Genomic DNA, 70,897 nt, shown 5'->3' with positions numbered 1-70,897 from the left:
TTGGTCCTCCTCTCACAGAGAACTGAAGCTTGTGATTGCTTATTCTTTGTTGTTGGGTGGTTGCCTCTGTGGTCACCTAGCATTTTTCTGCACTGTGCCAAAATGCTTGAAACTTCTGGTTGTTGGAACTGGATTGGCTGCTCCAGGTGATAGAGAAGGCGCACAGAATGAACCCAAAATAAACTCCCAGGGCTAAATAAAGGGACTACTTCTTGCACATCCCTTGGTGTGTAACTCAGCAAAGGGGATTTGGTAGCAGTGACGGGAGCTGTAATTTACCATCTCAAACAGGGAGAGAAGAAACATGCCCTTCTGCGTGTGATGTCAAGAAACCTACACCAATTTAGTAGTAGCATATGGTCCAAACTTCTGGGGCAGCTTTGAGTCCTGGTCTTGAGTTGTCCCACACAGCAGAATGAAAAAACTGTGGAAGAGATGTCCAACCTGCTCTGCTGAGGAGAACAGATTAAAGCAGAACAAGATGAAATCTGAAGGCAGTTTTCTTTGCCTTCTTGTTCCTGTGGCTGCCCTTGCTTCCTTTGCTCGAAAGTTTCTCTGAAATTTGGAAGGCAACAAAACTGAGAACCTCACAAAACCACCTGGGTTTGAGGGTTTGAGAAGACACCAGATATCAGGAATTTTTTAGAAAAAATAAGGAGGCAATGGAGGCTATCCCGTGTGTGGGGATGAAGATTTAGGGAGTTAGTGTTTCCTTCTTGTGCCTCCAGGAGAGTGTGAGCCAGAGGGAGACGATGACACTGCTCTCTACTCACCTACCTGGGGTGCTGGCTGCTACCAGCTCCTGCAGAGGGGGATGGAAAAGAAACGATATAAGATGCGGACTTTGCTGGAGTTATAACTCTGGCAGCAATTACTTTTCTTGGAGCTGCTCATTCAGTCTACAGCCCAAATGCTGGCTGATTCAGCAGGAAAATTCCAATGAAACTCAGAGCCCTGACAGACCTTGTCTCTGATGGTGTGACAGGGCTGCATCAAGAGGGCACTTTTAATGGAAGGACTTGGAAAGATGCTCCAGCAGGTGCCACACCACCACTTCTTTAGAGCTACAGGTTTCAATGTCTTTGGTCATGCATAAGGGACCCCATCAACGTCCGGGTGGCCGGCTCCGAGCCTGGTGCTGCAGGGTGGGGAAGCCAGGCTGAGGCACTGAGCTGACATATGGGATTATGAGGTGGGCAAAAGAGAGGGCAGACAGGCCAAGTGTGTAAAGCTCGTACTTGGCATATGAGAACAGGGAGACACTGGGGAAGTGATAGCTGGTGGTGTCTCCTCCAGATCCACTTGCACAGCAAAAGATGTTTTCACAAGACTGCAGGAATCCAAGCTAAAACACAAGTCATACATCAGCTTCAGCAAGGTTGACTCTAGCTAGCTGAGTTAGCAATGACAGAAAAATCCCACGGTCAGAGATTTAGTCTGGGCTGCCATCAGTGGTGTTATCCCAAACCTCCCTATGGCTTTTAGATTTGGGGAGGGGTGCTTCCTTCCTTCCTTCCCCTTTTTGGTTCCACACTTTTCCCACTCAGACAAGGTCAGCAGGACCTGGTAGCGTTGTGCCTACAAGGCTGTAAGTGCAGCTTCCCAACTGTTTACGCTGCAGATGTCAGAGATTGACTGCTTTGCAGTGTGCACCATGATTTGTCTTGCACAAAGCTGAGGAGAGCTGGGATTTGTGTGTCCCTTGGGACCCAGGACTTGCATTTTGGTCTTGATGGAGCACTAACTGGGCAACATTCTGAGCAGGCCTATATATATATTATTGCCTGCTGAGCTTCTCCTCTTAAAAGTGCAAGCAAACCATAAGCCAAGTTTTCATCTTGTTTGCTCTCATGCCCAAAAAATAAGCAGGACAGTATGACCCATGGAGGTGGCAGCTCCTGAAACACATAAATCTCCACCTCATTTCAAACAATGTTTTTAGTGGGGTATTGCTTCTACTTCATGACTTTGCCACTTTTTTGTCCCCTCCCACCTGCCAGCTATAATATATCTATATATCTATATATCTATATATCTATATCTATATATATTTGATCTTTCTTATCCTGCTGCTGATCTCCTGAGACTCTGCAGCCTTTAAAGGTTTTTTGATGGAAATAAAGCACTGGGAGTTTGAGGGACGAGCCTACACCTGGTCTGCAAATAGCCCGAGTGGTGAGCATCACTGCCCCTCCCTTCTCTTCCCCTGGCCAGCTTCTCTTTATGCCTCTCTGCCAAAAGGCCACTGGAGATGAGATGTGTTAGCTACGGATGCTCTGATTCCTCCTGTGCACCCAGCCAGGCTGCGTGCTACCACCAGGATCCAAGCAGATGGACTTTATGTGGGAGCAGAGTGGGGGTGCCCACCTCATTTAACATGACTCACCCTGGCAAGGGGCTTCTCAACATCAGGGAGGTGCATAAGAGCCTGTTGGCTTTGGCCTGTGTTGAAAGAGCTATGCCTCACCACTTTTCTCCTGGTGTTTGGTTGAGAGATTGAGATTGTGCTTTTCTCATGCTCTAAGAGAAACAGCAGAAGATGATTTACCTCCTTAGACATTTTTTGATGCCAAGACAGTCCCTCTGTTTGCACTCTAGTTCCCTGCAGACATCATCTCCAGATGACTTAAAGTAGATCTCCCTTTTTCCCTGCTGCCCAGGGCCCACCATTCTCTTGGTGAGATGTAGAAGAGAAGTGGTGTCTTCTGCCCCTCTTGCATCCTCTCTGTATGAAGTTGTGAGCACAGCTGGAAATAATGCAGGCAAGCGGGTGAACTCACAAGACGTTTCCATGGAAGCTATGGCATTAAAACCCTCCAGCCTTTGATGGCGATACCATCCCCAAGCCCTCACAGCTTTGCTGGGAGTGTAATGAAATCGGAATGGAGTGGCAGCCTGTACATGGAGAAGGAATTTGAGACACTAAGCCAAGGGTGAATTAAGGTTAAATGGGTCCCAGATCTGCCCAAATATTGCCCCACCAGAAAGAAAACTTCCTGGCCTCCCAGGACTTTCTCTTTCCCCAGAAGAGAAGTGGAATCACCAAAACTGTACTGCGAGGAGCTTTTGATACATGAATGACAGGGTAAAATTATGGTCTTGCCTAGAGGGTTGGTTTAGATCATTTGATGGTCAGATTGTCCAGGTCTGCTCCACCTCCATGGCCCCCACTGCCTACAGGGGTAGTCTACATGGATGATCCCAAAAGGTGGTAAGGATGTGGCTGCCCATGCCTGGGGGAAGAAGATATGTTAAATTAGTGAATTAGTAGGTCATGCCCCAAAGGAAAATGCTGTTGGCTTTTTTTTCTTTTCTCTTCCTCTTTCAATCTGGTCCCTACACAGCCCGAGTTTACTCTCCAGGTAAAACCTACTATTGCTCGATGCTTTCACAGAGCATTTTCTCTTCTCCACCAGTGATTTCCAGTTGTCATTCCAGGATATGGGCTTCGTTCCTGGCAGCACTCTACCTGCAGGGTTATAGCTTTGGATGCCTTTGAGCAATGGAGCACACGGATGACCCACACCTGCAGGAAAAGGACAGGATAAAAGTCATGCCACTTGTCACCTGCAGACTTGTGATCCATACGTCATAAAGCCCTGGGAAAGTTTGGATCAGGCTTCTTTGCATCTGTCAGCTGCCTCCATAATTGCCCATACCTACGGCTTCACTCTGAATAGCCTGGCGTGCTGGGGAAATCCTGAGCTGCATCTGAGCATCCTGGATCGGGCTCGAGTCACGCCGCAAATTCTGGTCATGCTTGGCAGCTTAGCCATTTGGTTACAGGCAGGTCATTAGTAAACTTTCTGGTGCACTGTGTTGTAACATAATCGCCCTCCCTTTCTTTTCTTATTTTGGGGGTAGAAGTAAGAGATTCCAGGGCTTTTCTTTTTTGCAGCCACAAAACTAATCTTCTATGTTAAAAAAAAAAGAAGAAAAAAAGACTCAGCGGCTCCTTCTGGGGGAAGGCTCAGAGTTGGTAATGACTTACAGAGCCATGAACCAGCAGAACAGAACAATAGGTCCCAGGCAGAGGAGTTTAAAACAAATGAAGTCCAGCCTACAATAGCCCAGGGGTTTGGAAATAAATGATAGAGTCAATCCAAGAAAGAGATCTCATGACTAAAAAGTAACATCTGATGCTGGCTGCATGAAGAGTTCCCAGGGAGAAAAAATTTGCCATCCTTGCAAAACTGGGAGCTCTGGTGGTTGCACCTCTCAGGATCCCATCCCTGGTCCAGGGTGGCCTGGAGTGAGGTTGTGTGCAGGGGGGCTCATGCTGCTCCCATGCCAGCTGCTGCAGTCCCCACAGCATCAGTCCCTGCATCCGTGGGGCTTTGCGAGTCACAGTGGTCCCTCAACCCCTGCAGATGGCTGAGCCACATTACCACCAAGAGGCATCACTGAAGCTGGCCTGTCCCTCTCATAGGTTTTAATATTTAGTCTTATGTCATGGCAGCATGTGGTTCTGTTTTCAGCTGTTTATTATGGTGTTGTGTGCTTTGTTATGAAAAGGAGCTGGGTCTAGAGCTGATGGATGTGGTCCCACAATGCAAGAGAAATCTTGCCATTTTATTTTAATTTTTTTAAAGAGAGATCTGATTACTTTCAAACTTCATTTTGACGTTATGCAATCTTCCCATTGGCATCATTAAAGACACAGCCTCAAGCAGCTTTTAGCTGTGTCTTAAACACAACATTTTCTTGGGATAGCAAAGATGAGCTGGTTCCATGAGAAACCTCAACGACACACCAGCTCTAGTGATATTAAAGGGGGCAAATATCAATCATAAAGAACAAGAATCGCTTGCTCTTCACTAGTGCCTTCCACCTGGAGACAGCCTCATTACAAACAGATCCAAACCCCCAATGGAATTTGCAAAGCAGCCTTGTTCCCCTTTTAAAATGCAACAACAGAGGAGAGGGAAGTCAATATTGCTTGAATTTCTTGTGTCGTATAGCTGTGAGTGGCAAAGGTTGCACAGGCTGGGGCAGTGCATGGTCAAAGCCACAGAGCGTGCAGGAGGCCAGAGCACTGGTCCTTTGCATTTTCTTCATTCACTGCTCTGGTCTGTCTCAGTGTCTTTCATCCCATGAGGCTGTGTGTCCTCAGACCCCAAACTGCCACTGCAATATATGTATTTTTTGTTATCTTTGTATATATGTATTTTTTGTTATCTTTGTTTGTCACAGTATTTCTGTCCCAGCGCAGAAGCAGCGTGAATAGCAGGGTGTGTTCAGCAGGGTCCTGCCCTCACTAGATGTGGCTTCACATCACACCCTGAGATTATCCAGAAGAGCGATGTTTCATCCACCAAAATAAAAGTAAAATTAATGACTCCCACTCACATTAATTTGTGAAAGAAATTCATGTGCACCCAAACCCTCTGAGAATGCTCTGTTTTCCATCTAGCTCCTCATCCAGTCATAACTGACTGCACTGCTTTATATGCCCTTGGATTCTGGCCCAGAAAATGTGTGGTTTCTTAAAATATATATGTATACACTACTTTAATACCAGCCAATACCTTCTGAAATGTAGGTGGCCAGCAAGGCATTGGCTGATCTTTTCCTATTACATATTTTAAAAATGAGTTGACATTCGTATATAAATTCTGCGTAAGCTTCATGGAGTTTTAGTAGGAATATTGAAAGGGAATGTCAACAACTGCTTAGCTGCTAATATGGGCTGGAGATAATAACTAAGGTAGCTGGGCAAATTGTATTTCCAGGAAATTTTGTCAGTCATGCAAAAATGGAACAGCTTAGGAAAAAAATAATCTTGATTTCTTTTCATGAAAGAAGTAGGTACTGTGAGGTCGAAAGGAAATTTGAAAATGGATGTAGAGGGTCCTAATTTACTTTAATATTTCCTGTGTAAAGTCTTAAAGTTAAAGATTGATTTTTCCAATAAACATTAAAAGCATAATGACCTGGAGGTATGATCACAGATCACGTACCAGATGGAGAACGATGGAAAAAGAGCTACTGCTGTTAGAATACATTTTGTCTTCTTTTTTTCTCAGGGAAACTTGCAGTAGTTTGAAGGAAAGGATCAGACTCTGAAGCATGCAGTAAGAAAGACTCCACTTACTAAGGTATAAATAAAGATGGAAGAATTTGGCCCAGAAACAAACTCTCTTAGCTAAGGAAAGCACATATATCAAATTTAATTGAAATTTCAAGGAGATTTCCAATACACAGATTGCATTTATAATTTGGTCCCAACATTGTAAATAGAGTAATCATAAAGTTATGGTCAAAATTTTTATTTTCCCAACCAAAGGAAGTGTAGTTTTCACTGAAATGAAAACTTTCAGAGTCCTGACTTCAGAAAAACACTGTGTTAAAACTGAGCAGGCCCATTCAGACGATGCCCAGGGTCCATGTGTCTGCACCTTCACAGAATGGAATGATTTGACCTTGGTTTTGCACCACTTTTTATGGTGCAAGAGCTGTTTTCATACAAGAAAACATTAAGGACTTGTAAAAAGTTGGATTTCAAATGAAACTGGGTGATTTTCTTGAACTCAGTCTTTTATGGTGGTTCAGTTTTTTTTTTTTTTTGATGCATTTTTTCTGTGTGTTTGCATGTTCAGATGTTGTGGGGTGGAAGCTACCAAAATCAAAGACTCCTTCCAGAGCAGAACAGCAAGTTCTCAGTCACTTCTAATTTCCACCATAAACACACTGATAAATGCATTGGAGAGAAAACCTGGTTTCTGGCTGCTTTCTTCCTTTAGGAGCAAGCAGCTTGGGATGGAGCAACAAAACCAAGGGCAGCAAATGGGCAGGCAGCTGGGGCAGAACCATCACTCAACAGATCAGAGACTTTGTATAAGTCAGCACTCTCTGGGTCACTACAGAGAACCAGGGATCAGTGTCTGTCCCTGATTTCAGTCTGTTAGCTGATAGTGTTTGCAGATACATCCCTGTTTCCGTGTTTATTTTGTGCTGGCTTCTGCCATAATGTGCCTTCCCTGCAGGAATGATTACTCGTGCTCCTGGGTGCATGCGGCAGGATGTGTTCTTGCATCTGCCGTCCTCTGAGCCCCCGATTCCACCCTCCCTCCTTACAGCTGCTGCCTGTGACTTTAACATCTTCTCTTTGGGGTTTGGAGAAGGATGTCTTGGTCCCCAGACTCATCCAGCTTGGTGAGGAGACCTGACCATTTCTGGTGAAGGCTGGCGCATCCACGCATTTGTGCTTGCTGCTCCTTCAACCACTTCATCAGCTGTGCCAAGGACACTGAGCCATCCCAGGGATGCCACATGTGTTGTCATCCCAACTGTGTCCTCTAGGCAAAAGGGACCCTTCGCCCAGGAAGTTTCATGGTCCATCTGACAGACGGCCCTCCCTAAAATAGCTGAGGTGCATGCAGAGAGGGCTGCAAAAGCACAAAGCACCTGTTCTCCTGCCTGTTGTGTTCATACTGCTCCTAGGACATCTCTCTACATCTCTTTTGTCTTTTGCTGGGATAAGCGCATAAAATAACATCTCAACCTCATCTCCTCACACCCCTTCCAACATGGAATAAAGATCAATGGCAGTTGTTGGACAACCAAAGAGTGTGAACCTCATCATGAGAGGGAAGGACACAGAGGGGAAAGCGGTGAAAATGTATATTGTTCCCAGTGAGCTTAGAGTACATTTAAAACGCAACAATGGAACCTGACTCCTTCTGGAAACCTCCAAAGCACTTAAAAATGGGAATCCGGTCTCTCACCCCCTCTCCGCCCCACATACTCTGAAGCGTATAACAATAGAAACTCTGTTCCTACGGGTTCCCCTACAAATGACCCCTGGAAAGCATCGACTGCTTCCTGTAGGCTCCTGCCATCATCCCTTCCCCAGTAATATCTGCATCTGCTTCCAGATCCGTAATCACATTTCCTTAATTGAGCTGTGAAGGAGGATTTACATGACTCCATTTAGATTTCGTCGCTTGCCAATAAGGAGATAGTTATTTCAAATTAGACATGAGGAACATGAGATTCTGATCTAAGGGAGAATCTAATATCTAATAATATGTGCCTGGCTATAGGTGATAATTTAAGATGAGTTTACGGAGCCCCTGTAATTACATTTTCTGTGTGTGCTTTGTTGTGGTTACCAGGTAACTGCAAGCTGATTACATGAATATTTATGCTTGGCAGGTTAGACACTGCTGATACACAGGATTAGCATCGTTTTTTCCCCCTTGTAATTCTTTGGGCTAATATCTGGGACTCATATCAGGATAAAGGCGCCTTACCAGCAAAAAAAAAAAATCCCATTAATGCCATGCTTCCTATCTAGGGCATCAATTTGATTTTTCCCTGAAGCACAGCACTTGCATTTTGAAATACCGATCGGTCTTTCCTTCCTCTGTGATACATCCAGAATAGTTTAAGTCAGGCTGGAAATCTCTGATCTTGCCTTTTGTAGAGGTTGTGCAACATGCCGCGTAGGATCATTTCTGCCAAACCTATAAAACTTGGTGTATGTGCATCTGTGTGTGTGCGTATGTATGGACATAGCAGTGGTTTAGCCAGCTTCTGTTGGGGAATATAAATACAAAAAGCTACAGACACAGGAGCAAGTCACTGAGGCAAGGGTGTGAAGTTGCAGTGTGTCATTCTGCCCACATCCATGCTCTTACCCTGTGGTAAGTGTGAGGTAATGGGAGGTGAAATCATGCCACTTAATTAGAGAGAGCAGAGCTGGCTCACGTTCGCCATGGTATGGGAGGGTGTGCACCGTGCTGTCCTGCAGACCAGCTTGTGCCCTCACTGAATCCATCACAACCACTCTGCAGGCCCCCAATCAACATCAATGTTGAGCCACATCCTTGGATAACTGCACGAATTTGTTACATGGACGTTTGGGGTGTCCAGCTGGTTTGTTCCTCACCCTGCATGTGCTAAAGGCACAGAAAGGACAGTTTGAAGAAGGGAGGTGTTGGGCAGCCCTTCAGCCTGGCTCCCACCGATCAAACGAGCATCAAGTGGCAGCTGAGATGTAGATCTTGAGACAAAGGACATGATAACCCAGGGCTGTCATATCCCTCCCATCTATTCTTATCAGGCAGTGAGACCCAAACCAGACATCCTGCCCCAGTGCTTGGGGTGTTTCCTCCACAGACCCCCTCTTTTGGGACCATGTGAGTCAGCCCTGCAGAAAAGACTGCCTGTAAAGCTACTCAACTGTTGTCCTACCCTATGCCTCCCAGGCCCATCACTACTCAGTATCTACTAACAGTCACAGCAGGCAGGAGAGGACAGGCTTTTTAGTAGGGCCTGTAGCGACAGGACAAAGGGGAATGGTTTTAAACTAAAAGAGGGGAGGTTCAAGACTTCAGATATAAGGAAGAAATGTTTTACGCTGAGGGTGGTGAGGCACTGGCACAGGTTGCCCAGAGAGGCGGTAGATGCCCCATCCCTGGAAACATTAGAGGTCAGGTTGGATGGGGCTCTGAGCAAACTGATCTGGCTGAAGATGTCCCTGCCCATGGCAGGGGGACTGGACTAGATGACCTTTAAAGGCCATATCCAACCCAAACCACTCTACAATTCTATGGCTCTACAGAAGCAACCTACCTGCAAAAGTCCAGTTGATGATAAACTGGCCTTTTGCTTTTGCCCCCGATGGCTACATCTGTAAGGGTCGATGCAATAATGTATACGCCTAAAGAGCCCTAAAATGGAGCAGCTACTTCCAAACTGTCTACTGGGAAAGATCTTGGTTGCAGAAGAGCCCTTGCTTTCTGCAGACAAAGGAAAGTTGAAGAGAGCAATGATGAAAGGGGACCATCGGGCTGAGTGCTCGTGGTATAAATAGCTCATCCACCAGGTAATCTGGTCTCCTCTCTGCGGTAAGTGTTGCCCAAGTACTATGTGAGCTCAGTGAGCATTACTATTAGTCATACACCTAATTTTCTTCTCAGCACCCTTTTACTGAATCTGATCAAGCTCCCTTAAGTCAAGAACAACAACCCAATTGTGTTCCCAGGTTAGGAGACAGGGAACGGTGATCAAAACAAGCCTGGGCAGCAATTACCTTCAAATCTGACACTGTCGTGGCAGAACCTGTAAAGATATTACACAGGGCATCATGAACCTTCATGTTGTTATGATAACCCATGTTTAATTACTCCAAGCTTAGGCAGGGATTTGGTGGCCAGTGATTTCAGAAATGACTTTTATTTTGCTAACGTTTGTGAGCAGGCAGCTGTTTGCACATGAAAACAGTCTGCTTGCAAAACACAGATCTGCAAAACGAGCAACGGGGCTGAACGCTTGGGATCTGATTTATTTCTGAGGGCTCTGCATGGAGCCTTCATAGTGCAGAAACCTGCACCAAAGAAGGAGGAAATTATTTGAAGGGAGTCTGCTTTTAAGTAGAAAAGAAATCATTTGATGAATGTTTTAGATACTGTTGATGTTCTCAAATTTAAGGCATGAAAAGAAACCATTTCCAGTAGCGAGGCTGTGAGCAGGAGCCATCTCTTTGATCTGTATCTGCACACAGTGGGGTGGGGTCCATGAATTACAAGTAAATGTAATGCACTGCCATTCTTAAATAAAAACACACTAGCTAATTAAATTGAGGCCCAATAATCAAGCGACTGGTCTGCAGGTTTGGAAATGTCGATCCTGCACAGCTCTGCAGCTTGGGGTATGTCACTTAACCTCTGTGTTTCCCAGTCCCCCTCCCTGTAGCCTCCCTGTCTACTATTGAAAAATGAAGTATGATTTAAACAGCACTGTATGAATATATTTTCCTTATCCTTCAGGATTTGGACTCTGACATTAATCAGACCTGCACGCCCTGACATAGCATATGGTTGGCCTCCACATGTCCTCAGTGAGCCAGGCTGCTGTCTAGGCTGGCTGCTCCTAGGGTCTCTGCTGGTCATCACAGAGTCAAAGGTTTGGAGACCTAAATGTTGGAGGATGTGGGTCAAGCAGGGAGTGTGGTCCCACGAGACCATGGGAAACGCTTAATCTCTCATTCTTCAACTCCCACACTGTGATGGGCCAGCCAGACCTCCAAACAGTGTCTTGACTTGGCTAGGATCTTTATATAAGAAATATTTGCACGACTGAGCATTAGCCTAACTCATCCTGGATATATCAGATTGACAGCACATGCATATCTGGCCATCTAATGGCCAACAGTCCTCTGGAAGCCATGGCTTTAGGTGGGCTGCTGAATGTCTGGAAATGCAGCAGATCATTTATAAAAGTGGTAGATCATCATTAAAAAAAACAGGAAGAGCAATAAAGAAGAGCAATATCTTGTTTATGAAATTAGCAAACTACCTCAGCAAGCAATAGAATATGAGATTATCCTCAAAGCAGTAAAACGACAGATTACCAGTGGGACAAACATGTCAAGTGAAACAGAGCAAGCAGTAGATCAGGTTAAAAGTAGTAGCTGGCCATGCAATTCATGAAAGGGGGTTGTCCAATGCTGGTTTTTGCTGTTGTAGTAGTACCAGCCTGGGTGGTAAAAGGTGAATACACACAAGAACTTACCCAGTTTCCTGGCATTGGAAATGCCTTTTTTCCCATGGAACAGTTTCCTTGTTGGATGGAGAACTAGAGTTTCACCATGGAAGTAGCTGCCCTCAAGCTTTTCTGGAAGGCAAAGCCAGGTTTCAATGCCAGCCCAAGAGGCATCTGTAACATGCTTTCAGTCAATGTTCAGATCATAGGTTTTCAGGGCTGGTATTTTTCTCTTGTTTCCAGCAGCATCTGGGAAGGCCAAGACACTAAGCTGATAAATAACTTTCAATAACACAAAGTCAGATCAGTTTGTAGGAGCCTTGGGGCCAACAAGGAGGACCTGACCCTCTTATTTAGTAGTCACAGCAAAAGAACGCCAGGCCTGGATTTGTCACCTCTGAACAAGATGTGACTTCCTTGGTTACGGCTGTAGCTGCTCCAGGATCTCTCTGTGGCCACTGGAGAAATCTTCAACAAGTGATTCAGAATTCACTGCAGATGTCTTTTCCCGTGGGTTAGGGAGAAGCTCCAGCGCAGCTACTATTCAAAATTAGGTACCTCATTCAGGTTGGATGCTCCTCTATGTCAGAGAAAACGGAGTGCCAATCTCCAACATGCTCCTTAGCCTTACTGGGGGCTTGGGGAAACTGCAATGTCAAATGCTCATTAGAAATAAATGTGATAGCGGTACCTCAGAAAAGTTCATTCCTCAGGAGTCTGGGATGACCTATTACAATTTCCCATGTTACATCTTGTCCCATCACTGAGTACCTCCGAGGACAGCCCATCTCTGTCTCCTCTGCAACATCCCAGCAGGGAGCTGCAGAGAGACAAACCCCCCTTTGCCTTTTCTCCCACTGCACCCACCCAGCTCTCAGCCTCTCCTTGCATGTCCTGAGCTCCAGCCCCAACCAGGATTTGCTTCTTCAGGTGCATTGCCTGCCAGCCCCAGGTGTCTGCAGGTTTGCATCACCCTCTTTCAGAAGAATCTGCCTCTGTGTCCAGGCAGCTGGGGATCTTGGCCACACAGTTCCCCTTGGGCCATCCAGTGGTGCTGATACCTGCTGTGCCACCAGCTCGTGTGACATCCAGGTGCTTGACATCCCCAGAGCTGAAGATGCAACCGTGGTGCTGGGCAGTACCTGGACAAAGTGTCCTTCGCACATTTGAGGTTCTCCTACCTGGTCACCGCCCCACAACAGAGCTTTATGATCTGACGCCGTGGCCATTTCTACAAAACCTGCATCTTTCCTTTCCACATCCCACTCAAATCACAAGTGTGAAGACAACGCGCTCTGTAATTTTGAACTCTGAGACAGCAGCAGGGGCTATTCCAGGTTTCTTTTCTCCATCCAGTGGTGCAAAACCAGAGACACCCTGGGAGAGCCAATGGCTCCCCATGTAAATGAGACTGGGGTCTGGCATGCAGTGAAGGGACCTCGTCTGCATTATCCAGTTTCCTTGCACATAGCCTGATTTATTAATTTTTGGAGCAATCTGTGCGAGACTATACTCACTGAGCTAATTTTAAGTGGCTTTTTAAAGCAAACAAACACAGGATTTCAACTATTCCTCCTCTGCTGTCTCATCTCTAGCTGACAGCATGCTCCAACAGGAAAACAGGACCCCACAAGGACTGCGTTTCACCGCTGTGTATCAAAACAAACACACACACACACAAAAAGGGACCCGGCCGCTAACCTCAAGCAGCTTTATTTATTACACACAGTGCTGTCTTTTTAAAGGGAACTGCCTGCCCTGCTGTGGCCGGCTCTTTCTTCCCCATCACAACATTTCATGAGCAAAACCAAGGACCTTCTGAGCAGCCAGGCTCAGCTTGGCTCGCACCCCCTGCACAAGGCGACTTTTGTTCTATGTGCAAGCGCGCTGGCTGCCAGCCCCACATGCTCACCGCAGAGCATCAGGCACCCCATGGCACCCCTTGGGGCATTGCTACAGGCTGCAGAAGTCCCCTTTGCCACGGAAATCTGAAGGCTGCTGAGAAGCCACCAAGAAGAATCACCATGGTCAGCCAGTACAGTTGACACAGGGGTCTCTAACCACCAGGTCTTGATGGAAAGCACCCAACAAAGCCCAAATGGTGCAAGCTGCTCCAAATTTGAGTTAGTAACAACTATCTTCAGTCCTAATAGCTTAGGGGCACATTGTGGAGGAGCATTGCTGTTGGCAGAGCCATACCTCTGCCACCAAGGACTTTGCAGCCATCTCCCACTGAGGACCGCAGCACAGCGAGACCCTCTGTGAGCCCAAGGATAGAGTTAGATGCTTGGGCAGTGAGCAGGCAGAGCATCCTCTGGAGGTCCATGAGATGGTTAGTTAGTGCAGCACAGGATCCATGTTAGGAAATGAAGCATTCACTGTTTCCCCATGTTAGGAGAAGACTGAAAAACAAAACAAAAAAGCCAGATTGTTGATTTATATCCTAAATACCAAACTATATGACCCAACAAGCCCCATTGCAATGGGGCTGCTTCTAGCACACAAGTGTAACACACGGGCAAGTCCTTGCAGAAGCAGAGCCTGACTTTATGGCACCAAATAGATGTCTAATTGATATCTGCCAGGATGCGTGCGTTTTCTTTCTTTTATTATAACAAAACTTAAAATCCCTTTTATCTGATTTGCTGCTGGCCCTGTGTGAATAGCAGCAGGTGCAGGCGGGTGGCAGCTCTGTTGGGCCCCGTGACAATGCAGGATTGTTTCCTGCAGCGTGCTGGGAAACAAGGGAAACAGTTCAGGGGAATTTGACATCTGCAAAATTTCATTTTCAGGAAAGTGATGCCTATTCCAGAACAGCTTCAGAAGCAGAGCCTTGGCAGATAAAAAAATCTATGTTTTCCAATGTGAAACTGTATTAAACTAGCTCTCGGGGAACTGTTGTCCCTCCTTTTCCTCCTGAAATGAAAAGGAAAAACAGTTCTGGTCTTTTCCGATCCCATGCAAACATGATGTGGCCAGCAGGGCGGGGGAGGGGGTTCTACCCCTCTGCTCCCCTCTGCTGAGACCCCCCCACAGCGCTGCGTCCAGCTCGGGGGTCCTCAGCATCAGAAGGACACGGACCTGTCGGAGCGGGCCCGTCGGAGGCCACGGAGCTGGTCAGAGGGCTGGAGCCCCTCTGCTGTGGGGACAGGCTGGGAGAGCTGGGGCTGTGCAGCCTGGGGAGGAGAAGGCTGCGGGGAGACCTTAGAGCAGCTCCCAGTGCCTGGAGGGGCCGACAGGAAAGCTGGGGAGGGGCTTTGGGCAAGGGCAGGGAGTGGTGGGACAGGGGGGAATGGCTTGAAGCTGAGAGAGGGGAGATTTAGGTTGGACATGAGGAAGAAACCCTTCCCCGTGAGGGCGGCGAGGCGCTGGCCCAGGCTGCCCAGAGCAGCTGTGGGTGCCCCATCCCTGGCAGGGCTCAAGGCCAGGCTGGAGGGGGCTGGGAGCAGCCTGGGCTGGGGGGAGGGTGCCCTGCCCGGGTCAGGGGGTTGGACTGGGTGGTCTTTAGCGTCCCTTCCAACCCAAAGCACTCTGATTCGGTAATTTTACATGCAGGAGACGCAGACCTGCAGGTCGCTATCCGGCAACAGTGCCGGTGGGACTCCCCTGATAGGGTAATTCTAGGAAACCATTATGCAGGCGGCTCGTTGGTCTAGGGGTATGATTCTCGGTTTGGGTCCGAGAGGTCCCGGGTTCAAATCCCGGACGAGCCCTATTTCTACTTTTCTCCCTGTCTTCTTGTTCCCTTCCCACGCACGTTCTGGTGGTGGGTGGCTTTTCCTTTATGATGACGGGGTGGGCGCGTGTGTGACTCGTCCAAACAGGGTCGAGGTGCTAAAAAAAAACCACCCAAGACGCAAGCCTCCCCCACTGACTGTGTGCGCGGGCGAAAAAACAAGGGCTCGTCCGGGATTTGAACCCGGGACCTCTCGCACCCTAAGCGAGAATCATACCCCTAGACCAACGAGCCGACACGATAAACCGCTGCCCCGACTGTCTTGTACCCACAGCCTGCTGACGTCACGCCCCCGCGCCACTCCGCCGGCAGCACCGCTGTATTCCCCACGCGGCCAAGCGCTCCCCTCGCCCCTCCCCCTCCCCCGCTTTCCCCCCGTGCACCCGCCCGCACCCGGCAGCTACCTGAACCCCCTGCAGCCGCCCCTGCACTCCGCCTACAGCCACTCGATCCCGCTGCACTCCCCCCGCACCCACTGCTGCTGCTGGCACCCGCTTCTGCAGGCACTTGCTCCCCGTGCACCCACCCCTGCAACCACGTCACCCCTTTGCACGCGCCCCTGTAGGGATGAGCCCCTTGCACTCGCCCCCCCACCCCCCCGACTTGCTCCCCTGGTACCCACCTCTGCAGGCACCTTTTCCCCTGGCACCCAGCCCTGAGCCACTCGCTCCTGCAGTGGGCACTGCCTGTGCTGTTGCAGCGGGGGGGGGCGTGGGGGGGTGGGGGGGCAGCCCGGACACAAGGAGGCTCAGGGGGACCTTCTCAGTCCCTACAACTGCCTGGAAGGAGTCTGCAGGGATGGTGGTGGGAGGGTCGGTCGGTCTCTTTTCCCAGAAAACAAGTGACAGGACAAGAGGAAACGGCCTCAAGTTGCACCAGGGGAGGTTTAGATTGGAGATTGGGAAAAACTTCTTCCCCCAAAGGGTTGTGAAGCACTGGAACAGGCTGCCCAGGGACGTGGTGGAGCCACCATCCCTGGGAGTGTTTAAAAGACACATAGATACGGCACTGAGGGACATGGTCTACTGATGGACATGGCAGTGCTGCGTTAACGGTTGGACCTCGTGATCTCAAAGGTCTTTTCCAACCTAAATGATTCTGTAATTCTATGATTCCTTGGGCCCTGCTGACCACAGGCAGGTCATCCCCAAAGGCAAATTTCAGTGCTCTGTTCCCAGTGGCCTTGAGCCTCTGGGGCCACCCAGAGCAATTGCAATTTCCCACGTTTTTTCAAGGTCTTTGCTTCATGGAAAGCATGCAAACTGGAATGGCACCGACTGCCTGTGCCAGACCCATAGCACAAGTTGTAGGGATGCATGGAAAATGAATGCTTGATATTGCCCCCTCCAGGGGAGTTTTGCCACACTGCGAAATATTTACAGCTTGCATATTAACCCTGGGTTTGAGTGTTTTATGACTGATGGCTAGAGGAGTAGGATGAAACCCCAGTAAATGCAAAATTGAAGCCCTTTAGACACTCACTGAAAATTTCAGCAGACCTGTAGGGTGCGAGCTGTAAGAGAGATTCATGCCAAGGCATTTTTTTTGGAGGCAGCAGTCTGGGTGAACACGTGCATGGGTGCAATGAACGCATGCATGGTGTAATATAACATAAAATGACAGACTCATAGAGTGCTTTGGGTTGGAAGGGACCTTTAAAGGTCACCTAGTCCAACCCTCCTGCAATGAGCAGGCCCCCCTCCCCCCAGCCCAGGCTGCTCCCAGCCCCCTCCAGCCTGGCCTTGAGGCCTGCCAGGGATGGGGCACCCACAGCTGCTCTGGGCAGCCTGGGCCAGCGCCTCGCCGCCCTCACAGTAAAACTTTTTATCATTTTATCTAGTCTGATCTCCCCTCTTTTAGTTTAAAACCATTCCCCCTTGTGCTGTCGCTGTAGGCCCTACTGAAAAGTCTGTCCCCATCTTTCTTTTCGGCCCCTCCAGGCACTGGGAGCTGCTCTAAGGTCTCCCCGCAGCCTTCTCCTCCCCAGGCTGCACAGCCCCAGCTCTCCCAGCCTGTCCCCACAGCAGAGGGGCTCCAGCCCTCTGACCAGCTCCGTGGCCTCCGACAGGTCCGTGTCCTTCTGATGCTGAGGACCCCCGAGCTGGACGCAGCGCTGTGGGGGGGTCTCAGCAGAGGGGAGCAGAGGGGCAGAGCCCCCTCCCCCGCCCTGCCGGCCACGCTGCTGGGGATGCAGCCAGGGCACGGGCGGCTTTCTGGGTGTGAGCGCACATTGCCGGGTCATGTCCAGCTTTTCATCCACCAGCACCCCCACACCTCCTTGGCAGGGCTGCGCTCCATCCCATCCTCCCCCTGGCTGTACGGATAGCAGGGGTTGTCCACATGTTGCTGTGCCATGCACATTCACTCCTAATTTTGCAGAAAAGAGAGGAAACGTTACAGGGAGCACAGTGAGGCCTTCTCACTTCAGATAAATTAATTGTGCCCATACTGCCTGGGTAAACAGTGTCATGTAAATATTGATGCCTCATATGTGGTCTTGTAACTGGGGTGATACATATAGCCCTGACCCACAGAGAATGGCTTGTTTGATGCGATCAGTGTGATACAGTTTGGGGAAGATGGGAAGGATTCAGCCACATGAAAAAGAAGCTAAAAGCGACTTTGGGTTTGAGGTTGGTGACTCTTTTAAAAAAAAAAAAAAAACAAAACACCACAACACAAAGCAAAACTAATCAGCAACTTAATGCCAGAAAAATTAAACCTCTAGCTCAGAAGCAATATTTTAAAACTCAAATACACTTCAAAGTCATCTGGGTATGGGGTTCCAGTGCAGCTCCCAGCATTTTGTCCTTTTCTCAAGCACAATCAAACCTTTGTGTTGTGTTTGGAGGGAAAAAAAGTGACAAACCATGCTGTTTGGAGAGTACTGGATTTCACTGTGCTCCTGTTTGTGGGGATGCTTTTCGAAGGGTACAAACTTGCCTGTGTCCTGTCTGTATGTGCATGCATGACAAAAGAGAAACACAATCAATTCGCACACTGATTTTAATAATTACCCTTTTTATAAACAGTCCTCTGAGGCTTTTATCTCTTGGAAGTGGAGGAGTTCCCTGGAGTGCATCAGCTGCCAGGGGAAGAGGCATTTTAACTGTCAGCAGCAACCCACTTTGGGGAGGATGCGCCTAGTGTTTCTTGGGTACCAGCCCCTTCCCTCGCCCTACATCCATGTGTCTTTCCTGGCGAAAACCAACCGCTCCAGCATCCACTCTCATTTTGGGGTGAATCCAGGAGATTGAGTTATTATTGCAATGATCAGCTTCACTCCCCATTAAAAATCTCACTCCGTTTAGTAACTACCACTGGGCAAATGCTGTTATATCCCGTTGGCTGCTAGAACTGCTCTGTGCAAGCTCAGATGGATACGTACCTGGCAGCAGCGCAGAGTTATACCTTTCTTTACATAAACTAAAAGTCAATTTTCCCCTGGGGCAGAGGATTTTCCAGCACTTCAAATCACATCCGCCTTGTTTAGTCTCTCCTGCCTTTATCATTTGTTCAACAAAACATCCGTCTGTCCATCCCCACCGCACTGCTGTACACCTCGGCGGGTATCCAGTGAGCTGGGGGAAATAATCCCGCGGTGGCAACCCCTGTGAAATGAAGTCATGGGCTCTCTGGCCGTGGGTCCCCCTTCCCCACCTCCCCCCAATAATACGTTTTGTGATGTGGATTTCTGTCGACAGAGCGAGACGCCCGGCTCTCTCCTCCTGATGAACATGTCCCGCGAGGACAATGATGGAGTTCCTGCGAAATTTTTACCACTGACCTTTTCTCCGCTGTGGAGCGGGAATGCGTCTCCCAGTGAAGGCTGGGGACAGTGGAGAGCATGTTATAATGCTGGAAAATGTGACTCGGTCTTTGTGGAATGCCATTCCTCCCTCCCCCCCCCCCTTTCTTTCCCTTTCCTTCTCCCCCCCCCCCCCCCTTTAGAAAAACGCAGTGCTGAAAACTCGAAAATTTAATGCAAAAAATTGCTGTCTGCTGCCCCCCTCCCCTTCCCAGCTCCGTCTGAACAAGCAGCCAAGCTGTTAAATGCTTTTACCTGCTGTGTCCAAGTCAAAAGTTAAATAATGTGTGAATGAATGTGGAAGGAAAACAAGAGGCAGAGAGGGAGCGCGGGAGAGAGCCCCTCTTACAACAAGATAATTGTTACATTATGAGAAACAAATAACACGCTGCTCCTCTCTGGGTCTGTGTCCGTGACATCTTGACAGGTACATCTGAAGTTAATTACGTGCCTTTCGCTGTGTTTTGCTCCACCGCTGGGGCTGGATCCTGCAAACACGTGCCCCAGAGCATCACACCCTGGCAGCCAACGCTTGCTTTTCAGAGGTCAGTGAGTTTGCAAGCGGGGTCGATTTGCTTTCCTGGGCCATCACTGCTGCAAAAATGCCATTGGCAAGAGGCTGGGATATCCCAACTGGCCGTGCATGGTGGGTTGCATGCTGGTGTCACGGGACCTGCCTTTCACCCATGCCCACAAAGAGAGGTTTATGGCTCCTGCTGACAGGAGAGGGCTATGTTATTCTTCCTAACTAAATAGTGCAGTTGCCACATCTTTTCTTCCTGGGGCTTGTTTGTGGCTCCCAGATGCTGGAAATGTTTTGCTGTCTAATCCAGTGCATTCCTCTTTGCATAGAGATGCTGGTTTAACCCTGCATGTTTCCACTGTTGCTGAATCTCCTTCACCACATCTCAGGTACAACACTCCCTTCTTCTGCAAACCCTCCACCAGATCACCCATCCCACCTTCATCCCCATGGGGGGTGTCCTGAGCATCTGAATTATTTTTAAGTGCTAGTACTTGCATCAATGTGACAAATGAAAGGGCTCTTGGTCCCTTCTGGACATGGATTCATCTCACTTGCATCAGCCACCAGATGTCTTTTGGTACCCTGAGCTGCCTCTGTGTTTGATGGAGAGTTTCTTGGAGAGCAGTTCATCTGTCTTCTTCCATGGCTGCATTTAGGAGAAGAGGTTGTTCAAAGTGTCCCCCTCTCTATGCTGACTATGAGAGAAGCTGGACATGACTACCTCAGATCGAGGGGACATGCTGATGAACATGTTTGGTCAGATGTTTCCTGCCCAATGCATAGAAATGTGTGATGCACTCACTAAAGACACTGATTTGGTCTCCTCTTTGTTTTAATATTGCTTTTATTGCGGTTCACTTTCAAAGAAATGAGGACTTTGATGAGTGGAGGGGTGATATGGGATTTCCTTCAAACTCTTCCCCCAGACATGCATTTGTCATGCTGGATCTGAATTTCTTACGGTGCAAAGAAAGGAGATTGTACATGCATGGTACAAAAGGGCGACGTCTCTTCTCCAGCCCATGTTCGGTGGGATGAGCCCAGGGTCACCAAGGCTGACCCAGCAAAATGGGTTTGTCTGCATTGCTGACCAGGAGGACATCAGAAGTTGAGCTTGAGACCTGATGGTCTACATGGCTCGCCCCCCTTGAGCTTACTCAAAAGTCCTTGTGGGGAAGGAGTGTGAGTCTGAACCTGTTTTGGCCCCTTCTGTCCCATGCATAGACCTATAGCACTATCCCAGCAGGCTTCACACCCTCAAGCATCAGTTTCATGCTAGAAAACAACCACTCCGGTGGTCTGCAGCACAGCCCGCATATTATTTCAGACAGATTAACTTGGCCAAAACACACAAAACTGTTGTTATGTCTTGGGGCTGGAGGGGCAACATGGGAGCTGGGGGAAAGCCGGCACTGTGTGCGGTGTAGGGGGGATGTGCTCCAGACAGGGGCAGCCCTGAGTGGTGTGGACACCCACTGGCCCATACACCTTGGCCTCTGGGCCAGGGACACTCGCTAGGCCTCTGTTATTTGGCAGCATAGACATGATTTACTAATCCCACTGCTAGGAGCTTCTGTGGCTCTTCGTATTGTCTTCATCCATACCCCAACATTAGCCACAGCTCCCTGGGTGAAGACATCTGGCTATGTCCACACCACCTGGCTACACAGAGTGCAAAAGTGCTGAAGATTTTCCATCCACAGTTCAAAGAGGCATTTTTTTGGACTATAGCCTGGTCCTGTGGACCTGCTCTTGGTCAGCGTGTGGTGGGTGCTCCCCTGGAGCGGGTCTTTGGTTTGGGTTTGTTAGGAACTGAAACATCAATGCAGATGCAGACCCTCCCCTTGGAGAAATGTGATGGTGAGGAAGACCATGAAAAGCTCTCCCCTCCCAAGTCCCACCCCAAGCTTCAACTCTGAAGTTCAAATAAAACTAGCAACTTGAAAGAAAACCTCATCCCAAAGCTTCCCAGGGGCAGCTTCACCCTTGCAGCCGTAGTGAGACCACAGGCTGTTTGCTCTTGCTCGGGGCAGTGTACCTTGCCCTACTCTTTCACCGATGCTCAGCAGAGTCTCACTTCCATTTCAGACACCAAATCCAGATGATCTTCATCTGCCCAGAGTTTTTCTTTTTATTTGCACCCCTCTAACAATGATGTTACTATTCCCCTGGCCATCTTCATCAACACAAATGAATGTCTTCTGTGTCTTTTTCTCGGAGGATGAATTTTGATGAGTCCCTTCAGCTATTACTTTGAGGTACATTATGGATTTGCTATGATCAGTGCTTTCTGACTTTCTAACTAGGTTGAAAATCTCCCACAAAGAAAATAATCTTTTGCGAGTAAATAAGCATTGCCACACACTCCACAACAAATTTACGATCTGGATACCCTCAAGACTTCTAAGTAAAGACCACATGTATTTTTTTTTCAAACATTTTATTTGGCAGGTGTTCCTGGAAGACCAGGGCTCAGCGGTGGGGTTGCAAACTGACTGAACAGCACCCGTAACTGTGCTTATGAGATGGCAAGCATTTTTAAGGCTCTTGGAGAAAACACCAAAGAAAATAGTTTGAAATTAAGTTGACGGTGCTTTCTCAAGATTTCTTTTCCCCCAGAGGCAAACTATATCACACAAGACTCTTGTCTTTCTATCGCTTACAGACAGAAAGGAAGGTAACTCATTTGATGTTCACTCCCCTGAGTAGACCTGCCTCTAGCCTACCATGTATTTTTAATATTAGTCCTAAAAACATTCCAGGTACAGTTCTAGATGTTGGAGGGATTTCAGAAATGCTTTTGTGCTGCATGCCAAAATGCTAAAAGCAGGGCTAGATTGTGTCATCAGTTTTCAATCAAGTCTCTCTGTGCCTCTTTTTCTAAGTTGCTAAAAAAGTTGCACATAAAATGGTGAGCAAAGACTTTCCATATAACTTAAAAAATGAGGTTCCTCATCGCAGCTGCTGTAGGTGGTTTTGGTTGTTCTGTGGAAGGACCTGGTCCTGTCTGGGTTCATATGGCAGTGGCAAGAAGAGGGGAATACTTTTGCTTGGCTTAGTTTGCACATTTGCTGTGTTTTGCACCAGATTTGATCATCATATTTTACAATTCCATCCCAGGCAGGAAATCTAGACTATGGATCAGTGGCTGCCCTAATTTTTATTGGCAAATCATGATCTTTATTGGTGGAATTATGAGCTAGCTGGACTTTACAGTCTTTGTGTAATGAAGCCAATATATTACTACTAGTGTGATGTTTTAAATGTAATGTAGCAAAGAACAAAGGTAGCTTTCTTCTTGCTTTCCTTCTCTTTCTCTTTCTCTTTCTTTCTTTCTTTCTTTCTTTCTTTCCTTCTTTCTCTCTTTCTGTCTTTCTTTTTTTCCTTCTTTCCTTTTCTCTTGTTCTTTTCTCTTCCTTTCTTCCTTCCTTCCTTCTTTTCTTCCTTCCTTTCTTCCTTCCTTCCTTCTTTCCTTCCTTCCTTCCTTCCTTCCTTCCTTCCTTCCTTCCTTCCTTCCTTCCTTCCTTCCTTCTTTCCTTCCTTCCTTCCTTCTTTCCTTCCTTCCTTCCATCTGTCCGTCCGTCCATCCTCCCATCCTTCTGTCCTTCCATCCTTCAAATCATTTAGGTTGGAAAAGACCCTTAAGATCATGAAGTCCAACCATTACCTTAACCATACCAAGTCCACCACTAAGCCATGTCCCTTCTGCATTGACAATAGGTCAGTCACTCCAACATGGACACAGTCACCTTGACAAAAGAGCTCGGTATTAGAAGAAAAAAAGAACCAATACTGTCATGTTGAAGTGTTTTTTTCTGGTGCAGCTGCGGTGAGAACTGCATCTCTACCCAGCTTAGTCCCACTGATCTGTGAGATGGAGGTCTAAGTTCAGAGATCACAGATGCAAAAGTAACTCCGGATTTTCTGTTGCATTTTACAAAGCAGAGATCCACATTTCCAAAAACATGCTGTAGACCTAGTGGTTATGCTAGTCTGAAATGGAAAAAGCTCCCAATTGCCCTTTGGAGCATCCTCTCTCCCTCTACTGACTATGGAAAAGCCAGAGGATCTCAGACAATTACTATAGCTCCGTGAAATTAGCTGGCGTGAATAACTGCCCTCCCTCCACCTCCCCTCAGGCTTTGCCCTGGAGAGTGGAATGAGGATGGGAAGGTCAAGGAAAGGAATAGGGACATGGGGTGAAATCATGGGCTTGGCAACACCCTCCAGTCACTGCTGGAGCAGGGAATGCAGTCCCAGAATCTCCATTTCTAAACCAGGATCAAACCCACTAATTCGCTCAGCAGTGATAAGCTTCAGCAGGACTTCGTGTTTCACTTCCAAAAAGTTAAAAAAAAACAAACCAAACTCAACCCTTTTTATGATTCTTTTTGGTGTTGGTTTTTTTTTTCAGGATGGGAGTGATCACAGTGGTGATACAAAGAATGAGAAGGATCAGACCCCCGGTGCTGCTGGAGGTGGTGCTGGAGCCAGAGGAGCACATCTGGCTTTTCAGCTCCTGGGATGGGTTGGCAGCACGAGCAGCAAAAAAAAAAGCACCATGTTTTATTTGTAAACCATGCAAAGTCAGAGTGGTGTCACCGCAGCAGAATAAACACTGAGTCCCACAATACCAGTTTTACGGTCTCCATCCAGACCAAAGCCTTGCTTTAATATTGCTTGCACATAATCTTCAGTTTGTAACATTTACCTAATTCCTTATTGTTAAAAACCCCAGAGGAAGAATAGGCTAGTCCTAACCTCTCCTGGACCGCAGCTCTGAGCTATTAATCTGTCATGTCAGCATATTTTATTAATACTGTTTTCCTGCGGATGATAGGTGGAATACATCATAAGTCACTTACCATCTGCTGTGTAAGTGCGTTGTAAAGTATCTTTCTTCCATAGATTATTGCTTTGATAGATTAGGGGTTTGTACAGCCATGATACCTCATCCCATCAATTTTAAGCTCCCAGGAGAGCCTTCATGGCTGAAGTATCTGATCAATGCAAAAGTCTTTAACAGCATCTCACTGTGCCCCCGCAGGCTAGGAAAGTGCTATTACACCCGCTTTCCAGATGAGGACACAGCGTCCCGGTTTTGTGCTGCATTGCTTTAATTAAGAGCCTTTTCTCCTTCTCATCCATCCCTAGGCAATAGGGAGAGATAAAGAGGTCTAGAGGGGAACATCCTTTTCTCCAGACTGCATCGGGGAAGCTTTCTTAGAGGTGCCTTGTAGCATCCCAGACACCGAGACATCTGCTCTGCTCTTTTGGAGCTTGAGCACATCTACACCACCAGCTTTTATGGGCAGAGCTGCATCAGCGCAATGGGTGACATACAGACCATCCCAGAGCAGCAGCGTCCGTAGGAGCAAAGCTCAGCCAATGCTGTCAGAATCCACCTCACGCTGATTTAGTTGCATTTAAACCTGCATGCTTAAGTATAAAGAATGGAGTTAAAAAAAACAGAGAGAGGCACCGCAACAGAAAAGGTCTATTTCCAGCCTAGAGAATGTATCTAAAGAAGGTGGGCTGAACTGGAAGTGTGCTTGCTCCATCCCACCATAACTGCAAAATAGTGTCACTCCCTTTCGTTGCGCTTTTTTTGCCCCCACAGTTACAGAGATGGGGAATCCGTGGGCAGCTGATACATCAGCGGTTCCCATTCTTTCCCCCGTGATGCAATGTGTCCTGCTGGTGGCTACTGCCCCCCACCCTTGTCCATGACGTAGCTGTGTCAGTGCTGTGCTCAGCTTTATTGAGTCCTTGCCTTGGTTCCTCCTTGAAGAGATGCCTGAAGAGCTGTCTGAGCTGGTGGTAGTCCTGAGACACTGAACGGATGAGTTTGGCCCCAGGAACCAGTGGTTTCTGGTGTGCTGGACCTGCTGTCAGACTTGAAAACCACATGAACTGAAGTGGTGCTTTTGGGAAAATGCAGTCTTTCTGGAGGAGGGCTTGTTTTCCAAGAGCTGATCAAAGGCCTGATTCAGCAAGATATAGAGCAAGGGGGACAAGGTGCTTTTGAGTGACATACATCTGGTAAAAGTTAAGGATTGTGGGGTTTTGTATGAAAGTATGCATTAAATGCAGTAAGAAATTCGGTGTGAAGAGCTCAGGAATAGATCAAATACGAGATACCCATGAGGATGGGGAATAAAGATGTCAGTCAAAGGAATACGGCATATCAGCCTGTAGTCCAAGAGATGCCGAAGAGACCGTGGCAGTTGGGATGGGGCATTGCCCAGCTGCATTTTCCCTGCATCCTGGTCTCCAGATACCCTAAACCAAAGTACACCACCCCTCCTTGCTGCCCCTAAGGACTCGTCTCCCACACTTCAAGCATGCTCAGCACTGCAAAGCCTTCATCTACCTGAAAGCACTTCAGCATGCTCAGGGTTAAATCAGATTTGGTATCCAACCAAGACCTGGCAGCTGAATTTCAGCCCAGCATGAGTTTTTACGATCAAATTATAGACCCCAGAAAAAGAAAAAAAATGCCAAAAAAAAATCCAGTCCGAGGTTTATAATGGAAATCATGACAGAGCCGTGATTGTAGTAGCAGGAACAGCATCACTGTAACACAGTCGTAAACTGGTACTGTCCTGCAGGGTATTATAAAAAGGAAAAAAAGGCATCTGAAGTGCACTTGGTACCCCCAAAAGGTCTAAGGAGGTGGGTGCCACAACGGGGATGGGGAAAGGGCTACTTGCCAAGATGAACTTTAAAGATTAAATCTCTCCCCTGGTGCAAAATGGCATCCACAGCGTCTCCGTGGCCCCATGTTGAGGGAGGCGAGGTGCTGAACCGGCCCCTTTGCAGGGCTCACACCAGCTCTTTGCACCCCTGAGACGGGGAAAATTAAACGTGTCCATTTCCAGGATGGACCGCTGTCTACATGCAGGTAAACTCAAACTTTATTGGGCTAAGCAATGTTGGATTACAGCGGTTTTTCATAATGTGGGTCTAACAAGGTGGAGGTGCAGCCTTTTCCAACATTTAAGTACAAAAAGAAGTAATAAAGCTTCTGGATCTCATCTTTATTATTATCTGGCCATAAAGGGAGGCAAAGCATTTGTGAGCTGCTTGCAAATCCCAGCTTCTGAACTCCTGCTCTAGATCCTGGGTTTGCAACAGTTTTGGTCCATCCTTTCCAGGACCTCTTAAAAAGATGGAGCAGAAATGATGTTTGGCTCCAGCAGAAAGTGAAAGCCGAGAATGATACAATAAAGGAACAATGGTCACATTTTATTGCCTTACTCACCCATGGTTTCTTGAGTATGACTTATGGAAGCTTTGATTTACACTGGTGCAAGCTTTATCTGCTGCTGTCTTGGCCAGCTCATTCTTAATACCGAGACCTATGGGCCTCTGCTGACTTTCTTAGTTAAATAAATTAAAGAAAATATAAACGTTAATGGAAGCCACTTTATTTATGGCTAGATTGGAGCACTGTCTCTTACACCATGGGTCCAATCCAAAACCCATTAATCCAAAGCCTACTGACATCCCTACATCAGGCCCTGTCTTTGGGCTTTTACTTCTCACTATGGAAGGGGCAGTTAAAAAATAATTTTAAATAAGATTACATTATCCCACGAAAGCCATTCTGCACAAAACTTTCAACCCTTGGCACCTCTGGGGAGGCAAAGCATTCAGGATATTTTAGTGGCTGTTGTTTGAAGGCTAAAGATACTCCTTCCACAGCAATGCCTCCCCTCCTTTTCCTCTCCATGCCAACCATCCCACCCTCTAAATATCTCCGCGTGAAACATTTTGCAATGCATCATGTGCTGTTTGTGGCCAAACACATTTTTGGCTTTTCTCTGATACAGAACCTCCTTCCAGCTCTTCAGACACTTTCTCAGATTGTTCCTTGCCAAACCTTTAATTCTTTGGCCTGGTCAGATGGGAGAGAGATTTCTGCTGCTTTCATGATCATCATCATCATCATCATTATTATCATTATTATTCTTCTATTGCTATTGTTTATTCAGAGATGCTTTCTGCCACATGTACTTGGATAACTGCTGGCTTGCCATTCCAGTGTCTGCCATAATGCATTCTGGTATTCTCCTTCGCCTTGCCCCCTCTATTTCACCTTCTCCAGTTCAAAAAAATCCCACCAAATAGCCCCAAACCACAACAAAAGCAAGAAAACAAAATAACACCCCAACAACAAAAGCACACTTGCGTGCTCTTTTTGTGCTGAAGACCAGAAGAAAGGAGCAGCACAAAATGTTAAAAAAGTGGAAAAATATAGGAGTTGTCCCACAGAGTACTTGGATGAGTCAGTAATTGAAGCTGTTGTGTTTTCACATGGAAGTAGCAAGTTCTGGGTGTTTTTTGTAGCATAAAGTCTTACTGTTATCACAGCTGTGGGAGGGATAAAAGGAGCAGCGAGGAGGAGGATCAGCTCCTCAGTGAATATGAATTATTATACTTTATTGAGGCTGCAGCTTTTCATGTCTGATCGTGTTCTGTTGATATTAATAGAGCTTTTCCACTGAGTCAAGTGGGGACTGGATTCAGCAGCTGAAAGGCAAGAAGAGAGCATTTGGTTAGACCTCCACAGTGGAGAGGGATGGGGAATCTACCCAAAATGGTTACAGCATCAACCTTCCAACCTCTGCGTGAGCATAAGTGCATCCTTTGGGATGGCATCCAGACTTGGTGGGTTTATAGACAGCATGGTCCTTCCCTACCGGGTCTGTTAAAGCACATGCACACCCAGACATGGTATCCCTGGCTCTGCAGGATTAGAAAGCTGCCAATCTAACAGATCGAGATAATTCAGGGAGGCCTGATGCCTTTGTATCCATGTTCAAAAATAAAGAATAGTATTTATATTGCAGCAGTGGTGTTTGGGGGCCCTGGCTTGCTTTGCTCCAGGCAACTTGTGCGCACGTAGTAAGAGCAATTTTGTACCTAGGACAGTCCACTGTCCCCAGGAGGAGGATGGGAGAGGAGACAAGAGCAGTGAACCTGCACACAAGCAAGTGGGGAACTGGGGAAATCCAAAATTAACCCATCCATTTCTCTCTGACATCTGTCATCCCAAACATTACAAAGACAACATGCCAATGCTGACTCTCAGTACCACCCTCCACACCACCACATGCCTCCAGCAGCTAAGCTTGTGGCGTCTTGGTGAACTTCATGGGTCGTTGAAGGGGGTTTACCAAGCTGGCGCACCATGCTCCTATAGCCCAGCCTACAGGCCACATCTGGGGACTGCTTGCAGTTTGGTTGCACGGTTTCTTACTGAATTAGGATAACAACCCTCAGTTCCAGGGAAAATGGAGTGTTAGGCAGGTGGGCTGGGGTGGGATGTCCCAGAAGCAGCACTATAATCCCACCTAGGTCATGTCAGCATGGCCACCCTCTGCCAGGCACAGACTCTAGAAGCATCCAGAATTCTCCTTAGACCCATCTCACAGTGCTTGGTGATGAGCAAGGATGGAGATGGGGTCAGAAGAGGGGATTTTGCATGGTGTCTTCAGACTTTTGTGGCTGCTCTGCATGCAGCTCAGCATGGGAAAAGTCTGCTGGTATTTTGCCTTCCTCCTTCACACATGTCAGCACTGGTAGGCTGCAGGGATGTGGCCAGGTAAGGCGGCTCAGACAAGGCCACATTTCTCCTCCCCATTACCTCACCTTTATGAACTCCCTATAATCACCCTGCCAAGCCCTTGACTTTTTGAGCAAAGTGACAAATGGCTTTCAAATCTGCCTTGCATTTTGCTGAGGAGAGAAGGAACTTCATTAACATTTACCCTGCCAATTTTCTCAATTAAAATAGCTTGGTGAACTCTGTAGACTCCATGCAGTTAAGTGAATAAGTGATACGTAACAGCCTATGTTTTTCGAGAGCAGGATAGTGTCTGAGCGATAGCGCAGCAACGCTACAAAGAGGCAAAGGAAAAAGCGCCTCTCTGTGTTTTTATGCCATCCTTTAATTAACCTGTGGAATGGCTCTGGAATAAAATTCAAGTAACTCAGTGCCTAAGTCAGACCCTGAATCCATACTACATCCTCAAAAGTGCTATACCTTGCTCAGCACGTATTTCACAAAATTTTTATGATGGACATACTCCATCATGGAAGAGGAACCAAAGCCTGTAATCAGGTATTTGTAGGTACACAGAAAGCCTAACTGAACTGTCAAGGTGGAAACAGAGAGAAATCCCATCAGGGTCAGAGAGAAATCACTCAGGAAAAAAAAAATCTCCGCTGACAACAAAAAGGACTAATCTCCAACAATTTCCTGGCAGTTTTACATAAAAACAACCAAACCTGGGTGTTCCTGGGAAAGGATGAAGGGTTTTCATAGGAACCCCTTGAAGACCATTCTTTAATAAAACCAAAGGGAAGGGAAGATAACTCAAGCTGGTTGTCTTAAAAATATCTTAAGGATATCTTAAAGGATGCCTAAGAAAATCAGAGACCAGGTTTTTGGAAGCTGGGCTCCCGGCAGAGCAAGCAGATGAGCAGCTCTGGGTCACCATAGCTGTGATCCAGCCAGGCAGGTTTTTAGGAGAAACTAGCACCCTAATTTAGAGAAGAGCCATGTATTAGCGGGATATAAATGGGGTGTGGATGCTTGAAAATTAGATCCCACCTGAGCTGTCCAGAGGAGCTTCAAATTTACATCTCCAAGAGAGGTAAGGGGTGAGCGACACAGATCATAGAATCATAGAATTATAGAATCATCTAGGTTGGAAAAGACCTTTAAGAACATCAAGTCCATCTGTAATATTTTTTTGTAAAAATATAAAAACCTGGTGTTAACTATCGTTTATGATTACATAGAGCAGAGTGTGTCTGGGAGAGGTTTTCCGTGTCCAAATGGTTCCAGGCTGAGTTTCAAAGCATGGTACCTTGTCTGATACCTTGCCAGCTCTTGTCAAATTAGGTCAGAAGGCGATTATTGCCATTAATCTCCTTGCTGTCCCAAATCTCCATCAAAAAGCTCCTTTTTCTCACAGTTGCAAATAGAAATACTTGGCTAAGCTGAGGCATTGTGGGTTCCTTTGGGATACTTCCCCCAGCCTGGGGGCTGTACAGTCTCCACTCAAAGCTGTGGATTGCAACTAACCAAGGTGACCCATGTCCCATCTCGGGTTTGCTTTGTTTTGCCTTGTCTGAAAATGTTTCTTCAGCAGAGCAATTCGTGTCTAAATCTTCAGACATGTTCAGCCCCTTTGGTCACAGCTGGGTTTGCAGAGGTTCTCAGCTCCCCCTTAGGCAACAGAAATCCTGATTTTGCAGGATGTTCACACAAACAGCATTCAAATATCTGCCCAGGAGCTGTGGCAGCAGGATAATAGAATCACAGAACCACAGAAGGGTTTGGGCTGGAAGGGACCTTCAAGACCACCCAGTCCCACCCCCTGCCCCGGGCAGGGCCCCCTCCCCCCAGCCCAGGCTGCTCCCAGCCCCGTCCAGCCTGGCCTTGAGCCCTGCCAGGGATGGGGCACCCACAGCTGCTCTGGGCAGCCTGGGCCAGCGCCTCGCCACCCTCATAGGAAGGATTTCTTTCTATTATCTAATCTAAATCTCCCTTCTTTTATCTTAAAACCACTCCCCCTTGTCTTATCGATACATGCCTTTGCAGGGCTGTCTTGAGCCCTGCAAAAAGTCTACCTTCTTTTCTGCAAGCCAGTCTTGTCTGAAAACCTCTCCAAAAGCCCTTTGGATAACCTGGCCCTCATGCTGCCGCGCACGAGATGTTCCCAAGACCCACTGAGTCAGAGCAAAACCTGGCACAGCTTTCTCCTCGTCCCTGCTTCCCATCACAGAGTCTGAATGAATGTCGGGATCAGGGACTAGATTAAAAATGGGCAGAAATAAGGATGTCTAACAAATGTCTTGCTCACAGATGAGGTGTTTTTACTCTCAGCCAGCATTTACAAAGTTGGGACCATAATGGCAGACACTCCGCTGAACATTTTACAGTATTCCTCCTATTCCAAAAAGACTATTCAGGCGCTTTATCCCTTCCAGTTGGTTTCCATCTCTCCACTCTTGCAAATCACTGTTATCAGTTGGCCTCCTCTGTGAGGAGGACTCCAGCTTCAACACCGCAGCAAAGGAGGGGTTACTGGACTTCTTTGTAGGGAAGAGAAAGCACTACCCCACCCTGTAGGGATCATTCAGCTTTGGAGAGAGGAGCTGACAGCTGTTTTTTATTAGGATGGAGGCCTTTAAAAAGCAGTGTTGGAGTAGGGGTGGGACCTTTGGTCCGGAAAGGAAGCATGTTCTGCTCAGTCCCAGGGCTGGAAGGTTGGGCTTGCATGGTGTTCGGCCAAATGGCATAAGAGTCAAGAAGCTCTGCTTTGTTTTCCTTCTGGCTGGTGAGGGGAGCTGGACTGGTGCAGTGGGACAAGAGTTGGCCACTGCTGTGGCTGGGACTGGGCATGGACTGGGCACTCCTACAGCATAGGTGATGAGTGATGATATTAAAGACAAGGTGAAGGAGACAAACACCACTGAAACTCAGGGAAAATAAACTGTTGGCTACAGCTCTGAATCCTGCTCCTTTGCAGGCATATAAACAGGTTGTTAGTGCACAAAAATCCCTGCTACTTAAGGGCAGGGTAGGGGGAGAAGAGAGGGATAGTAAAGCAGAGCTGTGAGGCTTCGGGCTTGCATTTCACCCTGGAAAATGCTATAATCTTCTGCAAAATGTCTGGTGGGGGAGAGATCTCAGGTTGCTGTGATCTTCCTGATTTACAGGGGTGGCCTTGCATGCCAGAGGAAGGACAGAGTGGCCTCATCCCCTTTTAAAGCTCTCTATCCCATAGGTACAAAGGAGTTTGTATATAGCCTTTGTAGGATCTAGTCTCCATCACCAGGGTTTGGGCACTACAAGGAGACCCATAAAGTCTTCACTTCCCTCTGACTGCATCTTCTTGGGACAAACCCCTCATTTCTGTCATTTGCCTTACAGCTGCTGAGACATAACTGAGCTGCATCCCCTCCGTGCAGGTGGTGGTGTAGCTGTGGGCTGTGACAGATGCTCACACATTGCTCCTCTGCACCCCAGTCCTTGCTCCGTGCCTGCCAAAGTGTATTCTTGTTTTAACCCCCTGTCTGGCTTCAGAGCAACCTCCTGTTAAAAAAAAAATAATCCATGCATCAGAAGCTATTTTCCTCTTCCTAGAGATGTAGCATTTCTCCCTGGATGCTGTACGGACAAGGAAGGGCCATATCCCATCTTGTACCAGTATATTTACCCCTCAGGGGTACCAATGCTTGCTATGAGGCAGTCCAGAAAAAACACTCAAGTATAATGCACCATTCTTGATGTCATTTGGAGGAACCTCAGTTACTGAGTCATTACTTTGATATATGCTCCTGCTCTTCAGCATTTTGCAACAGATTTTAGCATCAAACCATCTTTGTTTGTTCTTCCTGCCAGAAGAAAAAGCATGTGGCTGAACACTCAAAACTTTTACAATAATGATTTTGGTTATTTTTTTTTTTATTAGGTGGAGAAGCCTTAAAAAAAAAGTCCCTATCAATGCTTGAAATTAAAACTTAAGAGACCCAGTGGAAAACTTACACCTCCTTCAACTAGTATCTACATAGGGTAAAAGGCACAAACCTGGTCACTGACCTATAATTTATTATTAATTGGCATTGCTCACCAAAAAAACACTCACCAAAGTCTGGGCAGGGGTTGGGGGACCTAAAAGAGATGTTTCCCAGTGCAGAGTGTGGATGTGGTCACCCTGTTTTGGGCAATGGAGCTTAGGTTTCCATGCCAGTTGTGCATCGGGCCAGTAAATAGCCACTAGCCCAAAGTTATTTATATTTATAGCTGGAGCCTGTGTCTGAAGATGGACAGAATACCTGTTGAAAATGGAGGAATGGCATCCTGTCACGGGGCATGCAGTCAGGTGCCTGGCACCTTCCAGACGCTGGTCCCCGTTATATAATTTAAAAAAAACCTCCAGGACATTTATCAATGGCTCCTTTGACTGTCACATGCAGAACACACGCTAACGCCGGGTGAAGTGCTACCCTAACCCCCCTGCGGGTGAGATGGCTTTCGTGGCTCATTCATAGCACATCTTGAAACTCACTGATAAAACTGTAATACCATACCCCACAGCACACATAACTATGTCATATTAATAAATATTTGCAGAGTGCCACATCTTGACACAGCCCTTTAGAGGTTTTTTTAAATAAAGGAGCATGCCCCCCCTGCTCCGGGAGAGCTTACACTCAGGTCCTGGGTCTGCCTATGTGTCATGCTATCCTAAGTCATCTGTGGAGGGTCTTCCCCTCCTGTGGGGAGATGGAAGAAGAGAGGGTAAGGAGACACATGCATAAAAATGAATGATAAACGATACTACCGAAGGCAGCAGGGGTGGGCTCAGGGCATTAGTAATGCACTATTCCTTTTTTGCATCTATATAGTTGATAGAAATCCAGGTGAGCTCCTCAGCACCTGGATGGCATCCCTCTCCCAGTGTAAGGGTTATGGTGCATGTAGCATCAATCTGGTGAGGTCTGCAACAGAATTAGGACTTTTGCAAGGGGCTGCAGGACACATTCCTTCTTGCTTCTGAGTTACATGTGAGGCCAGGGACAGATGTAGCTTTGGTCTGGGTGGCAGGAGTCTCACCTGTGCTGCTTTGGAAGTCTGATGTCTCAGCTCTGTAGGCACTCCTGGTAAATCCTGCAAGGACTTGCTGGCAGATTCGGGAAGGTTTCAAGTTTTGGAGGTTACTGCATCTGCTGCAACAGATGACAACAAAGACTCATTTTCCAGCCCAGTATCTTTCTGACATACTAAAAAAAATGTTTATACCTCCCCAAATATATTTCTAAAAATTGACAAGAAGATGATTTTCCCAACATTTCTGTAAGTCTAGTAATTAGGTCAATTAGCAAATGCAATCCAGACAATATCATCCAAATGCCTCCACTTCTAATAATGGGTGGATACATCCATACCCTACATAAAGCCCGTGTCTTTGCAGGCTGCGAAAACAAAGAGGGTTGTTTGCTCAACAACCACTTGTTTCCCCTGGGGCTTATATGCTTTTGGACAGCCCCAGCTCTGGTTTATTTATTGTCACACTGGTGTGGCCGGTTCTTTTTTACGAAAACCCCATGGAAAATGGTGAATCAATTTGTCTTCTGCCGATGAAAATGGTAACAGCTTTGACCCACAGAAGCAGCAGGAAAGATAATGATTGCTAAACTTTTAGATTTAGGCCCCTGGTTCAGCGCTCAGGCCCTGTGAAATAAAACCCCACGTGCACACCAAGGCAGCTCCCCACTTCCCAGGTGTCCATAAAGCATCCACGCTGTGCCACCAGACCCACACCCTGCTGTGTGCATGAGGAGCCGGAGACAAAGACCCGCAACGTTTCTGCAAGGAATACCCCCGATTCATCAAAGCACTTAGAGCCCAATGTGTCACACAGAGATTAGGAGGATTTAAACATGTGCTGAAATATTTCGGCATATCAGGGCTGGGGGTGGAGGCTGCTTGTCTGTGCATGAAATTGTCTCAGATTAAAGGTTTGGGCTGGTTTTAAAGTTCCTGAAGCTCTTCCTGAGTAACTTCCTATATGCGTGTGGTTAGTCCAGAGCATGTTTACCCTATATCCTTTATGTATACATCCTTTCTCACTAGCCTTCTGGTTTCTTACTCTTTATCCCACCTTTTGACTTCTATCTCCTATGCCCTTGTGTCCTGATGAACACCGTGGACAAGCAGCTCTCATGAACGCCACAAGGAGTAGATACTTGTGCTCCCAGTGCCATTTTTTTGTAATGATTCCCCGGCACGTTGTCCCCTCGCAAGAAACCTTAAAAAACTGTTAGGGCTCAAGACAACCACGCAGACTGGAACCTTCTTTCCTTCTTTCCATAGCCCTCCTCCCCACCATCATTTCTGGCCATTCAAGTCTCAGCACCGATATTTAGACCGTGAAGGTCTGGTGATAGGACTTGCCTTGCTGTGTGGTGTTTGCACAGCTCCGAGCACAGCAGGTGCCTACTGCAAAATCAGGAGTATATAACTACTGCTACTTACTGCTGCTGCTCCTATTGATTAATAACAACTTCGTTTTCCCAACAGCCCTTTAAAGATTAAGATAATTTGGAAAAAGGCTGTTTATACAGAAATCAGGGTGTTTGCACAGCAAGCCGGACTGCAATAGATATTCCAGGCTATTTCCCCATGTAAATAAGTCCTCCTTGGAGAACTCTGACAAAACCTCCTCCTCATAGGTACGTGTTTCTGGGGGGCAGTGGGGTGGGAGGGGGGCTGGGGAAATGGGTCTTGAGAAGTTTGAGCACTTATGGGCAACTGTCACACAAAGAAAAATGGACATACTGTGCAAAGCTGCTGGCAAAACTGGGTCTTAAACAAGTAATATAGCAGCCTTGGGAATTTGGGATTGTGTATACAGGGTTCTTTGCAGTTCACTTAGGAAAGCCCATTAGCGACTTGTGTATATGAACGCAATCTTTCCGGCACAGGGACACGTACATAAAAATATTATCCTATATAATAGCTGTTCCGAAAATAGACCTTTAGGAAATTTATTCTGAGTCTCTTGGTCCTGAGACTAAAGCATTTATTCTCTTCTTTCCTTTCACCTGAAACCCATAATTAAACTGCATGATTGAAATGACACTGGTACTTTTGTAACCAGCATCCAGTTGTTCACAGCCCACAGCTGACACAGACGTCTTAAATTCAGACTCATGAGGCTTGAGGTTGAGAAGCCAGTGGTGTTTTCTTTCTCAAGGGTTTTTTTCTTAACTCTTCTATTTCTTTATCTCTTTTTCTCTTTTTCTTTTTCTCTTTTTCGTTTTTCTCTTTTTGTTATTTCTTTTTCTTTTTTCCTGTTTCTTTCTTCTTTTCACCTTTTTCTTTTCTGTTTTACTTTTTTCCTCTTCCTTTTTTCCTGTTTCTTTTTTACTTTTTTCTTTTCTCTTTTTTTTTCCTTTTTGCTCCTTTTCTTTTTCCTTTTTCTTTTTTTCCTGTTTCTTTCATCATTTTTTCCTTTTTATTTTCCCTTTCCCTTTTTCTCCCTTTCTTTATTCCTTTTCTTTTTTCTTTCTTTTTATTTCCTTTTTCTCTTTTTCTTTTTCTCCTTTTCTTTTTTCCTTTTCCTTTCTCTTTGTTTTCCTTTTCTTTTTTCCTTTTTTTTTTTCCTTTTTCTCCTTTTATTTTTCTCCGTTCCCCCCCCCCCATTTTTTCCTTTTCTTTTTCCTTTTCTCCTTTTCCCTTTTCTCTTTTTTCTCTTTCCTTTTCCTTTTCGCGCCTTTTCTTTTTTCCTTTTCCTTTTCTCCTTTCCTTTTTCTACCACGCAATCGCCAATCCTCCACCCCCGATACTGGCGTGAAAGCGAAAATCAGATCCCAACATCTGAACTTTCCACCGATAGAAGTAAAAGACAGGTCAAAGAGAGGAAAAAAAAAAACCAACCCGGACTAAGCTTGGGCAGCCCGAGGGCTGCCAGCGGGACGCGGTGAGGCAGGACCCAGGAGCGCGGGCAGCGGTCCCCCAGCCCCGCGGGAGGAGCAGCCCACCTGCCAGCCCCGGGCAGCAGCAGCAGCGCTGTGCCTTACCGGGGAAGGGGCCGCGCACCCCCGGGCTCAGCACCCTCCGCCGGGGCAGCCCTTTAAAAGTTTCCGGTGAAAACACGGAAAACACGAACCGGCGATTTTTCCTGCTAATCATTAACCGCTCATTAGAATAACGCCCCTCACCACGGCGGCACCGGCTCCAGGTCTCGGCCGTCCCGGGGGGTCGACGCCGGGTCCCCCCCCCGGCAGCGCCGGCCGCCCCCGCGGAGCCGTGCGGGGGGGCGCTGCCGGGGCGGGGGGCGCCTCCCCGTGCGCGGAGCCCCGCGGAGCCCCGGCCCTGCCCGCGGGGGGATCCGCGGGGCGCGGAACGCTCCTCGCCGGGCCCTTTGTTATGCTAATCCGGGCTGACATCACGCCGCATATCAAAGCCGAGGGGGCCGCATATAAGGCGGCTCCGCGGGCCGCCCCGCCAGAGCAGCCCCGGCCCCCGCGCAGCCCCGCCGCGCCCGCGCAGCCCGGGCGGAGGTAAGCGGCGGGCGGGGGGGTGGGTGTGTGAGCCGCTGCCCGGAGCTGTGGGAGGGGACGATGCCCCGGCCGGAGCCCTCCGAAACGCCGAAGGTGTGGGGGTGGCTGAGAGCAGGGGGTCTGCGGAGAGAGGGGAGAGCAGGCGGGAGGCTGGGAGGCTGCAAGGGGAGAGCCGGGGGGGATGCAGGGAGAGGGGAGGCTGCAGGGGAGAGGGAAGAGCCGGGGGGGATGCAGAGAGAGGGGAGGCTGCAAGGGGAGAGCCGGGGGGGATGCAGAGAGAGGGGAGGCTGCAAGGGGAGAGCCGGGGGGGATGCAGGGAGAGGGGAGGCTGCAAGGGGAGAGCCGGGGGGGATGCAGGGAGAGGGGAGGCTGCAGGGGAGAGGGAAGAGCCGGGGGGGATGCAGAGAGAGGGGAGGCTGCAAGGGGAGAGCCGGGGGGATGCAGGGAGAGGGGAGGCTGCAAGGGGAGAGCCGGGGGGATGCAGGGAGAGGGGAGGCTGCAGGGGAGAGGGAAGAGCCGGGGGGATGCAGAGAGAGAGGAGGCTGCAAGGGGAGAGCCGGGGGGATGCAGAGAGAGGGGAGGCTGCAAGGGGAGAGCCGGGGGGATGCAGGGAGAGGGGAGGCTGCAAGGGGAGAGCCGGGGGGATGCAGGGAGAGGGGAGGCTGCAAGGGGAGAGCCGGGGGGATGCAGGGAGAGGGGAGGCTGCAAGGGGAGAGCCGGGGGGATGCAGGGAGAGGGGAGGCTGCAAGGGGAGAGCCGGGGGGATGCAGGGAGAGGGGAGGCTGCAAGGGGAGAGCCGGGGGGATGCAGGGAGAGGGGAGGCTGCAAGGGGAGAGCCGGGGGGATGCAGGGAGAGGGGAGGCTGCAAGGGGAGAGCCGGGGGGATGCAGGGAGAGGGGAGGCTGCAAGGGGAGAGCCGGGGGGATGCAGGGAGAGGGGAGGCTGCAAGGGGAGAGCCGGGGGGATGCAGGGAGAGGGGAGGCTGCAAGGGGAGAGCCGGGGGATGCAGGGTGGTGGAAGATACGGTGCGTGCAGGGAGGAGAATTGGAGGCTGCATTAGCGACCTGAGGCCCGGTGGGGTGCAGAAGAGAGGGGGAACCCAAGGGCTGCAAGGGAGAAGAAGACCTGGAGGGTGTAGAGAGACCAGAGACCCATGTGCTGCAGGGGAGAGGGGAGACCCAAGAGCTGCAAGGGATACTGGACGCCCCGAGAGCTGAAGTGAGAGGGGAGGCCTGGGGGCTTAAAGGGAGGGGGAGATGCAGAAGGGTGTAGGGTATAGCCTAAGATCCGGGGTCTGCAAGGAAGAGGGAAGATTCAGGGCTGCAAGTGTAAAGGGAGATGCAGGGGGCTGCAGTGGAGAGGGGAGACCAGGAGACCGTGGGGGTAGCAGGGACACCCAGGGGTTACAGTGGTGGAGGGAGATGCAGAGGGCTGCAAAGGAGAGGGGAGACCTGAGGGCTGGAATCGGCTCCCCTCACACCCCCACCCCACCCGCCCCCCCGCCTCCATTCCTTGCCCCTGCTTCCCATCCTTACTGCAGGTCATCTGGGGATGCGCTACCCCTAAACCAGGCTCCGGTGCTCCCGGGGAGAGCTGCAGGCTGGCGGCGGGGGCAGGTGGATACCTCTCCTTCTTGGGTGGGAAAGTTGCAAAAATGTGAGATGGATACTCACATGTTTTTATGTACTTCATATTGCGCTATGCCTGGGACCGGGCTCTCAGAGGTGTCAGATAGGAGCGTTTTCTGTCTGCAAGAGTGGGGCTGGCTGCACAGAGGCTCGGGGTGAAGAGAAAAAAGCCTTGAGCTCAAAACAGCTCCGTTTTTTAGGAGTCCGCAGGCCACTTGCTGCTGGTTTGATCAGTGACCCAGAGCTCTCCAGAGCTGTAAACATCACGTCTGCCCCAAAGAGTCTCCCTCCCTCCCCTCCCCTTGCAAATTCCTCTTGCAAACGTAACCTGTGCTGGGCTAAGTGGAAAAAGGCATTATTACCTCCCCAAATAACAGGGGTGCGATTGCAGGCCAAGCTTGCAGCTCTTGGGGGGGGGGGGGGGGGGGGAGCGTTAGATCACTTCTATTCATCCCTGGGGGCTGGGAAAAAAAACAAACTGTGACTTTTTCAAGGCAAGGGGCAAAGCAGAAGATGATGTTGGCTCATCAGGGTTAGCGAGAGGGGTTTAAAACCATCTGAGGCATTTTACACCCAAGTCTTGTGTTGTTCAGCAGTTCACGGGAGGGAGATAAGGGGTCTGAAATATCTAAACAGACACTAAAAGTCACGGGCAGGATTAGGGATTGAAGGTTTCCAGTGTGCTTGTGCTGGGGTGGGAAGAAAAGAGCTTCCAAAGATGAAAAGATACAGAAATATCCTGAAACAAGAAGTATGCCTGGATGCTCGTGGGAGCACTGCCTTCAAGGGACACATCAAACCCCAACCCGTGTGGGCATTAAAGCAAAACAACCCATGGCGATGAAATCCTGCCTCCCTTGTAGTCAGCCAGAGTTTTGTCTCGGACTTCAAGGGAGCCGGGAACTCGCCCCTAGAGGTTATTAAAATCCTTTGTAATAACAGCACTTCTCTGGTAACCCTTTACACCAGGCACTGGGGTTGGGATAGCCAAAAAGCAGCCTAAATGGAAAAATACACTGCAGATGGCAGAGAAAACACTCAGAAATTTTCCTTCCCCCCTCTCCAACCCAATTGCTCCTCAAATGAGGGTATCGAGGCAGAAAGCTGCAGCTGGGTTATATCCAGAGCTGGGGGTCAGGTGGGACATGTTTTTCCCAGGGTAAGGGGTTCCCCGAAGTGATGCTGACTGCTCCAGTCGTTCCCGGTCCCATCCCAAACCACTTTGAGGGGGAGACCGGGGTGGGGGTGGGGGGGTGGGGGTGGGGAGAGACCGGGGGGGGTGTGTGGCAAGGGGGGGGGATGCGTGGTCACAGCTTGGGGATGCCAGCGTGCCATATGATGGGCTGTGAGAATCCAGAGGTGCAATGTGGTGGGCAGGTTTTCCAGTTTATTTTATTATTGGCTTTCTCGTGGGGTGGGAAACCACCGCAAAGACCACAAAGAGCAGCCTGGAGCGGTGTCTGAAGTGAATAACTGAAGGGAAACCCATTTACTGCTATTAATACCACTGCTAAAATAAGCAAGCTGTGCCCTGGAGACAAAGAGGACCCCTCTAAGAATTTAAGTCCTGCACCTGGTTTGTTTATCTGTCTGGACTGAAGAAGGGGAAAACAACAAAAGAAAAAAAAAAAAGGGGGGGGGGGGGGGGAGGGGGAAATCTTTGAGAGCTTTTTGTCTCCTCCTGGCTGCTCTCCAGAGACAGAAATGTGATTTTATGTTTACGAAGTTGCAGCCCTTTCCTTGAGCTCCAGGTGCCCGAGGACTTGGAAGAAGTGAGAGGCAGAGTTAATGAGGTGAGAAGGAAAGCAGAAGGGAAAGAGCAAAACACATTTGTTGTAACAGATCAGACCGAAACATCTGCAGGGCACGGGCACCTGCGTTAAGTTGGGAAATGCACTTTTTATAATTTGTCTTCTCTGCAGGAAAAAAAAAAGGGGGGGGGGGGGGGGATAAAAAAAAAAATCTGGAGAGAAGGAAGGGAGAGATGAATAGCTGAAGATTTGGGCTCGTCTAAAGATATTTTTTTCCCCTTCTTCCCGAGCAGTTACACAAACCTTTTGGAGAGGGGGGGTAAAAAAGTGAAGCAGCGAATGAAGTCTTGCCATGTGCAGGGTTAAATGGAAACACACAATCAGACCATAACTCAGGGTGTAATTCAAGCCATACGGTTTGTCTGTCTGTTGACTCGAAAGGTTGTATCAAGGCTTGGCGAGGGAGGAGACTGAGAGGGAATAATCCAAACTTTTTCGTGATTCATAAACCACTCCTTTGCAATTTGGATAATAGATCTCTCTCTCACAACGACTCGCTAAACTTCAGAGTTAACTGTAGCTTGTGCTCTTTCTCTCTTTCCTTTCAGGTTGTTCATCTCTGAGGACGAGCAACACCCAAACTGAAGGGAAATACATTGTGCAGAAAATTAAGAAAACTCTTTTTTTTCTTTGGAGAAGCTGATTTCCTTCAGCAAGTGGGGGACGGTGGAGAAAATGAAGCTGAGTCCGCAATTCTTCTTAGCTGGTTTTCTGTCTTTGATTCTGCAGACGGGACTTTGCTATGGGATAAAATGGATGTAAGTACCTGGCTATCTCTCTGCATTTTTAAAGTCTGTGTAGGCATTGCTGGTTTCGTACCCGTTTTTGCAACTGCTGTTTGAGGCACACTGTAAAGCCGTTTAAAGAGCAGTGAGCGCTGTATTTCTCCAGGCATTCATTGATTTCAAGTGTGTGTGCTAGGGGCTTGTGCTAACAATACGTCTCCATCTTCTCGTCAAAAAATGCATGATTTAAGCTTGCTTTTTCTTCTCATTGATACCAAAGGAAAGGCACACACTTCAACGCTCACATGAGCCACTTAATGCAGTTTCTAGCGTTAGCCCCTGCCACTCTGGGAAACTCTTCCACTGGGACCACTGGTCGTGCTGCATAGGAGCTGAGAGCAGGAGGCAGGCAGCTAAGATAATGCCACCAATCTCCAACCACAGGGGATGCTTGACAGATAACATGTTTTTTTTGTGGACCTTTTAACCTTTGGGTTTTGTGAAGGGTGTTAAAAATGGAGGGGGGGGGGGCAGGAAGTGGGGGAAGGAGGATGAAGAAATATCAAGGAACGTGGTCAAGTCTGGATCGAGTTTCCTCAGAGGTAATGTCACTGCAAACAAAGTGAAAACATCACTATCATTTCTTTGCTTAAGCAAGCAATCAATTAGTTGCTTACGGCAAAATAAACAAACCCCTTCAACACCCATCTGGTTTCATGTCCTCGATGAGTGATCTGTCATTTCTACTCTTGTTTGAAGTTGTGTGCAAAATAAATACGGGGTTGTGGGCTTAGCCTCAAATGAGCATCTTCTGTAAAAGAAAAGACACAATGAAATGCAATGCCATTCTGTTATGTAGGGTATAGTCGAGGTGAGGATCTGCAGGTTAGGAGGGGAAACTGGGACAAGAGGTTCCTGTTTTGTGCCTCCTTCTGCACAGCATCTGTGCTACATCTCATTCCCATTCCACTGTCCCAACAGTTGTCATTTGAGTCTCTCCCCATGCCGCCTTTTATAAAGAGTCTCTTAAATCTGGATATCTGCAAATTAAGATGTCTTGTTGGAGCCAGTGTTTTCACTGCTCTTACATGCAGCTGAGGGGAGAGAGGACCTTCCAGATGGCGATTTGTCCTCTCCAAAGAGAGACATCCAACACAAATGTCCTCTTGGAGATGCCATGCAGGGAGCTGGTTGAAACCACACATCCACCTTTTATATGGATAAAAAGAAGCAGGGTGAATCCTTCCACAGGGTGTTTAAATGCACGTGGCCAGGTAGGAGGAATAGTCACTTACTTTAGGGCATCTTTCATTTGCTGTCTCCGTACTCTAAGGACCACCTTGGAATTAGAGGAGAGTCAGGATCTGACTTGCTCTTCACTGTCTTGGCTTTATACCTTGTAGCAGTCACCTCTGCTAAATTAGATAGCCCAGCTATTTCTTTCTGCCAGCTTCCTTGAGTATTTAGGCTCTCAGATCTGCATACATCCAGAATCTTGCACAGGGCAGGCATCTTCTCCTGGCAGGGCATTTAGCAACATGCCCATGGGCTGGCAGAGCCTGGACTCGCTTGTAACCTTTATTTCTATGCAGCACAGAAATAAAGCTGTTTTGTGGCACCCTGATTCATCAGGCACTTATGTACAGACCCATAACTGAGCAGAGGGGCTCGCTCATGTGCTTGGCTTTAGGCTCTTGCTTAAGCAAGGTGCTAAATCCCAAGCAAAGGGCTTGGGTTCTTCCAAAGGGCAGGGTGAGATGAGCTTCAGAGGGAACCTGATAGCATGGTGACAAGCCATAGACATAAAAGAAGGCTGGAAGGCAGGGCAAGATCCCTAATAGCTTTGTTGGTAAAAGCAGCCTTTCGGCTGGTAAGTGGTTAAGCTGGGAGAGTTGCTTTTGGGGATGGGGTAGGGGGATAAGAAGCTGGAGGAAAGAAGGTGCAGTTGCTGCTCCTCCCCTTCCCAGCAGACATATCCCTTCTATCGAAAAGCAATTGGGAAGATGAAAGCTGGGATTAAAATGGCATTTGAAGCATGAGCTGCATCCAGATGCGCTGCTGGGGCTCCCCTCACACCTGTTTAAAACCTGGTGGAGACCTGCACTCCCTGTCCCGGGGCACTTCACCACTGGGATGCTGCCAGCTGGGATTTCATAAAATTATGGGTTTTTTTCATTTTCATTTGCTGTTTCTCCTCCCTTTCCCAGCACTGTTTTTCTATGGAAAAATGGGCCAGTTTTCCCCCCTTCCGCATCACCTCTCTTCCCTGCTGCAGCAGTGCTGCGCTGCCATCCTTGGGGCTAGGGGAGCATCCTTGGAAGTCTCGTAGGTAAATTCTTGGTGGACAGAGACTGATGCTACCAAATACCGAGTAAATACCTCAGAGCTGCAATCCCAGCCCTGGACTCACATGCTGGGTGCAGTACAACCAAACCCTGCCCCTTCCCACTTGTGCTTATAGGTGGAGGGGCAGAGGAGGAGAAAAGACAGGATGAAGAGGGAGGAAAGTGCTATGAGATGTTTTCAGTCATGGGCTTGTCTCAGCAGCCTGCCTGCTGTGTCGTTGTTGGCATGGTGCCAGAGACAAACTTCAAAGAGGATTTGGGAAGGGAGGGGGAAGATAAGGAGGTGGCTTTTGCCAGCCTGGGGAAGAGGGAGTGACTGATATGAAAGGCGATAGGAAATTCAATTTTGATTCAGTGTGTGATGTAATTGTGGGGGGAGGGGGAAAAGAAAAACACACTTTCCAGCCGCTTAGGACTTCCCTGTAACACAAATATCCCTTGTAAATTAGCAAAAGTGGGGAGAACGTAAAAGGGAGCTATTTGTTTTATTTTATTTGGCTTATTTTTACGAGTTCTGTGGTCCAGATCCCCAGCTGCTATAAATCAGCACAGTGCCCTTCCCTGCCATGGAGGCGCGCACCGCTGAGCAATCAGCACAGTGCATGGATGGTCAGCATCTCGTAAACCAGCTCTTGCTGCTGGAGAAGCTTCATATTTTGGCCTCTTCTATCCAAGTTCCAGGGAGCTGCTCAGGTGAAAAGTCAGGGTACAACCAGATCTTTGCAGGATCAGAGCTGTCATGGAAAGGCAACCTTTCCATTCAATGCACATGAGATCCTGAGTCTTATTTTTGCATGCAGGTTTTTGGGAAACACTTTCCCATCCTCTTTTGGAGTTTTTTGCATCGCTTTGTGGTCCTCAGTGCTTGTTTTTCATCACAGAGGCTGGGGAGGTGAGGCAGCTGTCAGTTTCAGTGGGAGATGCCTTAGGGCCAGTGCATGCAGGAACTCTATTGCCTTATCTATCTCTTGCACATCCTTTAGCTTTCCGAGGAGGGCTTGGGTTTGGCCAAGCAGGTTGCTGAAGCAACTTGTTTCTGTAGAGCCGAATAACAGATGAACACTAGAGGGAGTTGTGGCCAGATGTGCGTGCTGCAGAGGTCTGCAGATGTTGGGATGTCCAGGCAGAGTGGCTTTTGAGGCACTTCTGCCTCCCTGGGGGTTGGCATCTCCTCTGCCCACAGGCCAAGACACAGATTGGGCTGTCCTTCTGTATTGGGGCTGGAGCGCACCCGCAGTGGGTTTGCAGAGGACACGAGCTGGGGGCAGTGTGACCTGCTGGGGGGCAGGGGGCTCTGCAGGGGGTCTGGGCAGGCCGGGCCGAGGGGCCGAGGCCAGTTGTATGAGGCCCAACAGGGCTGAGTGCCGGGCCCTGCCCGTGGGTCACACCAGCCCCCCACAGCGCTGCGGGCTGGGGGCAGGGGGCTGGGAACTGCCCGGCGGGGAAGGGCCTGGGGGGGCTGGTCGGCAGCCGGCTGGGCATGAGCCCCCCGTGTGCCCAGGTGGCCACGGCGGCCAGCAGCGCCCTGGCCGGTGTCAGCAGCAGCGTGGCCAGCAGGGCCAGGCAGTGCCCGTCCCCCTGTGCCGGGCCCTGGTGCGGCCGCCCCTCGAGCCCTGGGCTCAGCGTTGGGCCCCTCACCCCCAGACAGACCCGGAGGGGCTGGAGCGTGTCCAGAGCCGGGCAGGGGCTGGGGAAGGGGCTGGGGCACAGCTCGGGGGGGGGGCGGGGGGAGCTGGGGGGGCTCAGCCTGGGGAAAAGGGGGCTCGGGGGGCCCTTCTGGCTCCCTACAGCTGCCTGGCAGGGGGTTGTAGTGAGGTGGGGGTCAGTCTCTTCTCCCAAGGAACCAGTGACAGGATGAGAGGAAACAGGCTCAAGTTGCACCAGGGGAGGTTTAAATTCGATATTGGGAAGAATGTCTTCCCTGAAAGGGTTGTGAAGCACTGGAACAGGCTGCCAGGGATGTTGTGGAGTCACTATCACTGGAGGTGTTTAAAAGATGTGGAAATGTGGCATTTTAGGACATGGTTTAGTGGTGGACTTGGCAGTGCTGGGTTAACTGTTTGACTTGATCTCAGAGGTCTTTTCCAACTTAAACGATTCTATGATTCTGTTGTCACCTTCAATGCAAGAGTGTTTGTAAAGAAGCCAAATGCAGCAAGTGGGCTTTTTTGCATGGCTTGCAGGAGCAACCCATGACAGCGAGTGGTGATATTAGGAATCCCATCATTTTTAGGTGGATCTTGGTCACTTTGGGGAGTCCCTGCCTATGCCTGTTGTGGTAGCCTGGACATGCCCCATGCCCTCTGGAGCCATCGCTAGCTGAGTGCCTTTCCCAGCTAGGATAGGAGGTCATCCTTGCTGCACAGTTCCCCTGGTTAAATCACAACCCTTCAGGAGCGAAAGGGTGCATAGCCATGCGTTTTGATGAACCCAGGGATGTCCCCCAGCTCACCATCCTGGAGCAGCACCACAGCCTTCCTGCAGCCAACAGAAAATGGAAGAAAATGGAAAGATTTTGTGTTTCCCAGCAGCGCCTGCTTCTCTGCTTTAACCGGGGCGGGGGGAGCTAGGACACTGGGGCACGGACGCCTGCGAGGAGACCGTCTGCCTGGCAAGGGGGCTGCTAGATGAGCTGCTGTGAAAGGACTGCAGGATGGGGACGGCAGGAGGGGAGCAGGCTGGGGTGAGGAAGGAGGGGGGACAACAGCTTTGAAGTTTGCTCTTCGCTCCGTAGGCAGCTTGGGAAAACTTGACAAAGCTCCATGGCCTTCCTCGGTGCTCAGTGAGCCAACTTGCCGCTGGCATCGACTTCAGTCGAGCTTGGGCTGGAAGTCAATGGCCTTGTGCCCACTACTGCCAGCGCTGGATTTGGCACCGTATCTGAAAGCAGCTCTTATTTTAGGCTTTTACTTCAGGGTTGGTCCCTCCTCCCCCCGCCTCCTCTCTATTTCGTTTTGGGGTTGTGGCGTTTTTGGTTTGGGTTTTGTTTTGGTTTGGTTTTTGGGGTTTTTTTTTTGCTATATAAATCCCGCTTCTCTGTTTGAAAAGGCTTTGCAGAACCAGTGGAAGCATTTACCAGGGGATGTGGTAGCTTTCCCAGAGCTTGTGGTCCCCAGACCAGGACTAATGCAGGGCATGGTGGCAGGGACATGGGCTGCCTCTGACTACCAGGAGCTTAGAGAAGGTTATTGTAACAGTCCTGCAAGCCTTTTCCAGTTGAAAACCTGAGAAAATGAGGCTCCTACAGATTAAAAACCTTCAGTGAGATCAAATGCAAAAAAACACCCTGTCTATGCCTCTCTTTATTGAAGTTTATCACACATTTTGACCTCCACAGCCATGCAAGTTTGTCTAGATCTTTTTGTTTCACTCAAATCCCTGCAAGATTAAAGGGTTTAAGAACAGGCATAAAAAAGAGTGTCTTCGCAGAAAGTAACGTGGGAAATTTGGAGCAGAAGTTCATGGTTTCACCAGTAGTCCCTCTGTGAGACCTTCCTCTGTCACATCACACAAGGGAGCATGGGGAGATGCCCTCCAGCGAGAGCCCATATCAGAAAAAGATGAGATCCTTCCACCTTTTAAGGGTGTTTTAAAGGGCACCAGTGCTTCACTGCTCGATTCAAGCAGTTTTTCTCCCTTTGGCTTGACCAGGAGCAGTGTCTTACTCACAGCCATCCTTGTAAGCCAAATAATGTATGGCTTTCACTGATACCTGCTCGGACCTGAAGGTACTTCTCCCAAGCTGCTGCTCCTCCTATGAATAGTCTTCTCATGGAGCCCAGATCTGCAGGATCATACCTCTCAAAGGCCCATACCTCTCAAAGGACCCAACACTGCAGAGCATTCATGTTTTCAAATGAATTTATTAACTGCCTGAGATAATTAAAAGAGTAAACGAAAGTCATAATCCATCCATGCATCACATTTCCTCTCTAATTACGTTTATGGTTTGCTGTCAGTATCCATAACTTCAATCAAAAGTGCTGATATGCTATATATAAAGCAGGAGATGTTTGGTTTGGAGCCTGTTTATTTAAAGGGATGGGTCAAATATGTATATTTAAAAAAAACCCAAAACAACCGCCCCTCAGTTGTCCTCAGCTTTCTGGAGAATGAAGGATGGGGCAGGAGAGTCAAGGGAGGGGAGCATGACGTTAGCAGGAGGAAACAGTGAAAAGCAGCATTTATAGGGTGTTAGCAGGTAAAATCCCCATGTGCTTCTTCTCAGATGAAGGGTATGAGTCCCAGGAAAGATGCTTATCAGAGACTTTTTTTTCCCAATTTAAGAACTAAAAGCTGTTCTTCTAACTACGCCCTCGAGGGCTGCTTTATTCTGGCTGGCTGTGCCCCTTTGGCTCTGGTTTCCCTCCCAGTGCTGGTGGTCAGTGGAGACTGGGTGGAGGTAGGATAGCGACCTGCCACTGAACCCTGCCATGGACAATGCTCTTCTGGGGGAAGGTGATCTCCTTTCCTCTGCCCCACAAATGGACTTTGTTCCCCAACAATGTCCTTTGGAGGTGGTGGGCATCCCTCTCTGGTACTGCCAGAATTTGGGGAGCAGGGAGGGTTGGTGCCTTTCCACAGGGAGGGTTTAAAGCGACAAGGGGTGGAGAAGGCATTTCTGAATGCAGGGTAGACTAAGCAAACCTGGGCTGTCAGGGCATGGGCTAGATGACCTAATAGGCCTCTCACATTCCTGATCTGTGATTTATAAATGCACTTTTTGGTCTCGGCAAGTGACTCCAGTAACTGTGAGTTTTCTTTTCCATCTCCATTACCCTTTACTTTTTCCTCCCGGTGCTTGGAGATGTTTCCAATTATAGGTTCTCACAAGCAAAGGCATGAAGTTCAGGCCTGGGAGATGTTCAGAAAACACCTTCCTGAGTCTCGCATTTTTATTCTTGGTGGGTTCCCTGGAGCTCGGCTCAGTTGGTGGGAAACAGCCATTGCTGTCATTTACTGCGTTCTCCCCAACGGGGCTGCGATCTTTCCTCTCTTGAGCATCTGGCAGATATTTCTCCCTGTTCCATGAAGCAAATTTCTTTTTTGTTGCATTGTAAATCTGCTTCTCTAATGGTGATCATTTCAGGCCATCTGTAATAACATGATCTTGTTGTATCACATCCCCTTTTTTCACAATGGGGATGAATTTCAGTCTGAATTCAACTCTCATCCCAACTTGTAGGTGCTTATTTCTGCTGTTCCTGACTTGTCTGTAATGGTGAGATGCAGGTGCCTCAGTGGAGGCTTCCAGGTCCTTTAAAGATCCTGAAGACCTCTATACAGGATTAGAAAATGTGGTACAGGACCTAGGAAGTCTCTGCATCCTTCTGGAGGGCCAGGTGAAACATCCCAAGACCTCTGAAGTGTCCTTTGGCACCTCTGATTAGAAAATTGAGGTGGTGCCCCATAGTACAGCAACTCTCAGAGACCTGGAATGTTCCTTATTTGCCCAAAGTCCAGGCCGTGAAGCTCTCTTATTTTGTGTGCCTCACGCTGCCTGCTTATTTTGCTGCTGGGACATACTGTGCCGGAGTATTTATCATTTCTGCTCTATTAGTGACGAGCTGCATTGGCCTTTTGCCTGATTTGCATTTCAGCCCATTCCTGAGAGTTGCTGATAGGCTTTCTGGGATAAGTTTTCACAGGTTTCTGGTGCCAAGTACTAGGGGTTGGACACATCTCACCCAGCTCTGTGTCTATGCAGTCCAGATGTCTGCATCTGAGCTTGGTGCCTGAGTTCCCTCTATAGACAGTGCAGAAAATGAGCACTTCTAGGGTGTGATGTTTTCCTACTGTAGATCTCAAAAGTACATCAGGCTAATTACTCCCTAGACATGGCTTTTTCTTTCCATGGGCTGAAGAAGGCCCCTGAAGGACTACCATAAGACCCACACTGTAGAGGTTTGCAGTCAGGTGACATTCACACTGTCCAGGCTCATGCCTCTACTTTCAAGGACATGATGTATCTGAGATACCTTAGCACCAACAGTATCACCCACAGGTTTTGTCTCCACCAGCTCAGGTCCAGCACTGGTTCCCATCTGAGGCAGGATGAGCTGCCTTCTGGAGCTGCCCCTCTCAAGACAAGGAGCAGTGCATGAGCAACAGCATGCAAGGGACTGAGATGAACTACAGGGCAGAATTCTGATATTTAAATACTCCACTTTTTCCTTTCTCTTGAAATTCACTGGCCAAAACTTCTATTCGCGGTATATTTAATGGACCTCTTTAAATATATGTATGATGTATATATTTACATGACTAGCAGAGTGGTGGTTTCCCTTCCAAGTTTACCACTGATTATCTAGTGCCAGAAATGCCAAACTCTAACCACCTGGGAATTTGTCAGTGCAGACCTACTCAGCCCCAGCAAGGATCGTAGCTCTTCCCTGCTGGAAGAGCAGTTGGGGTTAGCAGTTATGCACAGCCCAGAGAGAACTCCAACATACACAGCAGCTGGTTCAAGCCAACCTTGAGGGAGCTGGTGGAACATAGATGTGTTTTCCTGAAAACCAGAGATCAGAGCTAAGACCTCTGATCTTGGTTAGGGCTCAATTTTAGCTCCATTTCCATCTCATTTAACTTCTGAAGGATATGGATGTTACAGTAATAAAGTGAAATGCACCCCGAAATGTGTCTGCTAATAAGCCAAACTAACCAAGATGGCTTAGGATGAAACTGAAAGGCAACACATTTAACAAGGAGAGAAGGAAATATGTGTTAAGGCAGTTGTGTTGCCAGGATCAGATGCCAGTTACTGATGCAGCCAGCTAGAAAGTTGTTTTATGGGAATGAATAACATTTATGACTACCCTAAGCAGGTCATAAAGATACAGAGAGAGTTACACACCAGGCTTCTGCTGATCGCTGTGGGTGCTTAGGGAAGAAAAGCACAGCCCTGTATGATGCATGGCAGCGTTTTTTGCCTTTTTACCTGGAAACATCGGCAATTGCATGCTAGAAGAACCAGTGGGGTCTTTGGGGTGTTGTTGGTTTCTCCCGTGGTAACATAGGTGCTGGTGCTGGTGGATCGCCTCTCAGTTTTGGTCATGGTACTCTCCCTGAATGTACTGTCATCGTGCTTCTGCACTACATTTTTTGAGATTAGAGAAATGGACTTATCTACGTGCAACAGTGATGGAATTGGTGGAGGCCCTTGGCCTTAACTGTAAGGGAAAGCATCTGTCTTGCAAACTTGGTGGCTTTTCCCTAGGCTATGCAGGGGATTTTCTCCATAATTAATTACATGACATTTAGCATAATCCTTAGAGAGTGTGTGAGACAGATGCTGAATGCAAAACACTGATAACACCAACTTCACTTCCCCCCCCCCCGAATACCACAGTCTTGGAAGATCCAGCTTTCTGTTATCGTGGAACTGATGGGTCATTTTTTACTCTGTTGGGAGGTCCATCCTTTTCATTCTTCAGAAAAAAATCTTTCCATAAGGATTTACACATTCAGTCAACTTGGCATATGCCCCAGGAGCTTTGTGCTCCCCTAGACGATGGAGAGAAATGCACGCTTTTGGAGGGTGTTTCTTCCCACCTACTTTAAACACCTACTTCAGATGAGATAAATCACTCTTCATAGTTGCCCATCCTTCTCACCAGCTAAAACTAAGCACCTATTTACAGGTAGATAAAGTTAAGTCAGATGAACACAGGCCAAAGCATTCACTGGGTTGGAGGTAGTGGAGAATTTAATAGTGACCTGAAGATTAACTTTTTTGCAGGTTTTAATGCCTTTTTGCATGTGCTTGTCTCCTCAGAGCTCTGTCCAAGACTCCTTCAGCTTTGGCCCTGAATCAAACCCAGCACTGCAAGCAGCTTGAAGGCTTGGTGGTTTCCCAGGTGCAGCTGTGCCGCAGCAACCTGGAGCTAATGCAGACCATCATCCAGGCGGCACGGGAAGTGATAAAGACCTGCCGTAAAACTTTCTCAGACATGCGGTGGAACTGCTCTTCCATTGAGCTGGCTCCTAACTACCTGCTGGACTTAGAGAGAGGTAAACTGCACTGCTGGCTTGGCCGGGGACATGAGTGAGTAGAGTCAGCCAGTGTGTGTATGCGTGCTGGGGTTGGGAAGGGTCTTGCTACCAGGGGCGACATGGAGAGTTTGCATAGCCTAGTTGTCCTATTTTCTAAGACCATGTTCATTGTTACGGTGCCACTCATGCCCAGGAGCTCTCAAGGCCAAGACCTAGTCTCCCTCAGCTCTTACAAAGCATGCCACCAGCCTGGTCTGCTCATCTCATGGTTAGGAGGACTCATGCTGCATTTGCTGACAGCCATGGAGCTGTTGTTCAGGGCATGCAGGCTTGTCAAGCAGCACACGTTACACGTGAGGCTGCAGTCAGCTTTCATGGGCCAGAGCATCCTTGCATGCTCTTGCTGCAGGTCTTTGGCCTTCCACCACCTCCCCCAGCTCCATGCATGCCTGCTCCATGACCTGCCAGCAAGCTACATTCAGCACAGGGGGAAAGGGCAGTAGGAGAGTCCGTGGCAGGGGCTTCTTCATGTGCTCCAAGAGCAGATTATACCACAGTGCACAAGCTGCATAAGTCCATGTGCCTTCTTACCCTGCTGGGATGTTGCCTCATGCTGAAGAGCTCAACTAGAAGGTGTGCCTCCAGCTGGTGATGCCATAGGAGGTCTCAGCTGCAGTGAGTTGGTGTGTTTGCTGCTCTGTTGGGCACAGATTGTGTAGGTCTCTTTTGGAGGAACATTTGGCTGTCCCAGGAGGCTGAGCTGGAGTTCTTGTTTCTTCCAGGCACAAGGGAGTCAGCATTTGTGTATGCCCTTTCTGCTGCTGCCATCAGCCATACCATTGCCAGAGCCTGCACCACCGGGGACCTCCCTGGCTGTTCCTGTGGTCCCATCCCAGGTGAGACACCTGGACCTGGGTATCGATGGGGAGGATGTGCAGACAACCTCAACTATGGTCTTATCATGGGGTCCAAATTTTCAGATGCTCCCATGAAGATGAAAAAATCAGGATCACAAGCCAATAAACTGATGCATCTGCACAACAGTGAAGTAGGGAGACAGGTAACAAAACCACGAGAGTTATTGTAATTGTACAATCATCTGTAGTGGTCGGTTGCTCTGTAAGGTTCAGTGCCTCTATCAGCTAGCGAAAGGCCAGATTGCTCTGAACTCCTTTGGCCTGCTGAAGACTGTGGCTTTGTAACTCACTCTGGGAATCAGGAGGTCCTGAATGCTATTATCAGCCCTGTATAACCGTGGGTGGGAAGTTCATTGCCACCCTTTCCACAGCCAAGGATGGCTCTGGCTTGCTTACCCCAGGAGGTGTGGTAGGGATGGTTCCCGTTGTGCTCTGCCAAGGGCGTTGCACAGGCGAATTGCTGTGTAAGCGTGGAGGATCATCATCTGCCAGATGCATCCAGCAGCAGCTGCCTCCCAGCCATTGCTGCAGCCAGGAGGGCTGATTTTTCCTTTTCAAACTGCTTCGCTAGTGATTATTCCCATATCTGGCAGAAGCCGCTTTTAACAGCTTGCATCCAGTGGAGGGATAATGCTTACCATGTGCAGTGCTTGGTGTGCACCGAGGTGCAAATCCCTATCGCAGCCCTCCATGCAGCTGGAGAAGTGGGTGGAGGACTGTAAAGCTGACCCCTGCACCCATCTCTGGGGCTGCAGCAGCTCTCTAGGCTGGTCCTACTACACAGCTTGGTCCTTCCAGGCTGCCTGTGCTTGGGCACTGGAGCAGAAAAAACATGGAGCACGTTGGGCTCATTTGCAGCTTACTGTGTAGCTACAGGCTGAACTCCCCTTTGCAGAGCACAACCATGCCGAACTTGCCTCCCCTGGGTTTTTTTCTCTACCATTCCCACTCTATCTGGATTTCTTTTATTTTCATAATGTCTTGAGGTTTTTTTTTCATTGCAATGGGCCTATTTTGGTTTGGGACATTGCATTGCCATGGCTGGTGCATTCAGCCCTGCCTGGCAGCATCCTACCATGTCCCACAGAAATGAGACTAGTGCAGAATCAAAGTAAAAGGCTCCTTTAGCCCCATGGCCAGCAGAAAGGCAGGGTGAGGGCACCCTGAATTCATCAGAGCCTTGACATCTCTGTTACCCAAAGCCCCAAGCTGCTGGAGGCAGAAATGGATGTTAAATACTTATTTAGGGATTGCTTTGATTTTCAGCTCTTTAGGTATTTAGAGGGTGGAAATGCAGCCCTATATTGTTATCTGACCAAAATTCAAAATACTCTTCTGTCTGCTGGCTGCAGAGGTGCCTTGGTAAAAGTAGCCCTGGGCTGATAGTGATCACCGAGGTGCTCTGGGATCTCATTCCCTTTGCACAGTAGCTACTTTAGAGTTACTGTGCAGAAATCAGAGCAGCAGTCCTTTTCTGTAGCAGTCCCTGCTAAGAAAGTGCCTTCTTTAGCAAGCTTGTGGGACGTTCAGAGGTAAGAGAAGGGCATTTCCTAACTCCTGCATTCCTTTTTGCAGGTCTTGAAAGCCTCTCTTGAAATGAAATGTAAGTGCCATGGAGTTTCTGGGTCATGCTCTATCAAGACCTGTTGGAAAGGCCTTCAAGAGCTGCGAGACATTGCATTGGACCTCAAAAACAAGTATTTATCAGCCACCAAGGTCGTTCACCGGCCCATGGGCACACGCAAATACCTCGTGCCAAAGGATATTGATATCAGGCCGGTTAAAGAGACAGAGCTGATATACCTGCAGAGCTCACCCGATTTCTGCATGAAGAATGAAAAAGTGGGGTCACACGGGACCCAGGACAGGTGAGGGTTTCTTCAGCAGGTGCTGACTGCACTCTGAGTCCCAAAGAGGGAGGGGCAGAGGGGAACGTGTGAATAAGAGGCAAATAACTGGGCTGGTAGCACATGCGTGCAGGTAAAGGACATCTCTAACATACGGTATGGTCTACAGATGCCTAAGCCTGCTAGTGGTGGCTGTGGCCAAGACAGGGCTGCAGCCACCTTTTGCATTATACAGGCAGGTACAAGATACCTTTTGACATTTCCCAGGCAGCTCACCTCCACGGGAGCTTGTAATGATCAAGCAGCTGCTTTATGCTGTGTTGAGTCTCTCCAAGTCATTTCTTGCAGTCACTGCTGATGTGATGGGTTATTACTCTACTGTGAGGCTCCTCTAAGTAGCCAAGTGTCAACCCAATTAGGACCAGTGCTCCTAAGCAGTCCTGAAAAATCTCTGGAAACTACGAAGGTGATTTTTTAAGATTTCTTTTCCACTGCATTTTAAAAATCCAGGTTTGTTTGTATTGCTTATGGCTCTGCAGAGGAATTTCATCATCTCATCGATATTAGTGATTTAAAGTCATCATACCCAGCCTCCACTGGGCATGGTGCTGTCCCCTTTCACAGGCAGCAGACATGCCTGTCTCTTCCCATCATCTGTTTAATTCCCTCCAAGAGAAACCAATTCCACGTTTCAGCAGTCTGAGCATCTCTAGGTGGGCAGCAGACCCTTTGACAGCCAAATAGCTGTGTATTTCCAGAATTTTGCAGAATTTCCAGAATTTTTGTTAGGTGGCTGCAATGGCTGGATTTCAAGCTGTCTCATTACTTGCTGCCTGCTGGTTTGGCTTTCTTCAGATTGTTCTCATAATTCTTTGCTCTTTGTGTTACTTTGTGGTGGAGACTCAGACAGTCAAGTTGCAAGGAGCATGCACCTACCCTTTTGTAGGTTGGCTTCATTTTAACTCTTGTTGGTCGTAGTGGTATTTGGATCGCTTAGGTTCAATGGAGAGAAGGTTTTGCTCTAGTGGAAATGAAGTAAATGACGGAAATGCATAAAAGGTATTCCCTGGATCCCTTTGATTCATATGAAGTTTGGTGGGGGGACTTCAGAAGCTATCCTTTGGCAATGGCCATTTCATCTGGAACTGCAACTCTGTATACAGTACATCAGCATTTAACTGGTGGAGCTGATCAGGAAATGACGACAGTTGAGTAAGACAAGTGTGTTCTTTTTGTCCTCTGATGTTTTGTGGTAGTTACAGTTTTGTATCATCCAAAACCATTGGCTGGACTGCTCTGCAGCAGCACTTACCTGGCAGCTTTGTGGTGGGAACACCAGGCTGACGTTCATCACCAGCCCAGTGGTGGAGCAGTAATTAGCAAGTGAAGATGTTTATGAGTCACCAAGGACTGTAGGGAAAAAGCATGTGTTGTAACTGGTTTCTGAAGGAAAATGTGATATGAGTGGAAGCAATGTTTCTGTGGATTTGTATGGATTTTGACAAATGTGTGTCTTGAAAAAGACCTCTTTGTTGTACCACTCAGTTTTGCAATGAAAAAAATTGTGGAAGCTATTTGGAAATTAGTTTTATAGGAATTGTGTGAAATCACAGGTTGTGTCAAAAATAAGCTGAATCTGTTACAGATTTGCTAAGTAAAACATTTTCCACAAACTGAAATCCTTTCAATGGGGAGGGAGACATGACTTCTTCTTCATCTAATTTCATTTTACAGCAGATTTTGCCTTTTTATCCCAGCTAGGGATGAAAAATATGTCAAAGTCTTGAATTTGTTTATTTATTTTTTTTTCTTCCAAGGCTAGGAAAATATGTATCGCAGGCATCCATTTATCCCAAGCTGGGCGACAGCAGTGATTGTGAGCAAGCCAGGCAAGGGTCTGTGGGAAGTGAGATTGAGTGAGGATTTAGAGGACCAAGATATTAAGGCAGGAGGGGATGACTTTCAAAAGAAATCTGTCAAGAAATAACTCATTCTTGGATGTGCAGCACGGTGATGGCCATGGGAGGGGAGGAGGGTGAGATAGTCCTGTGTTGAGCTGTAAGATTCTCTCAGGCCAAGTCTTAAAGTGATGTGTAGCTACACTCATGTTCATTGCAATCCATCTGCAGGCTCTTGAGAAGCTGCCTGGTGTCTCAAAATTGGCATGTGCAACACAAGCCATAGCATCCCCCTTTCTGCATTAAATTAGTAGAGGAAATAAGTGTAAAATGCACACAAAGTGTTTGCAGATCAGTCCGTTCTTCCTGGGGGCAGTGGCAAAGAGGAGGGATCTTCCCCAATTTCCTCCTCCCATGGTTGCCTGTCTCCCTTCGAAATTTTTCTCTCACGAAGAGGACATCTAAATGTATTTTAAACACGGTGGCTCTGTTCCAGCCAGCCGCAGGGCTGCAGAGATAGCACCTAATGACAGGGATGAGGGAGAAGGAACACAAAAGGGATGCTGTTACAGAGGGCAGGGAAAAATGAGGTTCGTACTTACTCCACAAAGACATAAAAACACTTGCATGGGAATAGCCCAAACAGGTTTTTATTTTATAAGTCAAATCTGCAGGTATCTTAACATTTTTTTTCTCGGGGTAGGGCCCACTATTTCCGACTAGGCTAAGTTTTAAGGTCTTTTATGGCAAATATGATCAAAGAGGGATTTTTAGTGGTGGACCCTCAGTTTGTTTTCTTTCTTCTTCCACCACCTGCATATTCCCTCTTTGGCCTTTTTCTGGCCATGAGCATGGGTGCAGGGCTCAGCCCATGGGGTATTACAGTGCAGACCCCTATCAGCACAGTCCAGGAGACTTCAGTCTGGGCATCTCCAGCAGCTTTCCAGCCCCACTTTCTGCCTCCGGAGGGAAGGAGACCCCATTAACAGCCCCTTTTCCTGTTACTGAATTTAAAAATTCAGATTGCTGCATTTTTGTTACAAAAAATGAGTAGTCTTGCATCATATGGAGAAAAAGGCCTTTCCCCCCGCCCTCTCCCCCAGGTCTGATTCTTGCTCAGAGCACGCTGGAAGCAGGACAGAGGGTGATGGCTAAGTTGCAAGACCTTGGACATACTGGGTTTCAGCATATGCTGTAGGGAACAATCCTGCATCGGCAGGTGGGTGGAAGGGATAATCTAATTGGTGGCTTCCATCTCTCCAATTATCCCTCGCGTTATGTGGACTTATTGTTTCTTTTTCAGGCAGGAAATTGAATTACCTTGTAGTGGAACTGTGTGAAAATCCATGCAGAAAATGTGCACCCGCTTACTCAGAAGCTTTTCAGAGCTCTTTGCTGAAAGGATTTCAAAGCCTTCTTCGGAACAAGCCTGAAATGTTTTCTAAGACACCTTGGCCTTTCCTGGTTTGTTGAAATTAGAAATGGTTTGGAAATCTGCATGCCTCCAAGCACTTGGGGTGTATCCAGATTTCAAAGTCAGGGAGCTGAACCCAAACCTGAGATTCAAAGCCTCTTTGAAGTGCTCAAAATCTGATCAAGGAGCTGAGTTTTGCAGCTGGTGTCCAAGGCTTCTGCAAACTGGCTGGCTGCAGCGGCAGCCCTCATCGACTCCAGCCAAACTCCATGTGCTGATATGCCACCATCACGCTTTCATTAGCCAATAAAAAATGGTCTGGAGAAAAATCTAAAGAAGCTGATCTGTGGAGCAGCAAGCAGATCGTACAACTTTCTATACAAGAAGTTAACCACTGGGAAAAAATTTACATGTTCCCGTTCTAGAGCTGTCATGGGCAAAAGCACCCTATATCTCATTTTTTAACAAGGTAGTTCAGTTTCTCCTGCCTGAAAAATTTCTTATCAACTTTGAGTAAATGATAAATAATAGCAGATTATAAAATTGAGATCTCTTGTGAGAAAAGAAGCAAAAGTATTAACCTTCTTTATCAGCAGGGTGCAATGCATCATATTTCAAAGGCTGTTTAAGGTCCCTTAAGGAATCCGAGGAAAGGGATATTCTGCCATGCGTGCAAAAGCCTCCAGCCCCTGAAGCCTTGCAGAGATAACTGAGCTGTTTATTATGATCTTTCCCAGAGCAGCCTTGGGACCAAGTGAATGCTGCTCCCTCCCTGCTGAAGATGGGAAGGAGCTCTCTTAACACTGCAGAAATGGGGCTGCAGTGTTGCACCGCAGCTAAGCTGGGCTGCTCAGCCACAGCCCCTGAGCAGACTCACTTTGGCACCGAATGGGGACATTCTTCGATGGTTGCTCCTTCCCAAGCATTCGTTCTTTTCTGCAACATAAAATATTAGTCTTAATTGTCTCCCAAGGTGTCTTAGGCTGGTGTGTTTTCTTGGATAAGCACATGCATGAAATCAGGTGAGCATGCCACTGTTGCTTGGTGGTGACTGCAAAAACTTAGACACAAGCACAGAATGGTTTGGGTTGGAAGGGACCTTAAATATCATCTTGTTCCACCCCCCTGCCATGGGCAGGGACACCTGCCACTAGATGAGGCTGCTTACAGCCCCGTCCAACCTGGCCTTGAACACTTCCAAGGACGAGGCATCCACAGCTTAATAGCTGGTGGTCACCTCTTTGGCATCTTGGTGGTCCCAATAGCAGGGCTGATTAAGTGCTGCAGAGAAAGGGTGTAGTGGTTCTCAGTGTTCAGTGGCAGCCCTTGATACCACTTGTTTCCTGTCACCCTGAAAATATGCTTGTCATTGCGTGATTATGTGGACAACAAAATTTCTTAGCAGAAGCGCTCGTGTTTAGGTAGGGAGGAGTGGTACTTACGGGTAGACAACAACGTTTGGTGCTTGGTTTTTGTTCAGCCTCTTTTAGTTTCCATCACTCAGTGAGGGCACGAGAAGCGACATGATGAACTTTGGCTTTGAGTAGGTTATTGTGTGTATGATGATTTAGTAATTTTTGGAGCTGTTATCAGGTGTGCCACCTTTTTTTCATGGGATCCAACGAATGATGAACAACAAATAGCAAATAGTTCTTCTGTGAGTGTCCCAGAATGGGACTGGTGGAAAGTCAGAAAAATCGTAGCTTTCTGTTCCTCTCACCTGCCATGCTATTTCTACTTTGCCAGGGCAATGTGCTCATAGCTGGTGCCCATTTTGGTAGCTGGGCAAGCTGTGCTTCTTTGGACTTTTTCTCAGTTAACCCCTGGGGAAGTTTGAATCCTTCCCACATTGAGAGACCTGGATTTGACCGTAAAGTTTCCTGAACAGATTTGTGAATAATAAATTTATTGGTGGAAAGAGTAATTTCACACAGTAGAAGTGCAGTGGGTAGTGACTTCAGGGGATAAAAACCTGCAGCCAGCTCTCCTAAGTGCCTTTAGTCCCTCTGCATCAAAACAGTGTTGGAGCTAGGGAGTATCAGGGCTGGGAATGACTTTCCACAGAGCCTGATCTTTTTAGGAGCAAAACTCCATGGAGACCACCTAGACTGTTATTGAAGATACTTGTCTACTCTGGCCTTCAAAACAGTTTCCCTAAACAACCTGTTCCAGGGTTTTACTATTCTCAAAGTTACGTCTTTCTTAATCTAAAATCAAACTAATAATTTCTTGTCCTCCTTCCTCATTTCTTCTCTCTCCTTTTTGCAATAATCTTTTATAGATGGGAAGACACCTCTTCTTACAAACTTCTCTGAATCAGTTCCTTCATAATTCTCTACTTTCTGAACTGCTCATCTGACTCTCTGGGGAACATTCCCACATTAATCTGGATTTTTCTCGAAGTGTGTTGCTTACTTTGCGTTTTAATCCACTCTCCAAAATGCTCTCAGCTCCTTTGCCCCAGTGTTATCCCAAATTTTTAAGCTTCCTCTCTACTCCTCCTGAATGAAAATACAGGCTGGTTCCAGGATCTCCCTTGACATCTCCTTGCTGACATGTACTATTGATAACTCTCCTTCGTACAGTTGTTCAGTGTCAGCCTCTAGACGTTCCTTGTGGATGAGAAAGCAATTTAAAAGCAGTTAAGATTCTGCCCTCAAAATCTTATATGAAGCTATGCACTTTGATGTATTTTTAGCAATGTCCACTGTGTTACATACCCCCTGGGGGCTTTGAATTATTTTTCTCTTTCTTTTATATACTGCTGTATGACTTGACATTACTGGAGCAAGGGGCACTAAAGAAATGAATAGAAATTTGATTTAAAAGAGAAAAATTAAATTATTTCTTTTCACAGCAGTCCTGTCTTCTGGGACTTGTGGCTGCTGGAGTTCATGGGGGCAGCTGCTTTCCCTGAGGTCAGAAAGGGATGAGACAAATGCATGGCCAAGATGCCCACGAGGGGTTACTGAGATGTCTAGGCAGGAACATACCTTCTGTTATACCTAATGCAACAGCTCAGGTGCTGGTGGTGTATGAGGAAAAGGACTACAGAAAGTGTCCAGATTTGTGTTTTCCTCCCTGAACAGCATCTCCCACAGTCATTGGGAGATGTACTGGGCCAGGCAGGCAGCTGCTGTGACCCAGAATGTCTTTTCTTATGCGCTCATAGCATCTTCCACTTATCAATAGGAGTGATGGAGTGAGGTCCCAATGGACATCTGGCCCATCCCTGTCATCATGTGTCATTTCTGTAGGTGACACGGTGCAGAGTGGGCCTCAGTTTGGTTCTTGGATGCCAGGTGGGCAATCAAAATGATCATCTGCTGATGGGACAGAGGTGAAAGATCCACAGTGAAATTAAGCGTGACATCTCGCTATAGCTTTCAAAATTAAAATCCCCTAGGAAGTAACTGTGAGCTTAACCTCTACATCTGGGGGAAGACTCTTAGAAGTGCTGGGATGTCCTTCACCATCTCTGCTGAGGAGCCACCCCCATGATGAGGCTGTGTGATGTACCACAGTGTTTCAGCAAATGAGAGCTGGAAAAGGGAGATTTTGGACAGGGATATTGAGTGGGATTTGACCAGTCAGCAGGGTTGGCCTCCTCCCTTCTTGCATAAAGAAGGAAAAAGTGCTGTGACAATGTGAAAGCCTGTTCCTGAGCCAGGACCTTGGCTGGGATTACCACTGAAGCATCATTTTTCACCCGTCTTCCAAGTGCTTCTAGAGGTTAGGGTGTTGTGTTAAGATGCAATCGCCTGCCTTCGTATTTTCTCTCTGAGGCTCAGGAGGAGGGCATTTCTCTGAGTTGCTGGAATCGTGCTGGACCAGGCCCAAAACAAATGAGATTGAACTTAACCCATCAGCGGGGAGCCTGGTGAGATTGCATCCATGGGCTCTGAAAGCAGATGCTCAGGGCAGCTTCTGTGGGTAAATAAGTCTTTGGGCTCCTTTGTCTTCACCCACTTGCTTTTTATATGAATAGATACAGCTGAGAAACTACCTCTGTTTCAGCTTGTTTAAAGAGAAAAAAAAGATAATTAATCCAAACCTATGCTTTAAAACAGAAATCAGAATCTCTGGTTAGTGGCCTTCTCAGGAAAGTTTTCTAGAAGCCCATTTAGGTTCAGGATGGGGTCAAAAGCTTTGTTTTAGCTATTCAACCCCTCCATTCAGAATGCCCCTGTTCCTTTATCTAAAACTGAGGGGAGCTTGGGGACTTACTTTTAATATGATTTCATTTTATTCCTTTATTTCAGGCTGAGTGGGACAGGGACAGCTATGGAAATATATATCTCCTAGCAGATCCACTTTTGTTTTGCAGGCCACAGGAGTGGGTACAAGGAAAGGGAGATTCCCAGGTCTCAATACAGCAGGCAGAAGAGTTTTGCTCTCTGTTTGAATGGGGCAAATTTGACTGTCGGGTGCTTTGTACGTTTGGGGAGTGAATGTCATCAATGGTGAACTGGAGTCAGAGTGGACCCCTATTCATTTGCTTGGCCATTTTAATGAGCTGTCAGCACAAGGTGGCACGGATGCACTGCACATCCATCACCATGCTTCTGCAAACTCCCCATCCTCCCTAGGTGAACCTCCGGGCAACAACCTTTACATCCACTGGTAAAGCTGAGTAAGGCTGTCAAATACCCTCCCCTCTTCTAATGTCAACACGCCTATATTTGAACCTTTGCTCCAAATATTTAATGCATTTACTAATACATTTATGAGGAGTCATTCGGAGGTTTCCTGGCGGAGGGGCCCCGGCTCACAGGGGCAGTAACAACGCCTTTGGTTCAGCGTTAGGCAAACACGCTCAGTGTGGCTGCAGACTTCAGCTTTGGTAGGGGCTTTCAAACGTTTGTAAATATTTACACACACTCCTGAATGAGGGGGAGCGGGGGGGGGGGGGGGCCTTTAAACACTGAACCTGGAGAGGAATGCGAGTCAGAAATAACAAACAGGAGGCCCGCCTGAGTCAGAAAAAAATAAAGGAAGAACAAGAACAAAATCTCAACACCTCATTAATCCAGTAACTTCTCCTAAAACATTACCTCATGAGGAATTCCTATAAATCTCATGGATTTGTTTTCATCTATTAATGGAGTGCTCAGCTCAAGGGTCCGACTCATGCTCCTCTCTCCTTTCCCTGTCCCAAACCAGCCTTAGAGTGTTTCTGTCCAAAATAGCCATGCAGAATAAGATTTAGGAGAGATATCAGCAATTGCCCCACTCTCCAAACCACCTTTCTTACAGTAGCTTCAAGACTCCATCAAGTTCACAGCCCCACACTGTTGGATGCATAATGAGATCTGTTATCCTACAGTGCTAGTGTCTAGCCAAGCATCTGACCAAACATCTGTACAGCCCCTGGAGAAACAGCATCTCTAGGGCATGACTCATCTCATCCAAAAGTCAATGTTTGTCGTGCTCTCATGTCCAGTGACCCAGCTTGGAGTATTTTAGGAGAATGAGATTGCTGTTTTTTGAGAATGGCTGTGGATCCGTGATCAATGGATCAATGAGACAGATTCCCCAATTCATGAGTTACTTCTGAAAACCTCAAGGCAGCCACTTGCAAGTGGACAAAGCAAGGGATCCCAAGACAATGGACAACTTATCCTGACAAGTCTGGCTTTAATTAGCAGAAAAGCAGAAGCAAAACAAGCAATGGCAGTCTGTGTGATATTTGACGACTTGTCATCCTACACTGTGCTCCTGCCGTGCTGCCTGCTCCTGGGTCAGGACTCGGGGTGTTACAGGGCCATCTCCCCGGCTGCTCATGCCCTGCTGGGTGACACTCGGGCGCAGGAAAAGTGCAGTCCGGCCCTACTAGCATCGGTCATGATTTCCCTGATAGGGTCAGGGCTGGATAGTGGCTGTAACAGTCTGCTCTGCACTTTCCCAGCCCAGGATCATTGGCATGGAGCCTGTGCAAATACTTTGTGGCTGCAGGGTTCCTTCTCCATCCTTTTCAGGTTAGGTAGCATTGGACAAACACCGGTGTTTGTTCTTTAGGGTATCATCTTCTTCCACCTCCTTTCAGACAGCTTTGGAGCCTGTCTAGGAACACAGATTGCTAGGGACTATGAATTTTGGTGGAGTTATCATGACAGCTTTGCTTCTCTTCCTGTACAGCAACTTGGTCCTGCCTGCCCTTCCTCACAGGCAGCATGAATGACGCTGAGCCTGAACTGAGAGTTAGAACAGGAATTCAATGTTATTTTGACTGTCACAGCAGGTGATGAAAGTGCAGTCCTGGGCATCAGAGCAGGTGATGCGAGCGCAGCCCTGGGGCTCTCCCTGCCTCCCTTGGAGGTGCAGAGGGCTGCTTGGTGGGGTGCTCACCCTTGCCATGTGCTTGCTGCAGCTGATATGCAACCGCACAGGCTTCACTCAGCACCTTGCTGAGCTGTCAGGCCCCAGCACCACCACAAGGCGGGTTTGGAAAGCCTTGCAGGGATCTGCATTTGCTCACTGCATTTTCTTTCTTCCAGGCAATGCAACAAGACCTCCAACGGGAGCGACAGCTGTGACTTGATGTGCTGTGGCAGAGGCTACAACCCCTACATGGACAAAGTAGTGGAGCGATGCCACTGCAAGTACCACTGGTGCTGCTACGTGACCTGTAAAAAGTGCGAGAGGACTGTTGAGAGATATGTGTGCAAATGAAAACCCTCCTCTCTCCACCCGGGAGCTGAGACGCCAGTGGCACCCTAGCACTATTCAGAGAAGAGAAAACTTTCCCTGACTAGAAGTCATTTATCTTGTAAAGACATGGACTGGAAGAAAGATGGTAGGAGTGAAAAAAAGCAATCACACCAGTAAAAATAAGATCCTTAAAAAACCCCACCAACAACCCACAAATGTTTCCCCACGAATAAAATGCTCTCTGAGAAGACAAAAACTCATTTGGGATGGTATCTTCTTCCAAAATATTTCCTATAGTTGCCAATGACGTCCAGCCATCAAGTGCCTTAGTATTTTGAGAAACAAAAGTAGAAACTTTTCCCTGGGAAGAAAAGCAACTCTTGTTTGAAAATAACTAAGGCTCACACCTGCCCATGCCTTCTAGCACAGGTACTGAGTCTGCAATAAAAGACTTTCCCAGAAGGAAAAATGCTACAACTTTCCAGCAATAACTGCCTTGGTTGCCAAAGACTTAATTTTTGGCAGGGAAGCATCTACTTCGGATGGTAAAGGTGGAAAGATTTCAGGTCAATCACCTGAAATGAACAACTCATTTTAACCTTTCTTTTATGCAGGTCTGCGACTTTGAAGTTACTGCTGCAGTAAAAGCTGTCCTTGATTTGTCCAGGCTCGATGGGGTTTCAAATTCAGCTGTGCAAAATGTCCCCTGAGATCCTGAAGGCAGTGAGAACAGGGTACCCTGAGGAGGACTTTATGGGGTCAATGAGATAGTAGTGGAGCCGTTAGGATAAAATAACAAAGTGAAGTCGAAATCCAGTAGGAAAGTATAAAAAACCCAAACAGCTCCTGCTCTCTTTCTCTCTTGCTGTTTGGGGGTGATGCCCTTAGTCACCAGTGTTCTACCACATTGGGCCATCGAGTCCTTAGGGAAATATGCCGCTGCCTCTTTTACCCCGGTAAAACCGTTGATGCAGCCCCAAGCAACTGCAGAGAGCGGCGCAGGTCCAGTCCCGGCTGCAGGGAGTGCAGCCATGCAGGGCAGCAGCTATTCCCAGCAGAAGGGAATGGGAATGTGTCAGTCCTTCACGTGGCCCTGCCCTGACTCAGCAGAGAACCACTATCTGTGGCTGTACATACTTTCTCTTGTATGCGGACGTACAGAAATATTTATATCTCAAGCTTTCATCTACTCTACTTCCTACATAAATATATCTATATATTATAAACAAGCATTAACAATATTATGAAATAAATGCTGAAGTTACTGGTGCAACAGCAAAATGTTAGATTATTATGTTTCACTCTCCTACTTGGAAAGCAACCCTGGTTTTCTTCCCAAGGACGGGAGGAGAGCATGGCTCGAGGCACTTGCTGGCGTGGGATAGATAAGTTCCTTTATTCCCTGTCTCCCCAGTCTCTTCATTTTGAGCATAATTAGCCAAGATACAGTCAAGACAATGAAACAGAGCACTTGGAGAAAGGAAGAGTTACCATTCTTGTTTTGCTTTTTATATCAGTGATCACTCTCATCGGTAAAATATCCCAGTGCCCCCAAGGAGCTTAATGACAAACGTGACTAATACCTCTCATGGGTGGTTTGCTCCCCGCTCCTGCATGTGGAGAGAAGTTGCTGTGCAAGGGAGTTTTTAGCTTAGGTTACATTCCATTCCTTTTTTCTTTTGCCTTGGGCATCCAGCTCAATGTCCCCGCTATTGGAGAAAGATGTCTGCACCAGGAGCAGAAGGCAGCAGAGCCTGTGAGGTCCTTCAGATCATTTTTGGGCACCCCATTCCCCAAGCAAAGTGCTGTAAGCAGCCAGAAGATCACTCCTGCACAAATGTAGGGGGACAGCAGCACTTTCCTAGGGGGAAATACATCCACATATGCGGAAGACCGCAGTCTTCCTCCAAATCCCTTTTTTTCCCCACCCAGCCGCTCTTTAGGAGGCAACTGCCTCTGCCATGTCTCTGAGCAGTCCTGAGGAGCTGGAGGAGAAAAGTGTCATGGGCTTTAGAGCAAAATTAGAGAAGTTTTGTTCTCCTCAGCTACTTGCTTTGCTGTAATGGGTTTGGTCTCCTTACCTTTTTCCCTCCCCTAGCCACAAGCATGCAAAAAGAGGCCTTTGGTAGTTTGTCAGTGGTTTGCGTTATTGTCACCCCATAAAAGCTGGTGGACTAAAACGTCTCCGCAGTGCAGTGTGATGAGTGGTGGGTGTCTTTAGGCTGACATGCAGACAGGCTGGTGGCACAAATCCCATTGCTCTCCAAAGCCAGAATTTGGCTTCGTTTGATATGTAAAGAAGTGCTCTACGTTCATTCTTTTAAGGATTTTTATTTCCAGTTTCTGATGAAGCCCACAAGGCAGGGATGTTCTGACTGAAGAAAAATGTGAACATTTCAATGCTATTCTGTAATGACTCTTTTTCTTGCTCCCTTGCTGATGTCTTGAGTCTTTCTGCTTGGCGAAAAAATAGTGAGATAGAAGAAATGCTCTATATGCACATTGTTTTCAGCTGCATTTCACTCCTCCAGTGTCAGACCTGTGTTCCTCAGCTGGTTTTCTCATGTCAGAAGAAACCATAACTTTGTAGAGCATGAAAAGATGTGAGTAAGCCCACCAGGCATCTGCAGGTCCATCAGGTGCGAAATGACCCCTCAGCAGACCTTTAGCCATGGTGGTACCTCACGCTTTGTGCCTGCCTCTGCCCACAGTTGTCTGTTACTGAAGATGCTGAACTGAAATGGCTGCAGTGTTGGGAGGTTTGCAGTTTGGGGTGTCCAGGCTCAAAATCTCTGCTGACTTCTCTAGATAATCCTCCACGGGCTTCATTTTAATTTTGTTTCTTTGAGCTAAGAGCCTGTGTGGCCCCAGCCCATGTCCTAGGTTGTTGGTCTGTGAATTAACAGTTACACCACTTTTACCGTAACTCCAAAGTTTCCGGGACCTTTTCTTCTCTGGAGCAGCTGCAGCCTGTGTTAGCAATGTGCCCAGGGTGGTTGCCATATGATGAGAATCATGCACAGGACAAGGTCCAGTAAACTGCAGCTTCCCTTGTTACACAGCCCTGCTTCATTCAGCTAATTAGTGTCATCTCCCTCCTGATGCTCTGGCATTCTCTCATTTTTCAGAAAATGGCTTTCTATGAGTGGGAGACAGCACTTTCCTTTTTCTTTCCCTTTTAATGCAAACTAAGAATAAAAAGAAAGTCTATAACACGGGACCATACCGGTGGAACATCTCATGGTGCATCTTGCTCTTTGCACCTGGCTCTGATGCTTTCCTCCTAGCATCAGCAGCAAGAGGTCAGAAGAGAGAAGTCCTTGCTCTCAGCTGCACTTCTTGGTGCAACAGGACTCCAAAATGTAGTTGCCAAATTATTTTGTGCACATGTGTGGTCTGAAAGTTATTTGGGAAATGTTTGTTACAAACCAGTTTTGCAAGGAGAGTATATCCCTAATGGCAGGGCAAGACCTTAATGTACCAGTCTCCTTCCCTCTCCTAGCCCCTCAGCAACCAGTTTTCAAGGCTTTGCTCTGAAACACTGAGGTCTTTCAGCTTCTGAATGAAATGGCTTTAATTACTGTGAATGTCTCTGTCAGGTGATGCTACAGTTCCCTCTCTTATGTCATGCCCTACCAGATCCTAACAGCTGGTATAATTTGGCCCAGCTCCATGTCCTACTACACAGCTCTGTTGATTTACACTAGCTGGGAAAATACAGCTGATATATTCCCATAAATACTATTATTTCAAAATATTACACTATTACCCCTGAAGGAAAAGGGCACACTCTTGAAAAGCATTATGCCAGTGGCTTTGTAGTATTTATTAATTTGAAAAAATATCTGCGATTTAATAAAACAGTTTGGACTGAACGCTATTTGCAAAGCTGAGGGTTTAGACCTTGTGTTCATCCAGCTGGCTTTATATTTTTTGAATGAATTCCCTCCATCCTCACCCCCTTCCAGTTTTATATCATTTAGGTTTCTCCCCAAGGTAGGCAAATTACATTTATTATAAAAAACTCCCATCTGGCTGTTTTAGTCTGCAAAACACAAAGCACCTGAATCATGCTAAAGCAGGCAGCCCACGAGTGTTTCATGTGCAGCTACAAAAGCCCTTGTGGAGGGGAAGCAGGGCAGGGAAAGGTAGCAAAAATCTGAATACAATTAACAGTGTCTTTGTCAGGAAAGTGATAAAAGCATCCCTGAGGGGCCATCCCTTTTCCTGCTAGAAAACAGATCCCTGTAGACAACCATTAGCATCCTCCATGTGAGCTAGGCTTGTGCTGCCCAGCTCCGGGCTACCTGTGTGGGGAAGATGCTGAGAAAAGGCTCTGGAGGTACTGGGGAGCAAGAGGAAAATTCAGTCCTGGGATCGCTTGTCCTTAATACCCTCACTCCATCACCAAGTATTTGCTTCTCTGCATCAGGCAGAGGGTGGCGAAACACCGTGGCTTTGCTCCCAAGAGCTGGACACAGCCAGCACAGGCATGACTTTGTCCTCTACACATGGGAGATGGAGCAGAAAACAAGATTTGGGAGAGGGGGAGAAAGAAAAGGAAACTTAAAATCCACCTGAGATTAATGACTTTAACATGTACAACATGTTTTGTTTTGTTTTGTTTTCCCCTCAGGACCAGTTTCATCAGTCAGAGTTTGATTAAATATCTCAGCAGAGCCATGGTTTATTCATCTAAAGCAAAAGTTACCCCCTGTTCAGGGAAGCAGCATTAGCTTTGTTTTCTAATTGTAAAAGCAACAGTAATAATAAAAATAATAACAATAGCATGCACTGTGGATCGTCTTTATTTGCTTTTAGTTGGGAGTAAGTGGACTGTACTTTCTCTGTTTTGTAAAGATAAAATCAGTTATTTTAAAGATCTTTTCTGGGCTGTGTGAAGGTTTCTTTTCTCTTTTAAGTGGAATTTTCCCAGAACCGCATGGTCTCAAAATTTCTCATAAGAAAAAAAGGCAGAAAAGGGTGTCATGTAATTGTCCGATTTCAGGAGCTGGGACCTGAAGGGATGCGCTGCAAAGGCTGCAGAGCTTATGAGAAAGCCACTGGATCCGTAACACTGCACTGGGGCTCTTGTGCTGCCATCCGTGCAGGGATGAGCTTCAGACCTAAAAATTGCCACGGGTTAAGTTACTTTGGGAGTCCGCCCTGTTGTACGACACAGTGACAACTCAAATAGCTCAGGATAGCCGGCACGCTTAGGGCTAAACATGTGTGTAAGTGTTTTTCTGGATCAGGGCCAAAGTGCTAGAATTGGATCCTTTAAATGCTAGTTATCGATAGCTCAGATCTCTCTAAGTGGCAACTGCTGACAAACACGGGCTTTTTAGAATGGAGACGTGTGTTTCTCTCAGATTTTCTAATGCCAGGTCCCAAATTCACTCAGTCCAGGATCAGGTCTGCAGCATTGCTCAGTGATGATGAATGATGAACCCAGGCTGGAGCAAAGGTGGGACTGTAACATAAAGCCAGGTAAAGCTGGGCGCTCACAACCCCATTTTTGTCTGAAGCTCTAGGGATGTGTGACAGCTCAACGTCAACATCCTTGAGGATTGGCTGCTTTCTCAAAGTCATACTGAATATTAGAGGAGAGATTTTAAGTCCATTGTTCTAGGAGGCTTCCTTCCTTCCCTGTTATTTCACATCCTAAATTTCAATCAGTTTAGGTGTATCCTAAAATAGGTTGGGATTTAGGATGAGATGCTATAATCTGGGTCATTATGAAAGTCATTGATAGCAGCAACTTCATCACCAAAGAAAACAAACCGATGGGCATATCTCACATCAAGTGCCCTCCAGGTCCAGGAGGTTGCTTGTGCAAAGGAGGATCCAGAACTTTCCCTGCTGCATGCAGACACTGAAAACACGCACCACCTGCCGCTGCTTTCCACTCCGCTACCTGCTCAATACGCAATTAATTTTACAAAGTGCTGCACATGTTTACCAGGGCCTGACTCGGGCAGGAAAACTGTTTTCTTTTCTGAACTCCTGCTTTGTCCAG

At 47.8% G+C, this 70,897-nt stretch overlaps 1 protein-coding gene and 2 non-coding genes across 3 annotated transcripts; 2 read left to right on the top strand and 1 right to left on the bottom strand.

Annotated features, from left to right (window-relative positions):
- Positions 1 to 15,131: 15,131 nt before the first annotated feature.
- On the top strand, positions 15,132 to 15,203 carry TRNAP-UGG (transfer RNA proline (anticodon UGG)). The gene has a single exon. It is a non-coding gene; the product is annotated as a tRNA-Pro (tRNA).
- A 185-nt stretch (positions 15,204 to 15,388) lies between these two features.
- On the bottom strand, positions 15,389 to 15,460 carry TRNAP-AGG (transfer RNA proline (anticodon AGG)). Its single transcript has one exon. It is a non-coding gene; the product is annotated as a tRNA-Pro (tRNA).
- A 22,122-nt stretch (positions 15,461 to 37,582) lies between these two features.
- WNT11 (Wnt family member 11) lies at positions 37,583 to 66,113 on the top strand. The gene is made up of 6 exons (XM_056328799.1): positions 37,583 to 37,650; positions 41,638 to 41,847; positions 51,934 to 52,169; positions 52,934 to 53,211; positions 54,644 to 54,936; positions 64,725 to 66,113. Exons 2-6 carry the CDS (start codon positions 41,765 to 41,767, stop codon positions 64,897 to 64,899), a joined length of 1,065 nt encoding a protein of 354 aa, XP_056184774.1. The 5' UTR covers positions 37,583 to 37,650; positions 41,638 to 41,764; the 3' UTR covers positions 64,900 to 66,113.
- The last annotated feature ends 4,784 nt before the right edge of the window (positions 66,114 to 70,897 follow it).

This window comes from Falco biarmicus, chromosome 2 (genome assembly GCF_023638135.1).
Source record: "Falco biarmicus isolate bFalBia1 chromosome 2, bFalBia1.pri, whole genome shotgun sequence".
Taxonomy (NCBI): domain Eukaryota; kingdom Metazoa; phylum Chordata; class Aves; order Falconiformes; family Falconidae; genus Falco; species Falco biarmicus.
The sequence above is the reverse complement of the archived record's forward strand: the minus strand, read 5'-3'. Positions and strand labels throughout refer to the sequence as shown.

Coding starts and splice junctions, on each gene's coding strand:
- WNT11 (XM_056328799.1), top strand. CDS start 41,765: ATGAAGCTGAGTCCGCAATTCTTCTTAGCTGGTTTTCTGTCTTTGATT. Junction 53,212..54,643: donor ACAGTGAAGTAGGGAGACAG/GTAACAAAACCA, acceptor TCCTTTTTGCAG/GTCTTGAAAGCCTCTCTTGA. Junction 54,937..64,724: donor TCACACGGGACCCAGGACAG/GTGAGGGTTTCT, acceptor TCTTTCTTCCAG/GCAATGCAACAAGACCTCCA.